Source organism: Nicotiana attenuata, unplaced genomic scaffold (genome assembly GCF_001879085.1).
Source record: "Nicotiana attenuata strain UT unplaced genomic scaffold, NIATTr2, whole genome shotgun sequence".
In the NCBI taxonomy this organism is placed as follows: domain Eukaryota; kingdom Viridiplantae; phylum Streptophyta; class Magnoliopsida; order Solanales; family Solanaceae; genus Nicotiana; species Nicotiana attenuata.
The window spans coordinates 71,872-143,960 of record NW_017671908.1 but is presented as its reverse complement, the minus strand read 5'-3'; the positions used below and the strand labels follow the sequence as shown (position 1 = coordinate 143,960).

Here is a 72,089-nt window from a genome sequence, read left to right as displayed (position 1 = left end):
CGGTATGACGAACCCCTTTGCTAGCAACTCCTCAAGCTGCTCCTTCAACTCATTCAACTCTTTCAGAGCCATACGGTACGATGAGATAGATATAGGTTGGGTACCTGGAGTCAAGTCAATATAGAAATTGATATCACGATATGGTTGCATGCCTGGAAGGTCAGAAGGAAACACATCAGCGAACTCTCGGACCACGACACTGAATCAATCACCGGAGTCACAGCGGTAGTATCCCAAACATAAGCTAGATAGGTCAAACACCCTTTCTCGACCATATGTCGAGCCTTCAGAAAGGAGATAACCTAACTGGATGTACTTACAGAAGAACCCTTCCAATCCAATCTAGGCAATTGTGGCATTGCTAAGGCAACAATCTTTGCATGGCAATCAAGGATAGCGTTATATAGGGATAACTAGTCCATGCCCATGAGAACCTCAAAGTAGGTCATATCAAGAAATAGAAGATCCGCTCAAGTCTCGTAACCACAGAATGTGACCACACAGGACTGATAGATCCGATCCACAACAATAGAATCGCCTAGAGGAGTGGACACATAAACAGGAATACACAAGGACTCACGAGGAATATCCAGGAAATGAGCAAACGGAGATGACACATATGAATAGGTAGACCTTGTATCAAATAACACCGAAGCATCCTTACCGCAAACAGAAATAATACTTGTGATCACGGCATCTGAGGCCACTACATATGTTCTGGCCGGAAAATCATAGAACCTGGTTGGAGCGTCGGCTGGCTGACCTCCGCCTAACTAAATAGTAGCTGGCTGAACACCCCCTGCCTAGCCTCCACCTCTAGGATGGCCCCTACCCGCCTGCCCTCCTCCTCTGGGGGACCGGACAACTGGTGCTATTATCATGGGCTGCTAGCCCTACTGCACTTCCTTGCCCCAAATCCTGGGGCAGAATCTCCGCACGTGACTGAGATCTCTGTGCTCGAAACAACCTCTCAGTGCGGTGATCTGCTACCCTGAAGTCTGACCCTGATGCCCTGTCTGGCATGGCACTGAAATAGGCACTGGAAGAACCCTAATGGCCAGAGTACCCATTGGAAGAGCCTTGAATGGCTGGTGGGCGGTAATAACTCTCTGGCATGGCGCTGAAATAGGGTCATGCCAGAGCACCCCGAGGAGGTGGTGGTGCTGGATATGTGGGTTTGCTGAGTTGACCCCTCCCAAACTAACCTTGGCCCCAGGTCGGGGCACCTCTAAACTCCCCTGAATAACGGACCCTCTTGTCCCTCTGCAGATTCTCTACCTCTCAGACGGTAACCCTCAATCCTCCGAGCTATCTCCACTACTAGCTGATAAGAAGACCCATCTCAACCTCCCGGGCCATAGTGGCCTGAATACCTGAGTGTGACCCCGCAACAAACCTCTACACTCTCTCTACGTCAGTAGGAAGTATCATGACTGCATGGAGAGACAACTCAAAGAATCTCGCCTCATAATCGATCACAGACAGCTGACCCTGCTGGAGCTGCTCAAACTGAAACCGCAATTCTTCCCTCTGAGAGGGTGGAATATACCTGTCCAAGAATATACGTGTAAACTGGTCCCAAGTCATGGGAGGAGAACCCACTGGCCTGCCAAGAAGATAAGACTGCCACCACCTACGGGCCCTGCCCTCCAACTGGAAAGTAGTGAAATCCACCATATGGGACTCCAATATCCTCATGTTGTGCAGTTTGTCCCTGCATTGATCAATGAAGTCTTAGGGATCCTCATGCCACTCACCCCCGAAGATAGGAGGGTGTAGCCTGGTCCATCTATCCAATAGCTTCTACGGCTCGCCAGCCGTAGTTGGTCTAGGCTCAGATGCAGCTGCTACAACTGGCTAGGCTCCGCCGACGGGTAGTGCACCCGGGGTCTGATATACGGCAGCTACATACCCCGGAGCCTGGGCAGTAGGGGTATGTGCTTCCCCTCCCGCCTGAGATATGGTTGGGTCTGCTATAAATGAACCAGCCTGAGTCATAGTGTCCATAAACCGCAGCATATGGCCCGTGACCTTCTGAAAGCCCGGTGCTGACATGAAATCTACTGGGGCTAGCTCTGCTGCAGGCACCTCGCCCTGCTCCTCAATGATGTGATCCTCCACTGGATCTGCTAGTGGTGCAATTGGGGCAACTCTGGGACGTCATCGTCCCCTACCTCGGGCTAGTGCCCTCCCCCGGCTTCTGCCTTAGCCTCTAGCAAGAGGGGGAGCAGCTCTTCCCGGAGCCGGAATAATATCCGTGCACGTTCTAACCATCTGTGAGAAAATATAAGAAAGAAACTTAGTATACCATCAACTACACGATTGGAGATGAATAAATAGTAGTTTCCTATCAGCCTATAGCCTCTCGAAGATGAGTATAGACGTCTACGCACCGATCCGCAAGACTCTATTAGGCCTGCCTATAACTTGTGAGACCTACGTGAACCTATAGCTCTGATACCATGTTGTCACGACCAAATTTATAATAGGCTGTGATGGCGCCTAAGCTGCCGCTAGGCAAGCTAACTCTGAACTAGCCACGTGATTTCCTCTTTTTAATAAAATCTTCCAAGTGATTAAACTTTCCTTACATTTAAAAGATTTGAGAAATAATAAATTTAAAATAAATAACACAAAAGCAACTGAGTGAAATCATAATCATGAAATAAAAACCAAACTCATAAGTCTACTAGTGTGTGTGCCAAGACCTGGTGTCACAAGAGTATGGGCTACTAGTAGAATATACAAAATATCATTACTCTACTGTCTGAAATAACATAGACAGAACAATAACAACAGAAAGACTTCGATTGCTGCAGAACGGCAGCTCACCGTGTAGTCTCGTACCAGGAGTCAAGCGTGCGCGCCGGACTGATAACCAGATGTACCTGGCTCAGATCATGCAATTTTAAGTGCAGAAGTGTAGAGCGAGTACATAAACAACATGTACCCAGTAAGTATCCAGTCTAACCTCAAAGAAGTAGTGACGAGGGGTTGACTTTGACACTTACTATGGGCTAGCAATGATATATCAAAATTATATCCTAAGCATGGATTACATGAATAATACTGAAAACTCAATAACAGAGAATAGTACATACTCCTTTCACAAATATTAAGTCCCAGGTTTATTTTCATCATTTAACAATTTGTATCTCACGGCATTTAAACAATATCAATTTCAAATAGTTCCATAGATTTATCATGCATAATAATTAAAATGTGCACTACCAAGGATCGAACGACACGAACCATAGATGCATCTATCTGCTACCGAGGCATCCGGCCCGCTCCACAAATAGAAAATACATCAAAGAAACACAAATTTTCAATAACAGTCAAGTGCCTTATTCACAACTTCAAGTATGTGAAACTTAACCTTTTACAATTCTTTTATCAACTTCCAATATGACTTAAGCAATTAAATTAACAAGTAGAGGTGCAAACATTTCAAGTATAGCATGGTATGGGTCCTAGAGTACCCGAACAATAGTATATTTAGTAGCTACGTACGAACTCTTGTCACCTCGTACGTACGTAGCCCCCACAAGTAGGAGAACATATTAATTATAATTTACATATGAGGTTAATTCCCTCTTACAAGGTTAGAAAAGAGACTTACCTCGCATCAAAGACTACTTTCCGGCCCTAGATTATGCTCAACCCCTCAATTCGGTGCCAAAGAATCCAAAACTATTCAAATAGTATATAAACTAATCAATACATGTTCAAAAGTTTATATTACAACTATTAAAGTGATTACTCAACCCTAAATGTAAGGTTCTTATAATTCACCCCCGGGCCCACGTGCCAGTATTCCGGAAATTTTCAAAGAAAGTTATTACCCATAACCTCTAGTCATATAATTCACCCCCGGGCCTAATTGTTTTTGAGGGTTTTACTAAATTCTATAACAAATTTCGTGGTTAAATCTCATTTTTATCAAAAACCTAGGTTTTCACCTAAACCCATGATTTTCACTAATTTAAATGTTATAATCTACCCTTAAACTATATATTTAACTCACAATTGGTAGAAATCACTTATCTCTAAGTGCTAGGTGAAAACCCCACTCAAGAAGCTCCAAATATCGCCAACAATGGAATAAATGAGCCAAAATGACTAAGTCCCGTTTTAAAAGAGACCTTATTGCCTCCAGCAATTCCGCACCTGCGTCATTGCTTCTGCGGAGTAAAAGTCTGCTTCTGCGGAAGTACCCTGGCTGGCTGGCTTCCCTTCTGGGAACGGGGTCCCACTTCTACGGAGTGTGGGGTGCACCTGCTGCTCCTGGGCTGCCCTTCCTTGGCCGTTTCTGCGATTCCTTGCTCGCTTCTGCGAGCTCGCTTCTGCGGCTGGCCAAGGGCAAGTGCGATTATGACAGAAGCTGGGAGCTTCAACTATTGCTCCCAAGTTCTAACTTGGTCCGAGCCTCGTCCGATTAGCACCTGGGGCCCCCGAGGCCCCGCCCGAATATACCAATAAGTTTGAAATCATAAAACGGACTCGCTCGAACTCTCGAAACGACCCAAACAACGCGTAAACTAAGAATCACACCCCAAACCAATTGAATCAAAATTATGAACTTCAAGTTCTTCAATTTACTCCTAACGTGCTGAAACGTACTTAAACTACTCGAAATGACACCAAATTTTGCATGCAAGTCTTAAATGACATTACGGTACTATTCCAAGTCTCAAAGTTTCATTCGCACCTTGATATCACCAAAACCTACTCCAAACCAAATTTAAAGAACTTCAAAAACCTTCTAGGAACCAACTTTCACTATTAGGCGCCAAAACGCTCCCGGGTCATCCAAAACACGATCCGAACATACGCCCACGTCAGAAATCATTATACAAACCTATTGGAACCGTCAAATCCTGATTCCGAGGTCTTCTCCTCAAAATGTTGACCGAAGTCAAACTTGGCCTTTTTAGCATCCTTAAGGAACCAAGTGTTCCGATTTCAACCTGAACCCTTCCAAATCCAGAACAAACCATCTCCGCAAGTCATAAAACAATAAAAGCACGTATGAGAAGTCTTATTTAGGGGAACGGGGTTCTAGAAAGAAAAACAACTGGTCGGATCGTTACATTCTCCACCTCTTAAACAAACGTTCGTCCTTGAACGGGTTTAGAATCATACCTGGAGTGCTGAATAAGTGTGGATATCTGCTCTGCATGTCCTCCTCGGACTCCCAGGTCGCCTCCTCAACTGATTGGCCCCTCCACTGAACCTTTACCATGAAAATCCTCTTGAATCTCAACTAGTGATCTTGTCTAGAAACAATGGCAACTGGCTCCTCCTCATAACATTGGGTCTCATCTAACTGAATCGTGCTGAAGTCTAAAACATGTGACAAGTCGACATGATACCTCCAATGCATAGACACATGGAAACCGAATGAACTCCCGATAGGCTGGTGGTAAAGAAAGCTCATAAGCAACCTCCACACTCGTCTCAATACCTCAAATGGGCCTATAAACCTTGGGCTCAACTTGCCATTCTTCTCGAATCTCATGATCCCCTTCATCGGCAAGACTTTCAAGAGAACCTTCTTGCCCATCATAAATGATACATCACGTGCCTTCTGATCCGTGTAACTCTTCTGTCTGGACTGTGCTGTGCAGGTCGCTCCTGAATCAACTTTACCTTTTCCAAGGCATCCTTCACCAAATCAGTACCGTATAATTAGCCTCGTCGGATAAAACCACCCGATGGGAGAATGACATAGCCGATAACATAATGCCTCAAATGGAGCCATCTCGATGCTGGAGAGATAACTGGTATTGTAAGAAAACTCAGCCAAAGGTAAGAATCGATCCCACTGCCCTCCAAAGTCAATCACACATGCTCTGAGCATGTCCTCCAAGATTTGAATTGTCCGCTCTAACTGCCCGTTGCTCTGTGGGTGAAATGTTGTGCTTAGCTCTACACGGGTCCCTAATTCACTCGGTACTACTCTCCAGAAATGCAAAGTAGACTAAAGGCCTCTATCTGATATGATGGAAATAGCCATAACATGCAACCGAACTATCTCTCGAATATATATCTGGGCCAACCTCTCTGAATTATACGTATTCACAACTGGAATGAAGTGTACCGACTTGGTCAACCTATCGACAATGACCCAAACTTCCGCAAAGTCTATGGCAACCCAAATATAAAGTCCATATTAATGCGCTCCCATTTCCACTCCGCTATTGTCACCTGTTGGAGTAGCCCACCTGGCCTCTGGTGCTCATACTTAACCTGCTGGCAATTTAGGAACCTAGCTACATACTCAACTATGTCTTTCTTCATCCGCCGCCACCAATAATGATGTCTCAGGTCGCGATACATCTTCGTAGCACCTAGATGAATGGAATACTGAGAACTGTGTGCCTCGTCTAGAATCCTCTCCCTCAGGTCATCGACATTAGGAACACATAGACGACCCTGGAGTTGTAGAACACTATCCTCGCCAATAGAAACCTCCTTGGCACCCCCTATAGTACCGTCTCTCTGAGGACCATCAAATGCAGGTCATAAAATTGTCGAGCCTTGATGTGCTCCAATTGTGAAGATTGGGCAACAACACATGCAAGAACTCGGCTGGGCTCTGAAATATCCAACCTCACAAGTCTGTTAGCCAAGGAATAATGTCCAAAGCTAGTGGCCTCTCCTCTGCTGAAATGAATGCCAAGCTACCCATACTATCTGCCTTTCTGCTCAAGGAATCTGCGACTGCATTCGCCTTGCCTAGATGGTAAAGAATGGTAATGTCATAATCCCTCAGTAACTCAAGCCATCTGCGTTGTCTCAAATTGAGATCCCTTTGCTTGAACAAATGTTGCAAGCTGCGAAGATCCGTGTATAGATTTCCTTATGTTATTTTGGAACCTTATGCGAGAAATCATATCATCTCTAACTCTTCATTACTCTCTTAACTAGACCTTTTAGTATCTGGAAACCACAGGCTGGAAAATATGCCACCGACGACACCACTGTCATTTCTTGATACAGAATTACAACGATTCCAGCCCTCTATATGATATTTGGATTATTCGTAACCTTCTGTACTTGGGCATCTCATACCTTCTTCACATGTACCTTACTTACCTTTAAATATTGCATCGTATCTTCTATCTCTTTCATAACCTCCCTTCTACATAGGTGGAATTCACATCCACACCTTAAAGCTCTACTATAATACTTGCACATCATGTGCATACACAATCCGGCGAAGGCTTCATACTGATTTCTTATGAGGTTGGTACTGTTCTAACTAGATATATCGTAGATCCATTATAGAATATGGCCTTTGTACTGTCTCTTTTGTACCTCTGATATTTAGAGTGATTCTATAATGTTCTGAATCACGATTTCTATACTCATCGGGGTCTAATAATCAAACTCCTAATTAACTTAGCTGATGTAACTCTTGAGTTTCCTCTCCTATCTTAGCCTTTAGGTAGGCTTACTTTATCTTATGATTTGCGGATCAAGGTATTAGTTATTACTTTAGCCACTCGTGGAATCTATGGAACATCCATGATATAACCTTATAGCAATTCAAGATTTTGTCTGTGATGTGGTCTCAATTCTTTCTTTTAACTTATACTAGAGTCTCCTATAGTTGTATCATTGTCAACATATATGCTACATGGATAACACTCCTAAGTCTTAAGTGTGTTCATAATGTAACTAAATCTGGGTCATAGATCGAATTATTCCTTTTGTGCCTTCTCAGCTTTCGTCAAAAGTAAACAATTACCTTTCTTGGTCGCTCTGCCACTCGTTGCATGAATACTTGGATTATTTTAGTGCCCACATATATTGGAAGTTTATGCAACTCATATGATCTCGAATATTACTTTCGTTCCTTAGTCACGATAGGTGCCACTTTCTTATGGAGTGCATACAATATTATAGTGCGACTGTTGTTACAGGACCATTTCTTCTTTAGGTCACTATGCTTATGTTGAAGCCTTCTTCCTTATTTTCTTAGCTAGTCTTTCATTGTAGTGCTTAGGGAAGACTCCCTGACTCTTGTAAAGCTATGAGCTTATCCCATCATATACCTAACGGAATTTTTGATGTTCTTACTCACCTATAAATATCCTTAGTTACATACCTCCGTGCCCTAGTTCTCGTAGGGTTACTTCTGAACTCAAATTTTTTTCTTTTTTTTTGTCTCCCCCGTGGCACTCGCTTTTATTTCTGTAACACTTTTACGGCAACTATAACTACCCCAACTCCTATCTGAATATTTCTCAAGGACTACAATGTCGTATCTGTGAGACTGAATTCCTCATGTTGTGGTTCACTAGGTTTATCTTGCACGATCTGTTGATTTATTTGTATCCTCTTGTCTAGCCATAATTGGGCTCTTCCTGAATCAACTACTAACTACTCGTTGGTCCATGCTCATATTTATATTTTGTGTAACCTCTCTTGTGTTATGTCTTTTGTCTTAATTTACCTTTTGCACTAGCTCCTAATGTACCAAATGCTCATTCGCACTTAGTTATCAATAACATACTGGGAGGGAATCCTTAATGCATCTCCCCGCCATCGTGCTTGTATAATGTTCTGGATTCATAACATATATGTAGGATCTGAATAAATTCAATCTCACCCCTTTCGCCTTTTTACCGCATTCTTCCTTTACCAGTCCATAGTTACCTCTTCATCTTTGGCTTCTTTTTGCATCTTCACCGACCCTTACTCGCCTTGCGGTAACCCTTCTATACCAGGGATAACAGAATTTCTTACGCACGAGGGTGACACCTAGTGTAACTGGCACACTTAGTCCTTTAAGCATAACTCTGCTCACATTGCTTGATTTAGGGAACGTCTTCCTGAATGACCTTTAAAGGTTATTCTTCTGTTGTCCATTCTATCATTGCTGGAATGCGATCTTTGAAATTCTCTTTATGTCGAATATTATCACATCATTCGATCCCTAATTGATGTTCAGTTTATCTTGTTACTAGCCCATGTTGATTTCTATTACTCTGGGGGTCTGAATTTTTTGTTCTGGTAATCACATTGGACTCACCAACTCATTTCTCAAAATGAGGATATGGCTTTTGGCCTATACTCTTTCATAGTCTCAAGGCATGTCACTCATTTTCTTTTATCTTTACTTTAATATAGACTATGTCATCCTCTCATATTATGATTTACCATTACCACCCTTTTTTCACATCTTACTCGTAATGATTCATTAACTCTCTTCTTATTCTCCTGCTAATATCTCTGTTTATTATCTTATTCTGAAAAACAAAACATTCTTTCACTTTTATCTCCCCTTACTCCATCTCACTGGCTCTTCGGGTCGCCTGCTATTCTCTTTTTACTAGGGGCGTGAGTCATACTAAAGTAAGTATTTATCCCTTCTAGGATTCCACTACATGTCAGCTGATATTTTTGAACGTTCTAGTATTCATATCTGACTGTATTCTAGAGTGTACCATCTGGTATGCACGATCTAATAGGGCTCAAACAAGGCCACATCGTCAAGAATTCTCTCTCTTTTAATGCCCTTACCTGCTGATGTATTAGCCCTCTGGCTAGCTGTAATTTTTCAAATTGCAAGCATCTCTATAATTAGCAAACATAAGTCTTGGCTCGAACTCTTATGACTCAGCTCTATAGCACCATGTGGATTTTAAAAAAGGGTAACATACTCCTAAATGCCTTGTAGTTTCCTGTTTATATAATGTGGTGCACAATACATCTATAAACAAGGCTCTACTAGACACGGCTTCTAGACTTCCTAGGACAGAACTGCTCTGATACCAAGTTTGTCACGCCCCAAACCAGAAGAGGCGTGGCCGGCACCCGGTGCCATACTCGGCCCGAGCGTACCATTCAGTAACTGTGAACTATGGAGGGGTAACCCTAAACTTAGGCCGGTGAGGCCATATTCTGAATCGTCTGAAAATAATGTCTCTCTTATTTGTGGGGTAAACATACCCAAAGGCTGATATATATAACTGTGCGGGCCGGTGAAGCCGCCATGAACATCTGCTAATAAAAAAAATACAGGACTCATCTACAAACCACTAGAAATGTAACGACCCGACCGGTCGTTTTGAGCTTTTGCACTTTTATCGCCAGTTCCCGGGCATGACTTGCCCCGTATAATGTATTATGACTGATGTAAATCGTTGGTTTTGGTTTTCAGGAGAATCGAAATGAATTTGAAGGAACAGTCTCAGTTGAAAGCTTCGAATTTGAAAGGTTTGACCAAGGGTTGACTTATTTGTATATGAGCTCGGATCGGAGTTTCTATGATTTGGTTAGCTTTGTTAGGTGATTTGTGACTTAGGAGTGTGATCGAAATTGGTTTTGGAGGTCCTGTGTAGAATTAGGCTTGAATTGGCGAAGTTAGTATTTTGGCGATTTGCGGTTGATAGGTGAGATTTTGATCCGAGAGTCGGAATGGAATTTCGAGAGTTGCAGTAGCTTCGTTAGGTGATTTGGGATGTGTGTGCAAAATTTCAGGTCATTCGGACGTATTTTGGTTGGGTTTTTGATCAAAAACGGAATTTGGAAGTTCTTGAAATTCTTAGGCTTGAATCCGATGCAAATTTGGTGTTTTAATGTTGTTTTGAGTATTTCCGAAGGTTGGAACAAGTTTGAATAATGTTATGGGATATGTTGGCGTGTTTGGTTGAGGTCCCGAGGGCCACGGGTGTGTTTCGGGGTGGTTTCGGATCATTTCGGACTGTTTTGCAATAGCTGCAGCTGGTATCTGGTATTGTTCCTTGCGTCCGAGAGGGCCCCCGCGCGTTCGCGAAGAAGGATTTGGCTTCTGGGAGAGACTCGCGTTCGCGAAGAAGAAGAAATTCTGTTGCGCAGGTCTTACTTCGGAGGCTCGTATCTCTCAATCTACAATGAATTTTGATATGATTCAAAGACAAAAGTTGTAGCTCTTTGAATCTAGTTTCCAGAAACATATTATAATATTTATTTGGACATCTGCAGAAAAAGTTATTGCCATTATACTAGAGGCTGTCCGAGAAGAGTTTGAAAAATGAGTTTTGGAAATTTTGTTCTTCGCGAACGCGAGAGGAGGACCGCGAACGCGAAGAACAAATCCCTGGGCAGCAGAACAAAGTCCAAACTCGTCTCACTCTTCCATTTTTGGACCAAGGGAGCTCGGGTGAGGCGATTTTTCGAGAGATTTTCAAGAAAAACATCGGGGTAAGTGTTCTTAACTCAATTTTGGTTATATTACCCGAATCCATTATTATTTTTAACATGTAATTAGTGGTTTTAAGTTGGAAAAGTTTGAAAACCCTCTTGGATATATTTGAGGATTTGAGGGTCGAAATGTTATCGGAAATTAGTACTTTTGGTATGTATAAACTCGTGAGGAGATAAGGAACCCGTTGATGTGAAAATTTCTGAGTTTCGAGAAGTGGGTCCGGGGCTCGGGTTTTGCCATTTTCGAGATTTTTAATAATTTTAGATTGTTTTCGATTGGGTATTGTCCCATTGGCATATTGTGACGTATTCGTTCTGGTTTTGGATTGATTCGACGCGCGTGGAGGCCGATTTGAGGGGCAAAGGCGTCGCGAGCTAGAGATTTCGTCGGTTCGAGGTGAGTAATGATTGTAAATGATAACCTGGGGGTTTGAAACCCCAGATTGCACACCGTAGTGCTATATTGAGGTGACTTCCACGCCGGATATCGAGCGTAGGGTAGAGCACCGTTGGGGGATTATGACTTGGCGCGTCTCGATTGATGATTTTACCGCGTATTTGACTGAAACTTATTTGTTATTATCATGATTTGGGCTGATTGCCATATTTGGGCTTCGTGCCAATTATCTGAACCCTTCGGGGATTTTTATCACTGTTTCCTTACTATTTTGATATACTACTTGAACTCAGTCCTGTTGATTATACTGTTTTACAAACTCAGCCGCTTTAATTGAACTTTGAGACTTAAATGATATTTCCACTATTGTTTGGGCTGAGCACTACTATTTTATTGATGCCCGAGGGGCTTATGATGTTTTCTGCACTGAGTGAGGCCGAGGGCCATATGTGAGGATATGTTGAGTGATGTGAGGAGGCTTCCAGGCCTTGTGAGTGATGTGAGGAGGCTTTCAGGCCTCGTGAGTGATGTGAGGAGGCTTTCAGGCCTTGTGAGTAATGTGAGGAGGCTTTCAGGCCTTGTGAGTGATGTGAGAAGGCTTTCAGGCCTTATGCTATATGCCACAAGGTGGCTTGATATTGCGCTTGGGCCGTAAGGGGCCCCTCCCGGAGTCTGCACACCCCCAGTGAGCGCCGTCGACGATATATGGATCGGGTTGCACGCCGCAGCGAGATGTGGATCGGGCTGCACGCCGCAGCGGTTACTATATGATACTGTTCTGAGAGTGATCTGAGAGAGAGAGCCCGAGGGGCTGAGAGTTTTTCTGAGAGTGAGCCTGAGGGGCTGGTACTGTTTTGAGATATTTCTCGAGGGGCGAACTTTTATGTGCTCATCTTGCATAATTACTTGCCTTTTTACCTGTTATACTGCGATATTTGTGCCCGAGGGGCGGATTTTTTTTCTGTGCTTATCAGCACTAACTGTTTTGAAATCGTTTCGTAACTGTTGAAAAGATCATTTTCAAAAGAGATTTAAACTGAGCCAATATATTTCTAAAGATTTCACAGCTTTACTGTTTTCTCAAAGGATTGTACCCTGCTTCTATACAGCATGTTGGTTGCTTTACGTGATTTCTTACTGCTCAGTTGTTATTTACCTTTATTACTCACTGAGTTGGAGTACTCACTTTACTCCCTGCACCTCGTGTGCAGTTGCAGGTATTTATTCACCCGGTAGCGGGTATTGGCTGTTTGGAGGCAGAGCTGTAGTAGTCTAGCGAGGTGTCTGCCAGCGTTCGCAGCACCATTTCTTTCTATATTATTCATTATTCCTGTTCAGTATATTTCTAGACTTGTAAATGTAATTACATTCTTCTAGATGCTCGTGACTTGTGACACCCCCATTAGGGTTGTGTTGGGTTGTATTTCCGCTAATTAATACTATTAAGTCATATTTAAGCTGTTTAATTATGTTTAACTACTTTTGAAAAGACGAGTTGGGTTAGTTGGCTGGCCTCATCTTCACGAGAGGCGCCATCACGACCAGTGCGGGGTTTGGGTCATAACAAGTTGGTATCAGAGCCTAGGTTACTAGGTCTCACGAGTCATGAGCAAATTTAGTAGAGTCTCGCTGATCGGTACGGAGACATCTGTATTTATCCTCGAGAGGCTGCAGAGCCTTTAGGAAAACTTCACATTCTTGAATTCTTATCGTGCGTCCTTGATTCAGCTTGAAAAGAAACTCTTGAAATTCCTTCCACGCGTTCGTATGCGCGTATGAGCGCTCAGTATATGATGTGCCTTGATGGCTTGTGATTTCCCTGATCGAGGGGCGAGATGTGATCTCTGTGAGTTTGATGTTGGGCCAGTCTGGAGGACTTGAGGCCGGATCTTTGCCTATGGCTTGAGCACCGAGGTACTGATTGCGTGAGCAAGTGTTTTGAACTTATACGTTCGATAGTGCCCTATTGGTAGAATTAATTACTGAATAGCTACGTGATGAGTATGTTATGACTGCGAGGTGTATTCATATGATTTGGAAACAACGAGAAGGGTCTGTTGGAAGATAGGAGAACTATTAGGTACTTGATTTTCAGTTCGATTGAAGGTATAGCTCCGAGTTATGGGTGTGAAGAATCTTTTCGTGTCTCCTAGTTGGGAGTGAAGTAAATTTTATGTTGCGGTATGAGTTCAGACTCAGGAAGACTAAGTGACTGCGGATAGTTTATGACGGTGGAAGGTATACAAAAATGTTATATTGAGGCAAAGAAGGTGGGTTATCTCCTGCGGAGTGATCTGAAGTGGTGTGATCCCTATGTGTATGTTAGAAGATCTCATGTGTAATTGAAAAGTACATGTTGAAATCTGAAATTTCGGGTCGCTTAAGAGAGTGGGCTTAACTGTTGCGGGGATGAATGCGAGGTTTGTAGAAGATTTACAGTACTAGATGATCTGTGTTTTTACAAACTTATAAATGATTTGAGTTTAATCTCGCTATGGTATGGTGGCATCAATAGAGTAAAGTGTTATGAGTTATTGAGCGTATCTTGATCTATGGCTTCGAGCCAAGTGGGGGAGTCTGCTGTGAGCAGTTGATTGCACGGTTAGGTGCTATGTTGGTTCCTGTTTGGGGCATGCGAGTGAATTAGCTATGGCTAGAGTAAAGGAAAATTTTGACAAAGGTTATATTATGCTTCATAAGGTATGAGAATCACGGAATGTCTAGAGTGTTGTTGGTAAAGAATGCTCGGTGCATAGAGCAGGAAGTTGCTTGGTTGTACTGGGATGAGGATTTCATTTTGCGGTATCGGAGTGCCAATGAGGCACGGTTGGTTCTGTTCGTTAGGTCAGGTAAGTTGCAGTTTGAATAAAGAGTGAATGACTTTTGAGAATGGTTCTAATGTGTTCAAGATTCTACAGGGAACAATCGGGTATTTTAAAGTTGCATGTGTGGTTAGAAACTGTGTTTTCATTGGAAGAGGTTCAGAATTGTGGTATTTCTATGTTAATTATGGGATTCTATGTATCTGTATCAGGGAGGTAAAGGTAACAGATTTAGGTTCGCGGGAAGTTCTTCAAGGTAAAGTATTCCGGAATATGGTGTTTCTGGGAATATTTGAGAGAGTAATTCAGTGGCTTATGGGTCCTAGACAGTGTGGTCTTGTGCTTGGGTCTCGTGTAGTGAGCCTGGGATTGAGAGATTGTGGTACTACAGCAAGAGGGAGCATCAAGTTGAAAATGAATCAGAAGGGAAATTCAGATAGATGGAGTGGTTTGATAGTAGACCGAATCGGTATGGTAAGGATATGATCAATTCTTTGTATGTGTTCGAGGTAATGGGTTCTTACGGGTATTTTGCAACAATGCTCATGAGCTTTGATGGCTTGCTTAGCTTGGTCTAGTTAGAAGGATTCAGTCCTGGCAGTTTAATTTGTGCAAACGGAATTGGGAGAGTTCTTGTTGATTTCTACCGTGGCTGGAGCGGTGCATTTCCTAAGAATATGTGAGGTATGGGATATGTAATGATTTTTCTTCTAGATGGGATAAATGGAAGTTCTTGGCTAATTGAGTGCGTAGATGTCTGTGGCTTGGAAGGGAGATAAAAGTTTTCCTGTTATCCTTGGATGTGTGGTATATGCGGTATGTTGTGGAGGATCGAGATTTGCGTGTATGAGGTTTCAGTTCAGTTCTGAAAGGAAGTTCATAACACTCTTAGGCAGCGGGTAGCCTCAGATGATTAAGGAAATGGTATTGTTATTTGGAAGTGACTTGACGAGAGCATAGGTTTCAAAAAAGAGGTAATGTGATTAAGTTGATAGCACTTCGGTAGAGGTCAAAGGATATAGCTTCAATGAAAGTGCAGTGTAGAGGTCGGCCCATGGAGGAGGCTACCAGGGAGACTGAGCGGGAGATGCGAAGCAGATATCCTCACCTATTTGAGGCTTCAGTTATGTTTCTTGACTCGTTCGAGGATGAACGTTTGTTTAAGAGGGGGAGGATGTAACGACCCGGCTGGTCGTTTCATGAGTTACCGCTCCGTTTCCCCCATTTTTGCTTCTTATTGCCTTATTCAGCTGTATTATGTGTTATCGGGTTGGTTGGCTCGGGTTCGGAGAGGTTTTGGTAAGGTTTGAGACACTTAGTCTCTTTTTAGTGAGCTTAAGTTGGAAAAGTCAACCGGATGTTGACTTATGTGAAAAAGGGTTGTATGTGAGTTCCGATGGTTCGGATAGTTTCTGGAGGTGATTTGAAACTTGGGAGTGTGATCGGAACGTGTTTTGTAGGTCCGTAGTAGATTTAGGCTTGAATTCGCGAAATTGGAATTTTGGCGTTTTCCGGTTGATAGGTGAGATTTTGATATAGGGGTTGGAATGGAATTTCCGGGAGTCGCAGTAGGTCCGTTGTGTCATTTGGGATGTGTGTGCAAAATTTCAGGTCATTCGAACGTGGTTTGATAGACTTTTTGTTCAAAGCGGAATTCGGAAGATTTTTGGAACCTTAGGCTTGAATCCGATGTTATTTGGTTGATTCTATGTTGTTTGAGGTGTTTTGAAGATTGGTATAAGTTTGGATAGTGGTTTATGACTTGTTTGTGCTTTTGGTTGAGGTCCCGGGGGCCTCGGGGTGATTTAGGATGGTTGACGGAAGATTTTGAGTTGGGTTTGGCAGCTGAAGATTTCCTATTGCTGTCATAACCGCACCTGCGGCTAGGGGACCGCAGGTGCGGGCTCGCAGAAGCGACCAGTGGGTCGCAGATGCGGAAATGGCCATGGGAGCAGGAACCGCAGAAGCGGCTGTTTGAGCGCACCTGCGGTATCGCAGGTGCGGGTGTTCGATCGCAGGTACGGAGTTGAGGTTTTAAGTGAAAACCGTAGATGCGGTGCTCCTGACCGCAGAAGCGGAATTGGGTCGCAGGTGCAAAAACCGTGGGCCAGAAAGTATATAAACCCTCCTTCGCGATTTTCAGCCTTTCTTCACCATTTTTAAATCGATTTTGGAGATTTTTGGGGGATTTTGGAGAAGGAATCAGAGGGAACTTCATTGAGGTAAGATTTTTGATCATAAAACTCGTTCCTATGGTGTTATTTCATTGATTAGGCTGGAAAGTTATGAAAATTTGTGGGTAAATGTTGAAGAAACTAGGGCTTGAGATTGGAGACCTTTGATTAAGGATTTGAGGGGTCATTTGGGGTCGGATTTTGGTACTTTTGATATGGATGAACTCGTAGGAGGATAAGGAGTTTATTGATGTAATTTTTATCGGATTCCGAGACGTGGGTCCGGGGGTCGGGTTTGGTTAATTTTGGGTTTTGTATCGTAATTTGATTATTTTCGTATGGACTTTGTTCCCTTAGCATATTTTGACGTCATGATTCTGATTTTAGTTAGATTCGACGCGAGTTGAGGCCGATTCGAGAGGCAAAGGCATCGCGGGCTAGAGTTTGGACCGGATAGAGGTATGTAATGATTGTAAATGCTGTCCTAAGGGTATGAAACCCCGAATTTCACATTGTTGTGCTATTATGAGGTGACGCACACGCTAGATGACGAGCGTGGGGTCGTGCACCATTGGGGATTGTGACTTAGTCCATCCCGTATGACTGTTTAATTGCGTATTTGATTGAAACTGTTTGCTATCATCATGTTTTGGGCTGAATGCCATGTTTGGGCCTCGTGCCAACTATTTTGGACCCTTAGGGAATTTTTACTACTATTCCTCACTATCTTGACTTTATATTTGTACTCAGTCATGCTATATTATACTGTTTTCATAACTCAGCCATGTTTACTCTGTTTTGACATCTTAATTGATATTTTGGGCTGAGCATCATATTTTACTGTGCCCGAGTGGCTTTTAGAGATATCTGACTGAGTACGGTCGAGGGCCTGTGTTGTGAGGTTATTATGGGATCGAGCTGTGCGCCGCAGCGGTATTGTGCTGGTTCATGATTTTGAGGCCGAGAGCCTGAGTTGTACGCCACGAGGTTGCTTGATATGAGGCCGATAGCCTATTTGATTATGCCACAAGATGGCTTGTTATTGCGCTTGGGCCGTAAGGGGCCCCTCCCGGAGTCTGTACACCCCCAGTGAGCGCGGGTACCCAGTGTGATATGTGATATAGCCCGAGGGGCTGATGTTGTTCCATGTTATAGCCCGAGGGGCTGATACGAGTGATTGTGATATAGCTCGAGGGGCTGATTCTGTTGATTTTGCCCGAGGGGCTGATTTATGTATCTATCTTTTCTCCCTATTTTCATTCACTCGTTTGAACTATTAAAAGATGTTTTAAAGAGGTTTTCACTAAACTAAGGTGTTGTTTTTCAAGTTTTCACTGCTTTATTGCATTGTATTGGTTTTGTACTGCCTCGTTGTAGCATTTTGCTGTGTTTTACGTGTTTTCTTATCACTCAGCTGCCTTTAATTTTATTACTTACTGAGTTGGCGTACTCACATTACTCCCTACACCCTGTGTGCAGATCCAGGAGTCTCGGGTCACACTAGCGAGGGCTGATTGCTTCCAGCAGGCTGTTCGGAGTTCACTAGGTAGCTGCTTGGTGTTCGCAGCCCAGTGCTTCTCCCTCCTATCTTTACTTTTCCCTTGTACTAGATTCTGTAATAGACCGTGTAGTGCTTTTCCAAACTCTTAGACGGATGTTTAGATGCTCATGACTAGTGACACGCCGATGTTGGGCTGTGTTTGGTTCCGCACTGTTCTATTCTACTCTTCATTTTGGGATTTATAGCTTATTAGTGACTTAAAATGAATTATTATAACTGCTTAGCTGGTTTGGGGGTTTGTGTCGGTTGGCCTTGTTTCACGATAGGCGCCATCACGACCGGTTCCGGTTTAGGGTCGTGACAATAATTCAATGAAAGATATGTTAATAGAAATTGGAAGGTTGTTGAACCAGATATTTACTTACACGAAAAAGGATACTATATGTGATCAAATTTTAATCTATTGAGGATTTGAATGAGATTTATCATGCTGGCCCTTACTCTATTGGTAGTAGACCCATTATATTGAAGGCGCGGTCTCCTGATTTCAACTTCAATGAAGAATTTCCTGCTGAAATTCCATTGTGGGTTAGATTTCCAAAGCTACCTGAACTGTTATGGAATAAACTCATTGAGTAGAATTGCTAGTGCGATTGGAAATCCTATTTTTGCTGATGAATGCACTACTAAACAAAGTAGGATTTCTTATGCAAGGATGTTGATTGAGGTAAATGTTACAAAGAGGTTGCCCATTACAATTGAAGTTAAAGATCCAAATGAAAAGAAGTTCCAACAGGGGATCACATATGATTGGAAACTTGAGTTTTGTGAACAATGTCAGGTTATTGGACACAAATGCATAACTCAGAATTGAGTGGAAAGACAACAAGGCAATCAAAACAGTAGGAGCGATGTAGCAAAGAAGGTTACACAAGTATGGAAGAAGCGAGGACATAGCTAAGAGATCATCACAAGCACTGAAACAAATAACATCCTTTTGAAGGATGTTGGACCTAACACATCTCTAGGCAATGTTTCATTTGAGAAGGCACACCAAGGGCAAATCACTATAATAGGCCAAGCCACCTGGCTGACTTCCCAAAACACAGATGGTAATGGGATAAGGAGACAGGTCTCAGAAGCTGACAAATATTACAGAACAAAACTATATCTAGAGGAAAAGTATCCATGAGTCCAGAACTAAACTTGATAAACTTCCCTAATTTGGGATCTATTAAGACTAAGAATGGATTTGAGGCTCTTCAACAGGGACGCGTGAAGACATTGAACCTCCTAGAGAAACAGGAAGGGATCCTAATAATAATCAATGACTTGGTTATTCTGGAATATTAGGGGAGTGAACAAGAGGTATAAACAAAAGGAACTGAGGAATTATATCCAAGCAAAGAAAATCAAATTGGTTAGAATAATTGAAACAAGAGTTAAAGAGCATAAATTTCAAGCAATCAGTAGAAATATCATACCAAGATGGGAAGCTTTGAATAACTACCAATATGCCGCTAATGGGAGAATTTGGGTTGTTTGGGATCCTAACACTTATATAGTAAAGCACCTCAGGTTAGACAGTCAGTTCATTCATTGTCATGTTAGAGGCATTAAGAGCTTGGTGGACTGTTTTCTAACTGTGGTCGATGGATTTAACACCATTGACCAAAGGAAGCCTTTGTAGAGTGCATTACAGGAAGTAGCTCAGGGTATCTCTAAACCTTGGCTTATTAATAGAGATTTCAGTGTTTTGCTAACTTCAAATGATACAATAATGGGTAACCTTGTGACCTATGCTGAAACCATGGAAATGAGCATATTATACAAGGACCAACAGTCAACTGGAGACAGATAGAATATGTTGTAGACTGGATAGAAGCTTGGGTAATTTTGAATAGATGATGCAATGGGGTAGTGTTATCACTGAGTATGATGTGCCAAATATTTCTGATCACTCCCCAATGTTACTCAATTTACAACAGATACAAAGGAATATGAAAATCCCATCAGATTCTTCAATGTATGGACTGAACATACATCTTTCTTTGACATAGTTACCACAATTTGGGAACAACCTCAGAAGGGTTATAAAATGCAAAATGTGTGGAACAAGATGAAAGCATTGAATGTGTCGTTAAGACAGCTAAATAAGGCGGAATTTATGGGTATTACTAGAAAAATTGAGAATGTAAGAATGGATCTACAACAAATCTAGCAGAAGATAATCAGTCAGTGCACAAATGATCTATTAAAGTTGGGAAAAGAAACCATTCTGAATCTAGAGAAATGACTCTCATTGAAGAGAGTGCAATGCAACAGAAGGCAAGAGCAACCTGGATCAAACTTGGTGATGTTAATACCAAGTACTTCTCTGTAGTGGTGAAGGAGATACAAAATAAAAAGCAAATAGTGGAACTTAATTCCTTGACTGGACAAACTCTGTCGATCCTGAGGACATTAAAAAGGAGATTCTATATTTCTATAAGGGGCTGATGGTAACATCTGCCCAAGCACTTCCAGCAATAGACAAACTTACAATGAGGAATGGACCTAAATTGAATCAGCTACATAGAACAATGTTATATAAACCAGTGACTGAGGAAGAGATTACTAAAGTTGTAGCATCGATTGGTGATGATAAACCACCAGGTATTGATGTATATAAGTGATGTAGTTATAGAATTCTTCATATCTAGGAAGATGTATGCTCCTACTAACTGCATAATGATTACTTTGATTCTTAAGGTTGCAAATCCTAGCACAGTGAAAGAATATAGACCAATTGCTTATTTCTCAGTACTCTATAAGATCATCTCTAAGGTATTGGCTGCTAGGCTGCAGAAGGTTATATCTCATGTGATTTCTGAAGCACAAACATGATTTATCCCAAGAAAAAGCATTGATGATAATATTATACTGGCATGTGAATTATTCAAAGGGTATACCAGGAAGAACATTTCGGATACAGTCATGATTAAACTTGCAGAAGGCATATGATTCTGTTGAGTGGCTCTTCTTGGAGCAGGTTATGGAGGAGCTAGGTTTTCCAGTTAGATACATTTCTTGGATCATGCAATATGTCAAAATTGTCAGCTATACTATCATGGTAAATGGGGAAACACTGTGCCTTTCTCTGCTGCCAAATGTTTAAGGCAAGGTGACCCCATTTTCCTTTTTCTCTTTGTCATTTCTATGGAGTACCTGAGTAGGAATTTGAATGGCCTTAAATAGGATAAAAAGTTCAAGTATCATCCAAGATGTGCAAGACCGGGGATAACACATTTAAGCTTTACTGATGACCTTCTGTTGTTTGCAAGAGGAGATGAAAGTTTAGTAACATCATTACAAAGCTATTTCAAACAGTTTTTAGTGCATTAGGATTGTCACGACTCAAATCCATTAAAGGTCATGATGGCGCCGGAAACCTCTGTCAGGTAAGCCAATACTAAATAGTTAATTAAATTTTCATTTTTATATTTTAAAATCATAAATTTCCTTCAATTTAACTAGTAAAAAAGATGAACTTTGCAGAAATATTTAATAATATTTTCAAATCTTAATACTGAATATCCCATAATCCACCCAGAACCCGGTGTCACAAGTGCATAAGCATTTACTAGAAATTTAAAATACAATACAATAACTATCCGGAATACAAATTTGGACAGAAAATAAAATACAAGTAATCTGAAGGAGACTCTGCTGGCTGCGGATCGTCTCATAAGATGCAACTCACCTAAGTCCCCGTATCAACCACGTCGCTGCACCCACAAGGCCACTGAACACACATGTTCCCGTACAACAAAATGTACAGCAAGTGTAGCATGAGTATGGCAACAACGCATACGCAACAAGTATCCAGTCTAACCTCGAAGAAGTAGTGACGAGGGGTCGACTTCGACACTTACTAGTGGTCCAATAATATCAGGTACACTAAAGAATTGAATAAATACGAGACAAAGTAAATATATGAAACAAACAAGTATAAATATATGGTACAATTTCCCTGTTCATAATTTTACTCAAGCTCTCAACTAGCAAGTTCCCTCCGTAACAGGGGCATATATATATATATATATATATATATATAGTGGATTTCATCAAAGAAGTTGTCATGATTCAAATCAGGGAAAAATCCCTCAGATACACTGGCTTCTTTACGCACGATTCCATGATGATAATATATATAAGAAATGCTAAGGTGTACGGTCCGATCCAACATAAAAGTAAATTGTGCACTGCTGAGGGTCGAACAACGTAAACCATAGTTGCATCTATTAACTTGCCAAGGAGAACAACCCACTCCCATGAGAGTGTGGTACATAAATCCTGCCGAGGTGAACGGCCCAATCTCATAAGAGTAGTAGAAGGAAATACCCGCTCGCGATTCATACATGCGACACTGTCAAATATAAATTTAACATTTAAAATCATGTCTCTTTCTTGATTCTTTTCAAAATAAGGGAAATTCAGCTAGTACCTTTTTAAGGATATTACCCCGCTCGCGAAACATACATGCGATGGGATTATATATAGATTTCTTAAGCTATTACAATATTCCTCAATTCCTTTCGAAATTACGAAGTTCAAACGGAACCTTTTAAATCTTAAATTCTTTAATTTCAACTCCTTTCAAAACATTTAATAAGCAAACTCAATCTCGATCCCTCTCAAGGCAAACAATAAACATAAGTCAATAACAATATCAACAAGGCATGATGTAAGCCTAAAACTACCCGGACATAGGCATAGCTAGTAACTACGTAAGGACTCTCGTCACATAGTGCGTACGTAGCCCCTACAATAGAAGCACACAATAATTTAGTTCAGCTATGAGGTTAATTCCGTCTTACAAGGTTAGAAAGGATATTTACCTCGCTCCGAAATTCCATAACCGGCTCCCAAGCCCTTCCGACGACTCAAACCGATGCCCAACACTCCAAAACTAGTCAATAATTGTGCAAACCCATTAATATATACTCAAATACTCTTTACAATCCTATTTACAACAATTCCCAACTCCGCTTGAAAAGTCGATAAAATCGCCCTCGGGCCCACGTGCCCGAATTCCGAAAATATTCGAAGATAAACTTTAATCATAACCTTTTGAACTCAAATACATAGTTTATTCTCAATTTCATGCCCAATTTCGTGGTCAAAATCCAAAATACCAAATTCTAGGTTTTCTACCAAAAACCCCACAATTTTGTTACACCCCATATTTTCGTATGTGAGAGTACGTCGTAAGTAATTGATCTAGGCTCACAAATGAGATCATCTTTGAAAGCACATAACGTAATTTAATCATGTTACCTTGGAGATTACATATATTTAAGATCATGTATAATAAGTACCAAGATGGTTGAAAGGCTTAGAAGCTAAATAAATTGAAGAAAATAAATTTTGTTGAATATCGACAAGTTGGGAATGTTATAACATGTACTTTTGGGGTGATATTAGGGTGCTTAACATGATAAGGAGATTATGTTATGATTTATGTTAGTTTTATGATAGTTGATATTACATTTTGAATTCAAGCGAGTTGTGGAATAAAAGTTGGCAAAGGTCATCACAAGTTACATTCATAAATATGCTGAAAATTAGGTCAAATGTATCTGAGCGTTTCTCCCAGTGTACATGGAATTACAAGATGATCTACCTACAAATTGAAGATCTATGAGTCTAGTATCCAACGGAGTAAACCATTCATTGATATGACATAGGAATAGAGAGATATTCACATTTTTGCGAGACTGCGTAGACTGGTAGGTGACAAGTAGGTGCATCACCTACTTTCCAAAAGAGAGGCCTCAACTAAAAGCTCCAAGGTCGAACAAAGTGCCCGTTTAAGGGCTTATTTCCTTCAGATATTACACTCATGATAGATCAAAAAAATCAGATGTACACCCCAGCAAAATCCTCCCAAAAATTCAACACAAAACCTTCAATAATTTTCTCTTCTTTTCAAGTTCTAGTTGGAGAAAAACCTAAGGGTTGAAGAATCAAGATAGGAGCTGAGACGTTCACCAAATATGATAAGTATACTACCCGTTTTCATCCATTTTTCTGCTGTTAAAGTAGACAAATTCATTTAATAATTATATGAACTCACGGGAAGGTGATTGGAAGCTGTGAGTTCGAGTTGTTCAACTTGTAGTAGACTATTTTGTGGGCTGTTTCATGTTTCTGTTGGGTTGTCTATTTAGCTGCGGTTTTTGTGGAGTTTTGGAGGATTAAGGGTGTGGAAAAAGACCACATAATGGCAGGGTGGTTGGCTGGTCATCATCGTTACATTTTTGGGTTGTTTGATACTACTATGGTTGTCGTTTTGTGTATGGAGTGATAGGGGTATGTTGGGCTGTGTTGTGATATTTTGTGATGGATATAAGGTTGGATAATGATATATGTATGCTTTTATTGTTGTGTTCTTGCGTTGTTGGTGTTATCACGAATTAGGGGGAAGGAAATTATAGGGGAGATGCTGCCCGTTTTGTTACAAAATCAGCTTGTCGTTCGTTGTGTGATAGTTGCACCTTCCATAACTTGATGATATTATTGTTATCATTGTTGTAGATTAAGGTTCAACAAGATGAGTTTAACGTGGTTATTGGACATATTGTGATAAGATATATTAAGGCTAAACCTTTCCTTCATTTGGCATGATCCTGTAACTACATGTGTTTGATAACGATACATAAAGAGAAGTTCATATTCCTGAATTTATGTACATTTTTCTAGTCTCATAAGTTATACCATTCTCCCTTATCGGGACTTCATATTCAGTTTAGTTTTGTCTTCTTTCAGCTAAGATAGTAGAGAGTCTATATATATACAGTATTATAATATTTTCACCACCATCGAGCTATAATCGATGGGCAGTCCCTTATTGGGAAACCTCTGATCATATGGTAAGTTATATACCGATTCTACTGTGGTCGAGTGCCTATGAGAGAGCCTAGAATGGCCGAGATACAGTGCCTAGTATGGTCGAGCCCCTATAAGCGAGCCTACTACGGCAGAGCAGTTACACATACCGAGCCTTATAAGGCCGGACAACTATTTTACTTACTATATTGAGAGAGTTGAGTTAGTATCAACAGGTAAGCATATCTTCAGATCATCTTTGACTCCCAATTAGTTTCAGTTATTATATTATCAGTTCAGTTTCAGCTTTCAGTTATTCCGTTGCCTTACATACTCGGTACATTATTTCGCACTAACGTCCCTTTTGTCGGGGAAACTATATTTCATGCATGCAGGTCCTGAATGACAGTTGGACAGACCCTCCGAGCAGGCAGAGTCAAACATCAGCTTGGTTGGTAAGCTCCACTTCCTCGGAGTTACCAGGTCTAGACCTTGGAGTCCATTTTATATATACGGGTTTGATGGGTAGGTCGAGACCCTTTCCCGACTATGGTACAGTTCAGTTATCTCTAAAGGCTTGTAGACAAGTCTTGTATAGTTTATATATTAGTAGATGATTCATGGCGGCCTCATCAACCTGCCTCAGTTATATATATTGAGTTTTTGGGTACGTTTACCCCTCAGATAAGAGAGATGATATTTCATATGATTCAGAATATGGCCTCATCGTCCTAAGTTGAGGGTTATCCCTCCAATTTTTACAATTACAGAGTGGTACGCTCTGGCCGAGTATGGCACCAAGTGCCGGCCACGCCTTGTCAGGTTCGGGGCATGACAAACTTGGTATCAGAGCAGTTCTATCCTAGGGAGTATACAAGCCGTGTCTTGTAGAGCCTTGTTTATAGATGTGTTGTGCACCACATTATATAAATAGGAAGCTACAAGGCATTTAAGAGTCTGTTACCCTTCTTTCAAAACCAAATCGTGCTATAGAGTTGAGTCATAAGAGTTCGAGCCAAGACTTATGTTTGTTGATGGTATAGAGATATTTTCAATTAGAAAAAAATTACAGCTATCTAGATATCTAATATAGATACAAGTAAGGGCACTAATAGAGAGAGAGAGAGAGAGAGAGAGAGAGAGAGAGAGAGAGAGAGAGAGAGAGTTATTGACGACGTGGCCCTATTTGAGGCCCCATCAGATCGTGCATACCAGATGTGCAAATTTCCAGCTTAAGACCCTAAGATGGGAATATCAAATACACCCCGTGAATATTGGGCCATGGGAGTATCATAAGGTGAAAGTTTAAGTTTCAACATGTAATTGAAGCAAGGTGAAGGAGGGTACGAGGTACCCAGTTAGTGAAGATTATCAGTTTTTAAAATTCAGGCAAAGAAATATAAGTATCTGAGTTACCATCAACAGTAACAGAAGTATGTACAATTGGCCACACCCATCTCAGTTATGCCCAGTGGAAGCTAACAGATATAGTTTAAGAGAATTATGGGATATCAGGATCCAGCTGGGGTTAGAGTAACCCGAAATGGTGGAATAAACCAGGGGAGCTAAAAGTGAAATAATATTTTGTTGAAGTTTTCAGCATAATGTGATAGACAGAAATATTAGCAGTAGAACAAGAAGAGTAAATGAGGAATTACGAGTAAGGTATGATAAATGGGTGATAATGGTAAATCAAAATATGACAATATTACAGAGTCTATAGGAAAGTGAAGGAAAAGACAAGAGGTGATAGGTCTTGAGACAATAAGAGAGTATAAGTTGGTGACTCCCACGTGATTACCAACAAGCTAAGTTAGACCCTGGGAATAATAAATATTAGTATGGGCTAGTAAACAAGATAAATACGAACATGATTTAGGGACTGAAGGATTTGATAATAGTCATCATCGTGAGAATTTCAAAGATCACATTCCAGCAATAATAAAATGGACAACATAAGAATAACCTTTAAAGGTCATTCAGGAAGACACTCCGCCAAAGCAAAAACTTTGAGCAAAGTTAAGCTTAAGGGACTAAGTGTGCCAGCTACACTAGGTGTCACCTTCGTGCGTAAGGAATTCAGTTATCCTTGGTAGAGAAGGGTCACCGCAAGGCGAGTAAGAGTCAGTGAAGACGTGAAAAGACGCAAAAGATGAAGAGGTAAACCATATATAGGTAAATTTTCATAGCACTAAATGCTAGTACTCCCCTAAATAGGGGAAGACGATGTGATATGGTAGTAAGTTGGAGTTATGCAGTTCATGTAACTACGCAATAGTAAAGAAAGAATGCGGTAAAAAGGCGAAAGGAATGAGATTGCATTTACTCATCTCCAATAGATATGTTACGACTCCTGAACATTATTCAAGCATGATGTCGGGAGAGCCAGTAAGGGTTCCCATACCAGATGTTATTGATAAATAGGTGCGAATGAACACTTGATACATTAGGAGCCAGTGCAAAAGGTAAGTTAAGACACAAGACATAACCCAAGAGAGGTTACACAGAATATAAATATAAGCATGGACTGACGAGTAGTTAGTATTGATTCAGAAAGAGCTTTGTTATGGATAGATAAGAGGTCTCAGATAAATCAGTAGATCATGCAAGATAAACGTAGTGAAACCCAGCATAGGAAATTCAGTCCCTCAGATACGACATCGTAATCCTTAAGAGATATTCAGATATGAGTTAGGGTAGTAAAAGGTACAGTATAAGTGTTACGAAAATAAAAGAGAGTGCCACTAGGGAGACAACTAAAATTTCAATTCAGAAGCAACCCTACGAGCACAAAGGCGCAGAGGTAAGTAAGTAAGGATAATGATAGGCGAGTAAGAACATCAGAAGTTCTATGGGGTATACAATGTAATAAGCTCGCATCTTTACAAAATTCATAGGGCCTTCCCTAAACGCTGCAACGAAAGACTAGCTGAGGAAATAAGCAAGAAGGCTTCAACATAAGCATAGTGACCTAAATAAATAATGGTCTTGTAAAAACAGTCTCACTACAACATTGTAACGACCCAACCGGTCATTTAGGACATTTACACTCCTTTCAACTATTTGAAGTCTTAAATATCTTCTTATGATGTAATCGTCAGATTTGGTTTTTCAGGTATTTCGAAGTTAGTTGAAAGAATGAAATTTAAAGTTTTAAAGCTTAAGTTTAAAGATTGATCGGATGTTGACTTATGTGTAAACGACCTCGGAATAGAATTTTGATGAACCCAATAGCTCCGTATGGTGATTTTGGACTTAGGAGCATGTTCGAAAAATTATTTGGAAGTCTGTAGTTTAATTAGGCTTGAAATGGCTAAAAAATAGAAAATTTGAGTTTGGAAGGTTGACCCGGGAGTTGAAGTTTTGATATCGGGATCAAAATCCGTTTCCAAAAATTGAAATAGCTCCATTATATTATTTATGACTTGTGTGCAAAATTTGAGGTCAATCGGACTTGATTTGATAGGTTTCGGCATCGAATATAGAAGTTGGAAGTTCTTAGTTTCATTAAGCGCTAATACGATGTCGGCATGTGCTAATTATATTATTTTGGGTGTAAATTAGGACTATTAATATGATGTATATCTATTGGATATGATAATAAGTATACGAGGCATATTATAAGTTATTTGGGGCCTTAGGAAATGCCTAAGTTTGAGCCAAGTTGGAAAACTACATGATCGACTAAAATTCCAAAAGAATGCGCACAAGACCCTTCTTTGGACGAGCATATCTACATATATATATGGTTTTATGTGGTACACCGCCTGTCAAATTAAACATCTTTGAGTCTAGTTTCCAACGCTTCAAACCGTTCGTCATTTGGACATTCCTACACAAAGTTATGACCAAATTAGCAAAGGCTGGAAAAATGCGATCCTATGGGGAATTTTATGCGATCGCATACCAATTATGCGGTCCGCTTACTTGATATGCGACCGCAAAACAGGCTACAGAATGGACCAAAACTGCCCAATTTTGGGCACCGAGTTATGCGATGGGTTTGCGGCCGGCATACCCATTTTGCGGCCTATTATGCGATTGCAGACCTTGTTTCGGAGGCTTAATCTTCATATTTTCATATCCCGAACCCATTTTGATAAATTGGCTTTGGGGTTCATTTTGGGGTGATTTTCTGAGCATTCTAGAGTGAGGTGAGAGAATTTTAGAGAGAGGAGGAGGAACCCAATATTCAAATCATCCAANGGAGGAACCCAACATTCAAATCATCCAATCTTGCATCAATCTTCAAGAATCAAAGAACCCAATCACAAGTTCTTCATCAAAGAGGTAAGCTTCCATACCCTATATTATCAATTTCAGGATATTGATTAAAAATAGGTCACGAGAAGTATGATTCTTGGGTGTAAGAGTATTATGAAAATATGTATATACAACTAAGGTTTGTTTGAAGATTGTTGAGTTCACATGGACAAAGATTGGGTTGAAGATTTGAGGGTCGAGTTGATGTCGGAATTTGGTGAAATTTTTATGGTTGGACTCGTGGTTGGATGGGTGTTCATATTCCGTGATTTTGTCGGGTTCCGAGACGTGGGTCCCATGGGCGAATTTTGAGTGCAATTTCGGAATCTAAATGAAATATGTAGAATTTCACATGGAATTAATTCCTATAATTTTTATTGACTGAAGCGAATTATTGTGGCTAGATTCGAGGCATTCGGAGGTCGATTTGAGAGGCAAAGGCATTGTGGAGTAGGATTTTGCTCGGATTGAGGTAAGTAATTATTGTAAATATTGTCCTGAGGGTATCAAACCCCGGGTTTGACATCGTTGTGCTACTTTGAGGTGACACACACGTTAGATGACGAGCGTGGGGTCGTGCACCGTTGGGGAAATTGACTTGGTCCATCCCGTAGGACTATTAAGTCGCATATTTGATTGAAATGTGTTTGATATCAATGTGTTTTGGAGAGTATTACTATGTTTTAGGCTGGATGCCATATTTGGGCCTCGTGCCAACTGTTTTTGGACCCTTAGGGGCTTTTTACGACTATTCCTTACTGTTTTGACTTACTATCTGTACTCAGTCATGCTGTATTTTACTGATTTCATAACTCAGCCGTATTTATTCTGTTTTGATACTTTAAATGATATTTTGGGCTGAGCATCCTATTTTACTGTTTGCCCGAGTGGCATGAGAGATTTCTGACTGAGTTAGGTCGAGGGCCTGTGTTGTGAGGATACTATGGGATCGAGCTTCACGCCGCAACAGGTTGTTACTGATTCATGATATTGTGAGGCCGATGGCCTGATTGATTTATTCCACTAGGTGGCTTGTTGTTATTATGAGGCCGAGGGCCTGACTGATTTATGCCACGAGATGGCTTGTTTAGCGCTTGGGCTGTAGGAGCCCCTCTAGGAGTCTGCACACCCCCAGTGAGTGCAGGTATATGATAGCACGTGAGTTGTCCGTGCAGATTGTAGCGCTTGGACTGTAGGAGCCCCTCTGGATTCTGTACACCCCCAGTGAGCGCGGGTACCCTGAGTGAGTGATATGATGTTAGCTCGAGGGGCTGAAAATGATATGATATATTGCTCGAAGGGCTGTTCTTGATCCATGTTTCGCCCGAGGGGCTGTTCTTGATCCATGTTATGCCCGAGGGGCGGTTCTTGATTCATGTTATGCCCGAGAGGCTGATTACGAGTGATTGTTAGGTAGCCCGAGGGGCTAGTTCTGTTGATATTATGCCCGAGGGGCAGTTTATGGTACATGTTTTTGCCCGAGGGGCTGTTTACGTTTCTATCATTTTTACTCACTATTTTATCACTCGTTTGAAACTATTGAAAGAAGTTTTCTTTTCAAAAGAAAAGGTTTTGCTGAAACTGAACTTGATTTACAAGATAATTGATTTCTGTACTGTTTTGGAAATATACGGTACTCACTGTGGCGTTATGACGTGGACTATGTGTTTTCTTAATGCTCAGTCTTTATTTACTTTTATTACTTACTGAGTTGGCATACTCACATTACTCCCTGCACCTTGTGTGCGGATTAAGGTATTTCTGATTTACTTAGTGGCAGGTTCATCGGAGTTCGCAAGGTAGCCGCCTAGGGATCGCATCCCTGCTTTCCTCCCTCTACATTCTTCCTTAGTTGTATTCATTGATTTTCCCGGCCATGTTGGTCTCATATTTTCAGATAGTGGTAGTAGATGCTCATGACTAGTGACACCTCAATGTCGGGCTTGTGTTATGTTTTCCGCACTGATTATTAGACTTATATTATAAGGTTTCATGTTAATAAAAATGACTTTTATAGAATAATGGTTTGACTTGGGAATTGTATCGGCTGGCCTAGTTTCACGATAGGCGCCATCACGACCGGGTCAGTTTTAGGGTCGTGACAAGTTGGTATCAGAGCCTAGGTTACATAGGTCTTACGAGTCATGAGCAGGTTTAGTAGAGTCTTGCGGATCGGTACGGAGACGTCTGTACTTATCTTCGAGAGGATGCATAACCTTTAGGAAATTCCAAATTCTTGAATTCTTATCGTGCGACATTGATTAAACTTGAAGCGTAATTTCTTAAATTCCTTCCACGTATTCGTGTGCGCCCATGAGCGCTCGGTAACAGCTTTTGACAGTTTGGGGTACCATGAATGATACACGAAAGGTGATTAGTGTACTAGTGATGGGCCAGTCTAGGAGACTTGAGGCCAGGTGTAGACCGTGGCTTAGGCTCGGTAGTTTCAGTTGTGAAAACTTGTGCATTGGACTTATGTGTCCGGTAGTGTTCTTACGAGTTGAAATTGTGGCTCGATGAGCGGTTAAATGGCTATATGATGAGTATGAGGTGAATACGGGATGTGTTCAAATGGTTGGAGTGTGATGAAAAGAGTTGATTGAAATGTCTTGATTGACTTATCGTCTTGAGTTATGGGTGTATTGAAGGATCTTTCACGTGGTGTACGTGTGGAACAAATTAGATTCTCATGAATTGTAAATGTGTTCAGACTCAGGGACATTAAATGATTGCGTAGTAATTGTGTTTGTGAAAAGAGTATAGAAAAATGCCAGATTGAGGCTAAGCAGGCGAGTTATCATTTGCGGAATAAACTACAGAGGTGTGATCGTTACAATGTTGGGCGGAGAATATTATTTTCTGCCCGTAGGGTAGATGTATTGAGATTTGAATTGAAATTAGTCAAGAAAGTTGACCTGATCGTCACGAGAGTGAAGGCGAGTTTAGTAGACGGATTGAGGAACCATATAAGTTGTGTTGCATGAGCTTGGGAAGAATATAGTCAAATTGCACTACAGTGTTATGGCAGTAACTGGATAGGTGTATTGTAAATTGTTGAATTTTCTTATCTATGTCTTTGAGCCAAGTGGGGGAGTCCTCTATCGGCAATTTGATTTCATGGTTATATGTTAAATTTAGGTTTTGGTTCGAAAAATGCTTCTAGGTTAGTTATGACTGGCAGAGGTTGAGATCGGGGAAGACTAGAATAATGAAATTCCTGAATACGGGTTATATTGCGCTTTATGAGTATATTAAGATCATAGGATGATTAAGTTATTAATTGTGAAGAATGTAGTGCGCATGGAACGTGAATGCGACTAGTGGTGTTAAGGCAGGGTTACTCCCTTGAGTGTTGTTGTGCTAATGGGACATGTGTCATTTGGCTTGTTTAGGCAGTGCAATTTAGATTTGAGCAGAGTAGATGACTCTTCAAAGAATTCTTATGGATTCAGAAATGTATATGTAGCAATTGAAATTTTTTCGAATTTGTATACCGCTAGAATCAATTATTTACATTGGATGGTAGCGAGACTTGCGGTAATTCTCTATGACTACGGATTCTGTACTCCAGTATAAAGGAGGTAAAAGATTGGTTTTAAGGTACTTTCAGAGTTGGTATTTTGGAGGGATGCTTAAGAAGAATACAGTGGCTTATGAACCTTAGGGTCATGTGGTTTTATGGTGGGATCTCTGGTAGTGAGCTTCGGGTAACATTCTTGGTGCATGTTAAGTAGGAGTGTCAATTCGAGCGTAATCCAAAAGGGAATCAAAGAAATGGAATAGCTTGCTACTAAGTTGGATCAACAAGATAATGGGTATGATCGGTTATCGCTATACTTATGATGTGGTGAGACTCTACAGAGGTTTTGGTGGAAACATTCATGGGATTTGCGACCCACGTGACTTGTTCAAGTTAGAGGAATACAGTTCTAATATCTTGGTTATTGGCAAACATATTTCAAAGTGTTCTTGATGGTTTCTACTATGGTTTGAGCTGGATATTTTCTACCGCTGTGAGGAACATGTTGTGTATTGTGATTTCCTCCTGGAAGGGAGTAGATGGAAGATTTCTAACTAATCGAGTATGCATTCCCCTGTGACTCAGAGTTGATATGAAATTCTCATAATTTTTGTTTGGTGGTCTAATAGAGGCGGTATGACATGTGGGATTAAGAATTGTATGTACAAGGTGATAGTTCAGCCTTGAATGGAATATCACGAATTTTGGACATCATGGCCCATTTCAGATATTTAGATGAGTGTTATTAACTGTTCGGTAATTCCTGAGAATGATGCGCATCTCAGAAGGTGTATTGTGTTTTTACTTATGGATGTTCATTGGTATTGCGGTACTCACCTAGTTTATAGGCTGCTGATATTCGAATCATTATTATGTGGAACAGAAGAATTATGGAAGTATTCCTAGTGGGATGATCATGCATGAGGAATGTTTTAGTCATTCGAGTGTTGGAGTTGTGATCAGTTATGGTGGTTCATGTGTTCTATGAATTTGGGACTGGAAGTTCTCAAGAGCATATTGTTTCGGGGCAGCAGACTATGAAAGTGTGGCCAAGTTAATTAGATAATAGTATGTGTTATGGTTAAGTCATTAAGGACTTTCTAGAGGGCTATTTATCCATGGTCATATTGCGTTTGGGCTATAATAAGCCTGGAATCAACTATTGAGCTTTAAGCTATAATGTTTCTCATATCTATAACATTGTGTGAGCTATTTGAGACATGATTGAGGCTACATACAACAACAACAACCTAGTGTGGTCCCACAAGTGGGGTCTGGGGAGGGTAGGATGTATGCAGCCTTACCCCTACCCTGGAAGGGCAGAGAGACTGTTTTCGATAGACCCTCGGCTAAAGAAGGCGTGGTAGCAAGTAATAACAAATCAATAATTAGAAAACTAAATCGGAGATAGCAATAGATAATATGAAAGGGGTACTGATAACAAGTAGCAGCGAGATAACATATTTAGAAAACTAATTCCAAGGCAGCAGACGAGAATATGAACGAAGTACTGCTAACAAACTACGGAATTAACAATGGCAAGTAAGAACGAAACGAGACATGCGAATATAGAAAGCTAAGGAGAAAAAGGGTATTGAACTAGCGCTAATACTATCGAGCTAGAGAAGACAAAGGGAGATGCATGACTACCTACTAACCTTCTACCCTAATCTTCAACCTCCACACCCTTCTATCTAGAGTCATGTCCTCGATTAGCTCAAGTAGCGCTATGTCCCGCCTGATCACCTCTCCCCAAGACTTCTTTGGCCTACATCTACCTCTCCTCACACCTCCTAAGGCCAACCTTTCACATCTCCTGACAGGGGCATCTACGCTTCTCCTCTTAACATGCCCGAACCATCTCAACCTTGCCTCACGCATCTTTTCCTCCACAGGGGCCACTCCCACCTTGTCTCGAATAACTTCATTCCTAATTCTCTCCCACACTTTCATCGTATGGCTTAACAACTTGATACCCCTATAGTTGTTGCGGTTTTGGACATTCCCCTTATTCTTGTATAGCGGGATCATCGTACTCCGCCTCCATTCTTCGGGCATCTTCTTCGTCCTAAAAATGATGTTAAACAACCCAGCAAGCCATTCTAAGCCCTCCTTACCCACGCTCTTCCAGAATTCCACCTGGATCTCGTCCGGCCCCGTCGCTCTACCCCTACTCATCCTGTGCATAGCCCCTACAACCTACCCCACTCGTATACGTCTACAGTACCCAAAATTTCGCTGCCGCTCCGAGTGCTCCAACTCCCCCAGCACAATGCCCCTATCTCCCTCTTCATTCAAGAGCCTATGAAAGTAAGACTGCCATCTCTGCCTAATCTGTGCCCCCTCCAATAAAACTCTTCCCTCCTCATATTTTATGCGTCTCACTTGGTCCAGATCCCGTGCCTTCCGCTCCTTCACCTTCGCTAGTCTGTACAACTTCCTGTCCCCACCTTTATCCCCAATTTCTTCGTATAGACGACTAAACGCGGCGGTCTTAGCCGCAGTAACCGCTAATTTCGCCTCCTTCCTAGCCTTCTTATACCCCTCCCTGTTAGCACTCTTCTGCCCCTCGTCGATACTCTCTACTAGCTTCAAATATGCCGCTTTCTTGCCTTCCACTTTCCTCTGAACCTCTTCGTTTCACCACCAGTCCCCTTTATGGCCACCAGAAAAACCCTTTGAGACCCCTAACATCTCTCTCGCCGCCTCTCTAATGCAATTTGCTGTCATAGACCACATATAACTCGCATCCCCGCTACTCCTCTAGGCCCCCACAGCCAGCAACTTCTCCCCCAACTCCTGGGCCTTGTCCTTAGTCAATGCACCCCACCTAACCCTAGGTATACCAGACATAGCCCTCTTCTTCCTCGTCCACCTGATCTCTAAGTCCATAATCAAAAGCATATGTTGGGTCGTAAGATTCTCACTCGGGATGACCTTGCAATCCATGCATAAGCCTCTATCACATTTTCGGAGAAGTAGATAATCAATCTGGGTCTTGGCCACCGCACTTCGAAAATCCCTGAAGTAACTTGATAAATGCCTCGGTGATGAAAGATTTTTGTTACGAGCTACAATGGCATACTTTCTACATGCCTACACTTTAGCATGACATTTATACCAGTCCAAGAGCATGAGAATCTTATCTCATTCATCATATACGTGTATACCTGTTTAAATGCTCCCACATAATATGTTTGGACTAGAGGTCTAGGACTATACCGTGCGAGTATTATTATTAGCACATGAGTTATCCGTGCAACATGTGGAATTTGTGATTCCTTGATCGTTTATCTTATTATTTGTTTCCTTCTTCTACAGAGCAATTTGAGGAAATTGTTCACATGAACACAAATATGTTCTTCTCATGGAGTTTGAGGAGTTGGTTTTAAATAATGTTATGTGCCGGAAAGGCAGGATTACATCGGAATATCTGGAGTAGTTGTGTTCGATAATATAAGGTCATCAGACCTAGAGTGTACTATCGAATTTGATCACGAAATATTTTGGAATATGATATCAAAAGTTGTCTTAGAAATTGATTATGGTTCTGGTTGAAACGAAAGAGCTCCATGATTTGTTGATCTAATTGGGGTTAGGTAATTCCACGTGTTCTTTTCATTACCGACAATATACGAAGGTTTTGTAATGAGGTGTTGTTTAATATGGAGTTTAATATAGGTATCGGGTAATTTGGGAAGCTATTGTGAATTGAAATAATTGCTATGAGCATTGAGTTATGTGGTATTTGAGTTTGAGTATTGGAGTTATGGTTACGACTTGGTACAACTTGTTCAGACTTATACATCTTGTAGAGCGAGATTTGATCTTAAAGAAAATTCTGGATGATGGAAATTGGATTCTAAGGCTTATAGGCCAGGTTGAATTAAGAAATTTAGTTATATGGTGTTATCAGACCTATATAAGATAGGGTGACATGGGATCACCTCAGGTATGTGCCTGGTAAGGCTACACGGCGGTTTGATGGCTTTTGGAACAACTCTTAGCACGTTCGAGGACGAACATATGTTTAAGTGGGGGAGAATGTAACGATTCAACCGGTCATTTTGGACCATTACATTCCTTTCAACTATTTGAAGTCTTAAATATCTTCTTATGATGTATTATGACATGTGTGAATGGATTTGGTTTTCAGGTATTTCGAAGTTAGTTGGAAGAATGAAATTTAAAGTTTTAAAGCTTAAGTTTAAAGGTTGATCGGATGTTGACTTATGTGTAAACAATCCCGGAATAGAATTTTTATGATTCCAATAGCTCCTTATGGTGATTTTGGAATTAGGAGCATGTTCGAAAAATTATTTGGAAGTTTGTAGTTTAATTAGGCTTGAAATGGCTAAAAATAGAAAATTTGAGTTTGGAAGGTTGACCGGGAAGTTGACATTTTGATATCGGGATCAAAATCCGATTCCAAAAATTGAAATAGCTCCATTATATTATTTATGACTTGTGTGCAAAATTTGAGGTCAATCGGACTTGATTTGATAGGTTTCGGCATCGAATATAGAAGTTGGACGTTCTTAGTTTCATTAAGCGCTAATACGAAGTCGGCATATGCTAATTATATTATTTTGGGTGTAAATTAGGACTATTAATATGATGTATATCTATTGGATATGATAATAAGTGTACGAGGCATATTATAAGTTATTTGGGGCCTTAGGAAAGGCCTATGTTTGAGCCAAGTTGGAAAACTACATGGTCGACTAAAATTCCAAAAGAATGCGCACAAGACCCTTCTTTGGACGAGCATATCTACATATATATATGGTTTTATGTGGTACACCGCCTGTCAAATTAAACATCTTTGAGTCTAGTTTCCAACGCTTCAAACCGTTCGTCATTTGGACATTCCTACACAAAGTTATGACCAAATTAGCAAAGGCTGGAAAAATGCGATCCTATGGGGAATTTTATGCGATCGCATACCAATTATGCGGTCCGCTTACTTGATATGCGACCGCAAAACAGGCTACAGAATGGACCAAAACTGCCCAATTTTGGGCACCGAGTTATGCGATGGGTTTGCGGCCGGCATACCCATTTTGCGGCCTATTATGCGATTGCAGACCTTGTTTCGGAGGCTTAATCTTCATATTTTCATATCCCGAACCCATTTTGATAAATTGGCTTTGGGGTTCATTTTGGGGTGATTTTCTGAGCATTCTAGAGTGAGGTGAGAGAATTTTAGAGAGAGGAGGAGGAACCCAATATTCAAATCATCCAATCTTGCATCAATTTTCAAGAATCAAAGAACCCAACCACAAGTTCTTCATCAAAGAGGTAAGCTTCCATACCCTATAATTTCAATTTCGGGATTTTTATTAAAAATAGGTCACGAGAAGTATGATTCTTTGGTGTAAGAGTATTATGAAAATATGTATATACAACTAAGGTTTGTTTGAAGATTTTTGAGTTCAAATGGACAAAGATTGGGTTGAAAATGGTAGAAATCTTCTAAGACTTTAATTGAAGATTTGAGGGTTGAGTTGATGTCAGAATTTGGTGAAATTTGTAAGGTTGGACTCGTGGTTGGATGGGTGTTCATATTCTGTAATTTTTGTCGGGTTCCGAGACGTGGGCGCCACGGGCGAATTTTAAGTGCAATTTTGGATTTTTAATGGAAAATCGTGAATAGCGATAAATTACAATGCCCATACATCAGAGTAAAGGTTGCAAGAACCTAGGAGAGGAGGAGGAAAGGAGTAGCAGGAGCAGGGGAAATTCTGGGATGCCACACGCTCATCATACTCAAATCCATGTGGAGGAGAGTATGGTGAATTTGTTTATTGCTAACCTAGTTTTCTTTTTTGCAGGAAACGCTACTGTGGTCATGCCCCATCTTTTGAATAACTCTCATTTGGTGGTTTTAGTACTATGTACTCATTCCAATGGGAGGGAAGCAAGGATGGGCATAAGCATGGCATGGGATTTACACAATAAAAAACTGGGCTACTATGTGCTTATTGAGGAGCTTTGGCATGTTTCTCATGATCAAGGCACCTTATTGATAAAGAATGTAACATGCTCAGCAACAGATTGCAAAATACAAGATAACATGGATACAACAGGATACCAGACACAGTCACGCTCTAACTTTAGATGGGTACGACTATTTGACCAAAGGGACTACACAAGAATCACAGGATGGCAAACATACCGATGCTATACACATACAGCATTATTGATACGCAGGCAAGATAATCCTGAAGGAAGTTTACACATAAGGGCAGGGTCCAAACTGCAATTTTGGTCACAGCAGACCAAGTCCAACATAATTCCCAGGTATCTATGGTCGAGAGTGTGTACTTCGCTTCTATGGGCTATGACAATGGGACAACAAGGAGTTACATAACAGATACTTCAGCTACGGCAAACAATGAATACAAGATAGGGACGATCTGGATTCCAAACACAAAGAACATCTGTGAAATTTGGAAGCACAACAGCTCAGTTACTAGGAGTTCAATACTTCTGGAAGCTCTAGCTAGTTGCAGATTTTCAACAATGACAGGGATCAATCAACAGCTACAATCATCACAAGGCCTAGAATTTTCAGAATACATAGCCAACATGACATGCATGCGAGCAGAAGTTGAAAATATGGCCATTTTTGTAATTTTTAGTTTTTTAGCCATTCCATAGTACAATATGTGATATCAATTTTGAGTCTACTACTCAAGATTGATAATAGGGATTATGTAAGTACAATAGGTAGCCATTTACAATTCTTAGCCACATTGACATTATGTTTTGATGATAGGCTATAATTACGTATTTTAGTCGATTATTACACTCTAATTTACTGCACTTTAGTTGAGTTTGCGCTTTAATTACTAGTGTTTTGCACTAACGGTGTGTATTATGCCTTGTAGGAGTGATTCCGAGCTATATAGATGTTATGGTATGAAATCAAGTGATTTGGAGCTTTGAAGTGTGAGTAAAAGCCCAAGGAATTAAGCCGGTATCGTGTTAGGGGTCAACTTTGATAGTTAAGAACAAACGAAGACTCGAGTAGGCATATTGCGCACTGTCTAGTAAAATACACATAACCTTTTGCTCAGAATTCCATTTGGGCTCCACAATATATGGTTGGAAAGCTAACTCAAAGGGCTACAACTTTCGTGTTTCACGTTTTTCCAATTTCTAAACGAAACAGGGTGAAAAGTGAGCGTCAATAGCGCGACCGCGCTCTGGCCGCGCTCGTCAGGCAGAATACTGGGCCACTAGCGCGGTCACGAGCGCGGCCGCGCTAGTCAAACTCGGGAAAATTGTCCTTTTTCACATTGGAGAAGGTATAATTGTTAGGGCCCAACCCTACTTGGTATATATACATGGAAAAATGGTATTTTGAGGGAGTTGGACATACTTTTGACACAGAGCCGCCGTGGAGGCCGGAATTAATCGGTTTCACCTTTTCTTCCACCAAACTTAGTAATTTTTACGTTTCTTTGTATGATTTGTTGTTTGGCTACCATGTCTATGTGGAGCTAAACTTCACATTCTAGGGTTGTGGTTCTTTCATGACTATTGTTATTCGGATATTGATTTTGATTTCTTAGTTTATCATATTGGTTTATGTATATAATCCTGCACTTAATTATTTGATTGCTTGATCACTAATTGAATACTATCTACGAATCTTGAATTGAACTCAAAAGTGGGAATTCTAGATTGCATATAGGATTTAGTAGAGCAAGTTCTTGAACCCGGGCATCGGGGAACAGATTCGCGGTTAGGATAGACATATACCTAATTGCCTTGCTTGGTTAATTTACAGGAATTATAAATGCGTTCTTGTTAGTTCTAATTCCATAGACATATAGGAGTTAGGTTAGCTTGAATAGGCGAGTAAGAACTCGACAGATTCTTATGAGCAATATTAACCCTGTCAACCAATGAACTCGATAAATTAGTTAGTCAATTCAATTGAAGAATACAATAGGATTGTTAGATAGCCCATAACCCTAGATCGTTTTCATTACATTGATATCATAAAAATCTGATCTTCCTCTGTTTAAATTTCATTATTTATATTTCTTTATTTAATTATTATAGAATGAAATACTTCTAGGTTTAATTCTTGTTTAGATAATTAGGATCGTCTAATTTAGTTAATAGTTAATCACAAGTCCTCGTGGGATCGACATCCGACTTTTAGTCACATTATTACTTGACGACCGCGTATACTTGCGAGTGCGTTTGGCCGCAACAAGTTTTTGGCGCCGTTGCCGGGGACTTAGAAATTAACTATTTTTCTAGATTAGACTTTTACTTGTATCTTTACAGGTTTTTTTTTCCTTCTCTTTTTGTAAATATTTTATTTTTATAACTATTTGATTTTTCTCTTAGTGTGTTTCTAGTTTTCTCAGCATGACATCTGGGGATGAAATATTCGGAGGTAAGGTTATTGATGACGGAAGACTTTTATAGCCCGTCTTTTTGGGCTTGTCATCACCTGAACTCCGGGAGGTCTAAATTTGAATATGGGAGTAAGGGTTGGTATTGGGAAGAATATTCACGATTAAGGGAATATGAGGAACGACGTTGTCTTCTAACAACGTTGGTAAATGATTGGTCTAAGGAGAGAGATGAACTTGCACATAAAATTGATAATTTTGGCTTGGTTGTACATAACTTAGATGCAGATTTGAGTGCAAAGGTTGATGCGTGTAACGGCCAACAATTTAATAATGAGTTGTGTGAAGCTGAAAAAAATCTTCTAGACCAAATTGAGGAGCTAAAACGAGAATANCCTTTTCTCATATTTTACACCAAAGTATAATTTAAGGTGATTTTTTGCATATTTTTTTACAAATTTTATTTTGGTATTTTTTGAAAGCTAATTGCATATAATTGCAATTATAACCTATTTTTACGATTAACAGCATTTTTACAATTATAAAATCATTTCCAGTATTTCTAGATTAATATTTATATATTATTAATTAGTTTAGTGCTTTAAATTTATTTTTAAAATCATTTTAACTATTTTATATAAAATAAAAGGGGGAAATTGGCTATATAACACATAGCCCATTATTGTTTCAATTTTAGCCCCAATTTAACCCCACCCCATCAGATTTAATTAAACCCAATTGACCCAAAACCCAACCAAATTCGCCCCAGCCCAATCCCTAAACTAACCCGGCCCAACTCCGAACTAATCTGAGCCGTTGATCAAATAAGATCAACGGCCCGGATCCCTTTTCCTTAATTAAACTCTCATCTACCCCCTGACCCCTCACTTTTTGTGACCGGTCTCTCTCTCTCTCTATCCGTCTCTTCCTCTCCTCCTTCTCTCTAGAACCTTCTGGTTCTTCTTCTCCGATGGCCTTCACCATCTCTCCGGCCACCTCCAGCCTCGCCTCTTTCAACCACCAGCCGCCTTGAAGCCTTATCTCACCGGTTCCCTCCGTCCCTGAGACCCCAAGAGTCTCCACCATGCAAGACGGTCACTGAAGCTTTGCCTGGGTTTGTTTCCGGCCTTTCTCCGTTGGGTTTTGGTTCGATGGTGCTATAAACACCATTATTCCTAAGTTTCACAGCCAGGTTTCTCTTACTTCTCTCACTGGTTTCCTATGAAACCCTAACTTCGACACAAACCTCTTAAATCTCTGTATTTTTAACGATTTTCAATTCATACCTTTATGTTTTGCACTACTCTCTACTCGATCTTTACGATTGTTCAAGTTTTAAACGTTTTTGTTCCCTTTTGAAACTAGGGTTTCTTAACCCTTTTTCGAAAATACTTTATCTTCTGATTTTGAGTACTAAGTCATGATTCTTAGTACTATTTCTAAACATTTTTGCTTAAGTCTGATGAAGCCCTAGCTTTAGGGTTTATATTTGTATTATTGTCGTGTTTGCTTGTTTGTGTGTTCTTCTGGATTCTTCTCTGAGTTCCGTGCTCTTTGCTTTAATTTTGTTGCTAGTGTTTCAATCCCCCTGCCATTCTGTGTTCTTTGCTTAAGGTTTCTCTGACTGTTTACATGGTAATTTTATACTGATTCTTACAAGCTCCCTTTAAGACTGTGATACTTGCCTTAAAAATTGTGATTTTGTGTATTTTCCTTATAGTTTGGTATTGATTCCGGATTGCTTTCTCAATCCGTGGGATACCTTCCTCAATTAATACTGATCTCCTAGGTTTTCAATCTCGTTCATTATTTTGAAAACTATTTTCCAGAATTAAAGTAGTATTTTGCCCTATATGTGTGCACAAATATGTTGATTGATTTGTCTGACATATTTTCCTATTTAAGTATCATGTACCTAGTCTTTATTGTATACCTTATACTATTCTGTTTCCTTATGTGATCATACCATGCTTTGTGATTTCTTTCCTTTTAAATAACTGTTTATTACCGTTTGACTTTGATTCCTTAATTAAAGGGGAGTCCATATACTGATTTGATTATGATTGATACTCAGTTCCTTAATTATGGATTGCTACCTTGTTTGTTTGCTCGTCTTCAGTACTATAAGTACCCCCCATTCTCTTTTGCATGAGAGACCAACACATCGCATATCACACACACCAACACATCGCATATCACACACACCAACACATTGCATATCACAAACACACACAGCAATAAACATTGCTCTCTCTCTCTCTCTCTCTCTTGTACTAGTTCTCTCTTTTGCTCTGTTGTTGCTCCCTGCTCCTGACTATTATTAGCCGGCTGAAAAGCCAAGGCTAATATTGTGCTCATATTTGGCTCTTGCATTCTGCTGTGCTCTCTTGTTGCCGGTATGTCCTGATTAATTTCAAAGTTCCAAACCAATGTGGTTATTACTGCTTCAGTGTGTTATATTCCTAATTGTTTTCTACCTATGCTTCTGTTGTGCAACATGTAATTGACTCCTTGGTTGCCTGTTGACACTTGCATGATCATGACCACTGTTTGCTCTTGATCTTACCTGTCATGACTATATTCTACTACTACTTACTTTTGTGTCTAAATTCGACTATTTCAAGGTCTCTTAAAACTCTTTTGATTTTGTGTACTCATGCTTAGTGAGTTTGCATAAGTCTCTGTATCCCTTGGTGATATTTATGTGACCTATTCGTCTCCTTTGCCCATTATCCTTGTGTGCAACTCTCCATCTTTTTTCTAAACTCTTTAAACTACAAACTTTCCTCTCCTTCCTGCACTTCACACTACTCTTAGAGATTAGGTTCTACCCCCTTCGTGTAAGCATTGCCTTGAGTACCCCTGAGTACTCACTGAACTTTGACACACAAGGATGGTAATTCCAAACTGCGCTTGTCCAACATTTGGTAAGTCTTTGGGTGCTGGTATTGGCCAGGGACCCAATGGGGGCCCTAGGGAGCTTTTCCGCACCCTGACCATGTCAAGGCTGTGAAACTCGAAAGGAGTGAGGTTGGAAGATTGGGCCTGATTGAAGGCTCCCTATAGAATAACTTCTTATTTTATTCTTTATTACGGTAATTCGGCTATCATTGGTTTGTAATAATTTGTAAACGAATGATTTGGGTTTGGATAGTGAATATAGGGGGGGGGGGGAGGGGGGGACTATGCATGCTTAGTTTAAGTAATGGGTAGAAAACATGCTTATAGGATTTTATTTACTTATTTGCGCAATAGATAACCTGTATAGGACATGCATCTCATACATTAGAGATCCTGCTCTAGGTTCTTTACTTTCAGCCTGTTATTATACTCATTTCGTAACCATGATCAGTTAATAACAAGCAAATAACTGTTATAAGGCTATTGCTGCATTCTCATAATCATTAGCATTTAGAAATCATGTTTTAGGAACTTCTATGTGCATTAGACATCCTGTTGTTTAGGGTTTTATACTTGTCTAAGTTGTAATTGTTAAACGCCTCATTAGCATGCTTAATCTAATAACACAAGTACGGTTAACTGTATGGTACCCCTTTTAAAACTGGAAATCAAATATGCATGTTCACCCTTTAAGATGATTAAGCAATACGTACGGACGCCTAGGCAAACTTTAGGCCTAATAAGAATTGATTAACCATGTTTTTACCGGTTTAGGACTAATCAGCCTCTTTTAATTTTGAACTATGCCGCTCCCATTCTTGCTTTGACTCCCTGAAGTTCACTCTATTTTTTTTTAAAACTCCCGCTCTATCTGGAAACAAATCTTGAAATTGTGCATCTATTTACTCTCACTGATTTTCTGATTCTTGTTCTATTATGTTTTCAAACTACTGGGATACCATTATCTGCCCAGAATCGTGTTGTTTTGAATACTTGTCCTGCATCTCGTTAAGATACTGTCACTACTTTATTTTCAAAAACCATGCTTTAACGATTCTTTTACTAACTCAACTGCTGTTACCTATTCCCTTTTTTTAAAACTCCCATCTTTGAGACCTTAAATGTGTTGGAGACGTGCTAATTACGTGTTCACTTGTGGAGGGATTTGTGAGCCTTTGTTTGTCTTTGTATGTTCCCTTATGTGCGGTCCTATTTGTTATGTATGTCGCTTAGCATTTTATCATTTAAACCTAAGGGTTCAGCCTAGTCCTTACCTTGTAGGAATAGTGGTCCTAAATACCCTCTAGGACTTATAGGACGGGATGGGTAATAGCACGCAATAAGCATTCGTAACCAACCCACGCATTTTAAATAACCTTTACGGGGTGGGAAGGGTAGAATATGGAGATGATGACCGTTGCGTTAATATCCCATGTAGCCCCTTTTCTGAGGAGTGATTACTGGATATTGTATTAACGTGATCCATATTAATCATAAACCTAGGACCCCCATCCCTTTACTTTTCTTTTTATCTGCCTTCTTTAGAATTTGTTTAAATCTTTCACAAATTTCTGCCCTCTTTACTTTTCCTTACAGTTTCAACTTATTTGCAATGTTATATGCAAACCCCTTCTATTTGAGCCCTTAATTGCTTATTTGATTATGTAAAGTCACAATTATAACATGGCCGGGAACCACACTAGTGGATCTTGAGGGGTGCCTAACACCTTCCCCTCGAGATAATTTCTAGCCCTTACCCAAACTCTGGTTCTTCAAACTCAAACCCTTTTAGTGTCCTAATGCACTTTAATCATTAGGTGGCAACTCTTCAACTCCAAAACCCAATTCTCAAAAGGGAACGAGTTGTCCTCACAAATGACGCAAACCCGATTTCACGAGAAAAAGGGGGCATCGACACCCGTCATTTTGGGCTTGTCATGACTTGAACTCCGGGAGGTCTGAATTTGAATATGGGAGTATGGGTTGGTATTGGGAAGAATATTCACAATTAAGGGAATACAAGGAACGTTGTTATCTTCTAACAAAATTGGTGAATGACTGGTCTAAGGAGAGAGTTGAACTTGCACAAGAAATTGACAGGTTTAGCTTGGATGTGCATAACTTAGATGCAGATTTGAGTGCAAAAGTTAATGCGTGTAACGCCCAACAATTTAATGATGAGTTGTGTGAAGCTGAAAAAGATCTTCTAGACCAAATTGAGCAGCTAAAACGAGAATACCAAGCATTAGACCATATTCCTCTTGATGATGCCAATATTGAGAAGAGTACTCTAGAGTCATGTGAGAGAGTAGATAACATTACTTTGGGAGACTTGAGTGTGTGTATATATGGGGATGTAAATAATAGTACAACTCATGAGTTAGGGCGCAATAAACCTCATTTCAATCATTTTTCTACATTGTGTTTAGATAGTGAGATACTAATCAAGCCATCTAAGCCAATGGGGGAGTCAAAGAGTGAGGATGGGGGTGCCTATATTCTTGAATTTGTTGTGCCAGAAAGCAAAAATTATATTCCCCATCTAAAGGCCAAGAAGTGCATAGTGAAAAAATTATTACTTGGCCTGGTTATCATTATAGCCCCACCAAAGGAGCATAGCCGCAGACTGGATGTCATGTTAGGGGTAAAATTTATAAGTTCAAGGTGGAGGAAAAAGTGGTTTACGTCGTGTCGCGACGTTAAATTAGGCGCTTGTTGGGAGGCAACCCAACTTTACTGCTTTCTTTTATTTATGTCTATTTTATTATTTTTATTATTTTTGTAGTGTTGTTTTATTTTGTATGATTTTGAGCATAGGGAGCAAAGCCACAGGAAGTGTGCAAAAGTGAGCCATGTGGTTAGAACTTAGTGTGGGGTGCCCGCACAAAGGACTGTACCTGGAGAAGTCTGAGTACCTCGTGAGCCACTATTGCTTCGGCCTTTGGCCTTTCAGGGAGTTTCTTGACCACCCCTGTTATTGTTTTGCTTTGTTTGTGCATTGGCGACACTGCACACTTTTATGTGTGGGGTGAAAAAAAATTTCTCTATATAATTAGTAGTAGGATGTTAGAAAAATATTAACTTCTTATTTTTGTTTTTGTAGTTGTGTAGTATTTTAGTAGCTATGAGAAAAAAAAATTGAAAAATTTGGACTTTTCCCGACGATGGATCTCCTAGACAGTTTTTTTGAGGGATTAAAGTCTAAACAAAAAAACACAAAAATATGTCTTTTAGCTTTCTTTAGGTAGTAATAATCCCCTGTGGTTTTTCTTTGTGCCTCGGTTCTTTTCCATGGGATGTAGTTTGAACCGGGTAGTTTTTTCTTTTAGAGTAGTTTAGGGAATAAAATGGAGGAAGAAAGATGAGATAAACCTAGGCGCCCTTGACTTGTTTGATAGTAGCATATTTAGGCTTTAGCATGTGTAGTATCTTCTCTATGGTTTGAAATTGTTCATGATGCCTTGACTAACTTGGATAACATGTTCTGTGGCGCCCATGTCTCGTTTAATTGACTTATGTTCACTTTGTGCTTAATGCTTAATATCTTGTGGCTCCGTGAATACTTGCATTATTTGAGAGTCGGAATGGGACCATCCTTAGTGAGTCATGTGCCATGTGTGGCGAGGTTTTTGTGTAGTCTATGTATTGTACTTGTGTCTAGAACTTGCTCGGTTTGTGAGTCGAAGCGAAATTTTAGGTGATGATCGGTTTGAAAAATGGTTTTAGGCTTTCTTTGATCTTTTTGAGCTTAATTGCTTACCACAAATAAAATTTATCCCTAGTCAACCCTTTTGAGCCTATAGACTTTTATTTGGCACCCGCATTACAAGCCTATACCCTTTTTATTCTTAATTGACATTGTTTTGATCCCATTTCCTCTTAAAGCACTTTAATTGTGAGCTGAACGCTAAAAGAAGTAAGAAGGAACTAAGTGTGGGGTGGCTTTTGAGTGGAACCAATAAAAGGAAGAAAGGTGCACTTGTTTTTTTAAAAATAATACACCACTAGCGGAAATTAAAAAAAAAGAATAATCTAGAAAAAAAAGGAAAAAAAAAATAGAGATGAATACATTGTTGTCTTGTTTTTGATAGTTGGTATGAATTAGTGTAGTGCTTAAAGAAGAAGGGAGCATTTTTGGGGTGATATTGTTTGTGAAAGTGAAGTGGATTGAAGAATTTATGCTTAAAAGTTGATTATGTGGTGTGTTAAAGTGCTTAGGAGGGTTAGTCACTGTTCCTAAATATATCCTACCCGTCCCTTAACCCACATTACAACCATAAAAAAGATCTAATTGATTTTAGATCGAGCGAGCCTACATTAGTAGAGATTTACATTTAGGGCAAGCCTATGGTACCATTTACATGCATGTGACTTCTTTTGTGAGGGTGAGCGATTTTCTTTGATATATGAGCATGAGATTCGAATGTGTGGATTGATTTTACTTTCTTTGCTTTGGTTGTGAGGGCACATGGTTTAACGAAGGATAGGTAACATTATTAGACTTCTCTAGCATGTTAGGTGTTCAAGCCATGAGTGCATTGTGACATTGAGTCGGTTTTTGAGGCTAGGATTGTTGTGAGCATATTGTCTTTGTTTGAAAATTTTTGAAGAATGACATAAGTAAAGGGAAGTGTATGATGATTGCATATGCTAGAGTTTAACTGTTGCTATCAGCCATAATCATTGGTGTAGTGTGCTTCGAATATGTTAAGTGCTCATAGATAGAGTAAATTTTTGGTTGACTCGAGGACGATCAACGTTTAAGTGTGGGGTGTTGATTATAGGCTATAATTACGTATTTTAGTCGATTATTACACTATAATTTACTGCACTTTAGTTGAGTTTGCGCTTTAATCGCTAGTGTTTTGCACTAACGGTGTGTTTTATGCCTTGTAGGAGTGATTCCAAGCTATATAGATGTTATGGAATGAATTGAAGTGATTTTGAGCATTGAAGTCTGAGTAAAATCCCAAGGAATTAAGCCGGGATCGTGTTAGGGGTCAACTTTGATAGTTAAGAACAAACGAAGACTCGAGTAGGCATATTGTGCACTGTCTAGTAAAATACACGTAACTCTTTTCTCAGAACTCCATTTGGGCTCTACAATATATGATTTGAATGCTATCTCAAAGGGCTAAAACTTTCATGTTTTACGTTTTTCCAAATTCTAAACAGAACAGGGTGAAAAGTGAGCGTCAATAGCGCAACCGCGCTCAGGCCGCGCTCGTCAGGCAGAATACTGGGCCACTAGCGCGGCCACTAGCACGGTCACGAGCGCGGCCGCGCTAGTCAAACCCGGGAAAATTGTCCTTTTTCACATTGGAGAAGGTATAATTGTTAGGGCCCAACCCTACTTGGTATATATACATGGAAAAACGGTATTTTGAGGGAGTTGGACATACTTTTGACACAGAGCCGCCGTGGAGGTCAGAATTCATCGGGTTTCATCTTTTCTTCCACCAAACTTAGTAATTTTTATGTTTCTTTGTATGATTTGTTGTTTGGCTACCATGTCTATGTGGAGCTAAACTTCATGTTCTAGGGTTGTGGTTCTTTCATGACTATTGTTATTCGGATATTGATTTTGATTTCTTAGTTTATCATATTGGTTTATGTATATAATCCTGCACTTAATTATTTGATTGCTTGATCACTAATTGAATACTATCTACGAATCTTGAATTGAACTCAAAAGTGGGAATTCTAGATTGCATATAGGATTTAGTAGAGCAAGTTCTTGAACCCGGGCATCGGGGAACAGATTCGCGGTTAGGATAGACATATACCTAATTGCCTTGCTTGGTTAATTTACAGGAATTATAAATGCGATCTTGTTAGTTCTAATTCCATAGACATATAGGAGTTAGGTTAGCTTGAATAGGCGAGTAAGAACTCGACAGATTCTTATGAGCAATATTAACCCTGTTAACCAATAAACTCGATAAATTAGTTAGTCGATTCAATTGAAGAATACAATAGGAATGTTAGATAGCCCATAACCCTAGATCGTTTTCATTACATTGATATCATAAAAATCTGCTCTTTCTCTCTGTTAAAAGTTCATTATTTATGTTCTTTATTTAATTTGTTTAGAACCAAATACTTCTAGGTTTAATTCTTGTTTAGATAATTAGGATAGTCTAATTTAGTTAATAGTTAATCACAAGTCCTCGTGGGTTCGACATCCGACTTTTAGTCACTTTATTACTTGACGACCGCGTATACTTGCGTGTGCGTTTGGCCGCAACAAGTTTTTGGCGTCGTTGCCGGGGACTTAGAAATTAACTATTTTTCTAGATTAGACTTTTACTTGTATCTTTACAGGTTTTTTTTTCCTTCTCTTTTTGTAAATATTTTATTTTTATAACTATTTGATTTTTCTCTTAGTGTGTTTCTAGTTTTCTCAGCATGACATCTGGGGATGNTTGTTATCCAGGTGGCCGCCTGATGCAAAAACTTGAAATGTATTCCCTTGTTATTAAAGTGGGCGCCTGATGCAAAAACTTGAAATGTATGCCCTTGTTATTCATGTGGGCGCCTAATGCTAAAACTTGAAATGTATTGCCTTGTTTTCCAGATGGGCGTCTGATGCAAAAACTTGAAATGTATTCCCTTTCTATTCAGGTGGGTGCCTGATGCTAAAACGTGAAATGTATTCCCTTGTTTTCCAGGTGGGCGCATGATGCAAAAACTTGAAATGTATTCCCTTGTTATCTAGGTGGGCGCTTTAGACTTATTATCTGTACTCAGTCATGCTGTATTTTACTGATTTCATAACTCAGCCATATTTACTCTTTTTTGATACTTTAAATGATATTTTGGGCTAAGCATCCTATTTTACTGTTAGCCCGAGTGGCTTGAGAGATTTCTGACTGAGTGAGGCCGAGGGCCTGTGTTGTGAGGATATTATGGGATCGGGCTGCACGCTGCAACAGGTTGTTACTGATTCATGATATTATGAGGCCAAGGGCCTGATTGATTTATTCCACTAGGTGGCTTGTTGTTATTATGAGGCCGAGGGCCTGACTGATTTATGCCACGAGATGGCTTGTTTAGCGCTTGGGCTGTAGGAGCCCCTCTAGGAATCTGCACACCCCTAGTGAGCGCAGGTATGTGATAGCACGTGAGTTGTCCGTGCAGATTGTAGCGCTTGGGATGTAGGAGCCCCTCCGGATTCTATACACCCCTAGTCAGCGCGGGTACCCTGAGTGAGTGATATGAGTTTAGCCCGGGGGGCTGTTTATGATATAATATGTTGCCTGAGGGGCTGTTCTTGATCCATGTTTTGCCCGAGGGGCTTTTCTTGATCCATGTTTTGCCCGAGGGGCGATTCTTGATTCATGTTATACCCGAGAGGCTGATTACGAGTGATTTTGAGGTAGCTAGAGGGGCTGGTTCTGTTGATATTATGCCCGAGGGGCGATTTATGGTACATGTTTTTGCCCGAGGGGCTGTTTACATTTCTATCATTTTTACTCACTGTTCTATCACTCGTTTGAAACTATTGAAAGAAGTTTTCTTTTTAAAAGAAAAGGTTTTGCTGAAACTGAACTTGATTTACAAGATAATTGATTTAATTACTGTTTTGGAAATATACTGTACTCACTGTGGCATTATGACATAGACTATGTGTTTTATTAATGCTCAGTATTTATTTACTTTTATTACTCACTGAGTTGGCGTACTCACATTAATCCATACACCTTGTGTGCAGATTCAGGTATTTCTGAACCCGGTAGCGGGTGTTGATTACTCAGTGGCAGGTTCATCGGAGTTAGCAAGGTAGTTGCCTGGCGATCGCAGCCCTGCTTTCCTCCCTCTACATTCTTCCTTAGTTTTATTCATTTATTTTCCCGGCCATGTTGGTCTCATATTGTCAGACAGTGGTAGTAGATGCTCATGACTAGTGACACCCCGATGTCGTGCGTGTGTTATGTTTTCCATACTGATTATTTAGACTTATATTTGTAACGACCCGACCCGTCGTCCCATGGATTACCGCCCCGTTTTTCCCATTTTATGCTTCTTCATGTTTCATTACCGGTATGTGGTGAGTTAGAGTTGATTCGGATTGGTTTTGATAAGAAATGAGACATTTAGTCTCTTTAAGGAAGGCTTAAGTTGGAAAAGTCAACCGGATGTTGACTTATGAGTTATAGGGCTCAGATGTGATTTTCGGTGATTTTGTTAGCTTCGGGGGATGATTTGTGACTTAGGAGTGCGATCAGAATTGATTTTGGAGGTCCGGTGTAGAATTAGGCTTGAATTGGCGAAGTTAGTATTTTGGCGGATTTCGGTTGATAGGTGAGATTTTGATCCGAGGGTCGGAATGGAATTCCGAGAGTTGCTGTAGCTTCGATATGTGATTTGTGATGTGTGTGCAAAATTTCAAGTCATTCGGACGTCGTTTGGTTGGGTTTTTGATCGAATGCGTGTTTCGGAAGTTTTTAAAGAACTTAGGCTTGAATCCGATGAGAATTGATGATTTTAGTGTTGTTAGATGTGTTTTGATGATTGGAACAAGTTTGGATAATGTTTTAAGACATGTACGTGCTTTTGGTTGGGGTCCCGGGGGCCTCGGGTGAGTTTCGGGTGGTTTCGGACCATTTTTAGGCCATTTTTAACTGCTGGTTTTTGGCTACAGCAGTGTTCTATGCGATCGCGGGGAATAGATCGCGATCGCGATGAGTAAAATGTGAGAAATGTGCCAATGAATCGCGATCGCGGAAAGCCGTTCGCGATCGCAGAGAAGAAATATCCTGTTGCGTTGATCCCACTTCGGAAGCTTATATCTCACAATCTATAAGGAACTTGGAGATGATCCAAAAATGAAAATTGTAGCTCTTTGTGTCTAGTTTTCAGAAATATAGATTAATTGGAATTTGAAGTTGTGTACAAAAAGTTATGGTGGTTACACTATAGGCTGTCCGGGAAGGTCTCTAATACACAGGGATGACTTTGAAAGCTTATACCTCGCATATATAAGGATTCAGGAAATGAGCAACATGTGAAATTATAGCCCTATGTGTCTAATATTCATAACATCAAACCATTTGTAATTTGGAGTTGTGTGTAAAAAGTTATGACCATTATACTGGAGACTGTCCGGAAGAGCTGGGAACTGTTCATCGCGATCGCAAAGAGTTGACCGCGATCGCGAAGAGTAAATTTTGGGCTGGAAAAATTGTTCTCCGCAATCGCGAAGCTTTTTCCGCGATCGCGAAGAGTAAATACCTGGGCAGAATGTTTTAAAACACGCCAGTCGCGATTTTGGGGCTCATTTACTCCATTGTTGGTCTTTTTGAGAGCTTTTTGAAGGAAATTGAAGAGGGATTCAAGGAGAATCGATTGAGGGTAAGATTTTTGAACTTAAAACTCGTTTTTATTGTGAAATCCACCTAAAATTCATGGATATTAAGCTAAAAGTGGAAGAACTAGGGCTTGAGTTTTGAGATTTTTATTTTTGAATTTGAAGGGCCATTTGAGGTCGGATTTGGGAGTTCTTGGTATGTATGAACTCCTGGCGAGGTAAGGAATCCGGTGATGGTAATTTCCTGATTTTTCGAGAAGTGGGCCTAGGGCTCGGGTTTTGCCAACTTCGTGATTTTCGATGTTTTTCGAGTCTTTTCGATTGGGTTATGTTTCCTTAGCATATTGTGATGTATTCGCTCTGATTTTGGTTAGATTCGACGAGCGTGGAGGCCGATTTGAGGGGCAAAGGCGTCGCGAGCTAGAGATTTCACCGGTTCGAGGTGAGCAATACTTGTAAATGATATCCTGAGGGTTTGAAACCCCGGATTTGCACATCATAGTGCTGTATTATGGTGACTTGCACGCCAGGTATGAGAGTGGGGTAGAGCACCGTTGGGGATTGTGACTTGGTCCGTCCCGGTTGTTGATTTTACTGCGTAATTGACTGAAACCTACTTGATGCTATCGTGATTTGGGCTGATTGCCATGTTTTGGGCTTCGTGCCGATTATTTGAATCCTTTAGGGATTATTATCACTGTTTTCATGACACTTAGCATGTTAAATAACTTCAGTCCTGAGTTAAACACAGTTTTGAAATGTGCAGTCATATTGCTAAAGTTTAATGACTTAAATTGCATTTTCTGATGTTTTGAGTTAAAAGCTATTACTTGACATTGCCCGAGTGGCTCATTTGCATTGATCTGGACTGAATATGGATCGGGTTGCACGCCGCAGCGATACTATGATGATATTGCGCTTGGGCTGTAGGAGCCCCTCCGGAGTCTGTACACACCCCTAGTGAGCGCGGGTACCCAAATGGATCGGACTGCGCGCCGCAGCGGTCATATGAATTGCATTGCATTCATGTATTGGTTCCTGTTTGTACTACATGTCATGACATTTAGCACTCTCATATCATTGGCATCCATGCTACTTCTTGTACTGATTACCAGACGCCCTGGTGTTAACTGTCTGTGGAGTGCTGTGCCCGAGGGGCTGACTTATGTGCGGACTTGCACCATCTGATTACGCATTTATTTGCTTGACTGTTGGAAAAAGATGTTTTCAAAAGAGGTTTTAAACTGAGCCAGATATTTTCTAAAGGATTTTCACGGTTTTACTGTTTTCTTAAAGAGTTGTACTGTCCTATATAGCATGATGGAGTGCTCTTACGTGATTTCTTGACTCTCAGTCATTATTTACTCTTATTACTCACTGAGTTGGAAGTACTCACTTTACTCCCTGCACCTCGCGTGCAGTTGCACGTATTGTTCACCCGGTAGCGGGTTATTAGCTGATTGAAGGTATGGCTATTGTAGCTGAGTAAGGTGACCGCCAGCGTTCGCGGCACCGGACTTTGACTTTGATTCCAGATTTTTGTTTTGTATATTACTGGCCCTGTAATAGTGTTCAGACTCCTTTAGATGCTCGTGACTTGTGACACCCCGGTCGGACTGTGTTGGGTTGTGGATATCGTTAATTAGTGTCATTTAGGCATATTTTGCTATTCATTTATGTTTAATTATTTGAAAAAGGTTAATTGGGTTAGTTGGCTGGCCTTGTCTTCACGAGAGGCGCCATCACGACCAGGGTTGGAAATTGGGTCGTGACAAGTTGGTATCAGAGCCTAGGTTACTAGGTCTCACGAGTCATAAGCAGGTTTTGTAGAGTCTCGCGGATCGGTACGGAGACGTCTGTATTTATCCTCGAGAGGCTGCAGAACCTTTAGGAAAACTTCCCATTCTTGGAATTCTTATCGTGCGTACTTGATTCAGCTTGAGATATAACTCTTGAAATTCCTTCCACACGTCTGTATGCGCACATGAGCGCTCAGTGTTATATGTGATGGCTTGTGATTCCCCGATCGAGGGGTGAGAGGTAATCTGTGTGAGTATGGTGGGCTAGTCTGGAGGACTTGAGGCCGGATCTTTGCCTATGGCTTGAGCACTGAGGTGCTGATTTTGTGAGAAAGTGTTTTGAACTTACATGTTTGGTATTATCCCTATTAGCCGGAATGGCGGTTGGATATCCATGTGATGAGTATGTTAGTACTGCGAGATGTGTCTATATGACTTGGTAATGACGAAGAAGTCTGCAGGATAATAGATGGACTGTTAAGTGATTCGATTCCTATTGTGGCTTGATGTGTAGCCCGAATTATGGGCACGTGAAGGATATTTTCGTGTCTCCTAGTTGGATAGTAAAGTGCATTGCATGCGGCGGTATGAGTTCGGACTCAGGAAGACTAATGACTGAGTAACGTATATGATGGTGAAAGGTATGCTGAAGTACCAAATTGAGGCGAAATAGGGGTCATCTCCTGCGGAGTGTTCTTGAGTGGTATGGTCCTTATGTGTATGTTAGAAGATCTCATGTGTAATTGAAGGGTATGTATTGAAATCTGAGAATTCGGGTCGCTTAAGAGAGTGGACTCAACTAATGTAGAGGTGAATGCGAGAGGTGTAGAGGATTACGGTACTAGATGATCTGTGTTTTCACAAACTTGTACATGATTTGAGTTTAATCTCACTATGACATTGTGGCATCATTAGAGTAAAAGTGTTATGAGCCGTTAAGTGTGTCTTGATATATGGCTTCGAGCCAAGTTGGGGAGGTTGCTGTTGATTAGCTGATTGCACGGTTATGTGCTATGTTGGTTACGTCTCGAGGTATGCTGGCAAATCGATTCTAGTTGCAGAAATTGAGCCGAGGATGGGCGAGTGAAGCAAAATTTCGACAAAGGTTGTATTATGATCCATAGGGTATGAGAATTTCGGAATGTCTAGAGTTGTTGTTGGTAAAGAATGCTCGGTGCATAGAGCAGGAAGTTGTTTGGTTGTATTGGGATGAGGATCTCATTTTACGGTATCAGAGTGTCAATAAAGCACGAGTGGTTCTGTTCGTTAAATCAGGTAATTTGCAGATCAATAAGAGAGAATGACTCTCGAGAATGGTTTTAATGTGTTATGTAGCACTCAGGTGTTTTAAGGTGGTGTATGTGACTAAAGACAGTGTTTTCAATAGAAAATGTCAAGACTTGTGGTATTTTTATGTTGATCATGGGATCCTATGTGTCGATACCTGGAAAGTAAAGGAAGCGAATTTAGATTCGCAGAAAGTTCTCAGAGTGAAGTATTCTGGAATGTGGTATTTCTGGGAAACAATTGAGAGAGTATTCAGTGGCCTATAGGTCTTAGACAGTGTGGTCTTATGTTCGAGTCTCGTGTGGTAAGCTTGAACTGAGGCATTGTGATGCTACAGCGAGGGAGAAATATCAAGTGGATGATGAATCAAAAGGGAAATTAGATAGATGGAATAGCTTGATAGTAGACCGAATCGGTATGGTAAGGATGTGATTAATTCTTTGTATGTGTTCGAGGTAATGGACTTTTACAGGTATTGCACAGCAAGGCTCTTGAGTTCTGACAGCTTGCTTAGCTTGGCTTGGGAAGAAGGATTCTGTCCTGGCAGTTTAGCTTGTGCAAATGGAATAGGGAGGAAGTCCTGGTTGAGTTCTACTGTGGTTTGGTGATGTAGATATTGTCTATGGGCATGCGAAACATGGAACGTGTAATAATTTCTCTTCTTGATGGGATTGATGGAGAGTTCTTGACTAGTGGAGTACGTAGATGTTTGTGGTTAGGAAGGGAGATGGAGTTCTCGTGTTATACTAGTGTGGTATGGTATATGTGATATGTATTCGTACAACGCAATTTGGATCAGGTATAGTGATTTGTGTGCTACATGGAGTTGGAGACTAGGAGTTCTCGTGTTCCGGCTATGCAGTTGTTGTAAATCGTGTGTATTGGTACCGTTAGCGGTTATTGGGAATTAGAGGTTCGAGTGGATCTTTCCTTACTTGGTATGCCAGATTTTGGATATGATATTGGATTGTAGACTGGCTGTCTTAGTGTTGGGTTATTCTGGACTATTGTACTACGGGCTATGCCGGAAAAGCCACGGGTTGAGTGGCGAGGTGCATTGGATTATGTTCTTGCAGAGTGGTATATATTTCAAAAAATTTCAGCGGACGGCTGAGAAGGATTGCTTTCCTTAATAGGGCCTTCGCGACGGATGTCAGTGCAGAGGTTTCTACCATTGATTCAGTTCCGGTATTGAGTGACCTTTTCGGATGCGTTCCTTGTGGCCGGGCATGTTTCCGGGCGAGGTTGTGGATTTCGATATTGAATTGGTGCCGGGCACCGTATCGTACGGCTCCTGCAGGAGTTATAGTAGTGGAAGGAGCAACTTTAGGCTTTCTTGGTATTGAGTTCGTTGGCAGGCCAATGTGGCTACGTATTTAGCTTGAGTTAGCTTGGTTAGTCTTGAGTTGTATTGTTGAGGGACAGGTGGATTTGATCGATATTGAACTTGTTAGTGATCTGGGGGGTCTATGAGTTGTTTTCTTTTCTGTGTTGTGGGGCGTTATGATTTGTTGGTTATGGGCACACGTGGTGCAGATCTATTAGGGATTCATGGTGGAAGTCGAGCGGGAAGAGTAATCGGATGTTGCTCGGTAAATGGAGTGTGGGTTATGACCTATCAGGTGGCGTGTCGTATGTTGTTTATTCCACCGTGGGTGCAATGAATTGCCTTGGTTTCAGACATCAAATTGTGGGTGGCTGTCGAATTTTGATCACAGTGTCTTGAGGTGCTCCATGTGTAACAGTGTTTGGATAGGATCGCGCATTGTAGCGAGGCTGCGTTGAGTTATGACCTTTCGGGGTAGATTCAGGTGTTCTATTTCTATGATGTGAGACGGGGTCTCAGCCTTGTGTTGTGATGATACTGTTGAGCTTGGGGTACAGCTCTTTCGTTTGAGTCATTTGTCATGATTTGAGTTATGCGATCGCGGGGAATAGATCGCGATCGCGATGAGTAAAATGTGAGAAATGTGCCAATGAATCGCGATCGCGGAAAGCCGTTCGCGATGGTGGAGAAGAAATATCCTGTTGCGTTGATCCCACTTCGGAAGCTTATATCTCACAATCTATAAGGAACTTGGAGATGATCCGAAAATGAAAATTGTAGCACTTTGTGTCTAGTTTTCAGAAATATAAATTAATTGGAATTTGAAGTTGTGTACAAAAAGTTATGGTGGTTACACTATAGGCTGTCCGGGAAGGTCTCTAATACACAGGGATGACTTTGAAAGCTTATACCTCGCAATGTATAAGGATTCAGGAAATGAGCAACATGTGAAATTATAGCCCTATGTATCTAATATTCATAACATCAAACCATTTGTAATTTGGAGTTGTGTGTAAAAAGTTATGACCATTATACTGGAGGCTGTCCGGAAGAGCTAGGAACTGTTCATCGCGATCGCAAAGAGTTGACCGCGATCGCGAAGAGTAAATACCTGGGCAGAATGTTTTAAAACACGTCAGTCGCGATTTTGGGGCTCATTTACTCCATTGTTGGTCTTTTTGAGAGCTTTTTGAAGGAAATTGAAGAGGGATTCAAGGAGAATCGATTGAGGGTAAGATTTTTGAACTTAAAATTCGTTTTTATTGTGAAATCCACCTAAAAATTCATGGATATTAAGCTAAAAGTGGAAGAACTAGGGCTTGAGTTTTGAGATTTTTATTTTTGAATTTGAAGCCATTTTATGTATACTCGTGGCGAGGTAAGGAATCCGGTGATGGTAATTTCCTGATGAGAAGTGGGCCCAGGGCTCGGGTTTTGCCAACTTCGTGATTTTCGATGTTTTTCGAGTCTTTTCGATTGGGTTATGTTTCCTTAGCATATTGTGATGTATTCGCTCTGATTTTGGTTAGATTGCGCGCCCGATCGCGAGCTAGAGATTCACCGGTTCGAGGTGAGTAATACTTGACTTAGCATGTTAAATGACTTCAGTCCTGAGTTAAACACAGTTTTGAAATGTGCAGTCATATTGCTAAAGTTTCGCGCAGCGGTCATATGCATTGCATTGCATTCATGCATTGGTTCCTGTTTGTACTACGTGTCATGACATTTAGCACAAAGGATTTTCACGGTTTTACTGTTTTCTTAAAGAGTTGTACTATCCTATATAGCATGATGGAGTGCTCTTACGTGATTTCTTGCCTCTCAGTTATTATTTACTCTTATTACTCACTGAGTTGGAAGTACTCACTTTACTCCCTGCACCTCGCGTGCAGTTGCAGGTATTGTTCACCCGGTAGCGGGTTATTAGCTGATTGAAGGTATGGCTATTGTAGCTGAGTAAGGTGACCGCCAGGTTCTCGGCACCGGACTTTGACTTTGATTCCAGATTTTTGTTTTGTATATTACTGGCCCTGTAATAGTGTTCAGACTCCTTTAGATGCTCGTGACTTGTGACACCCTGGTCGGACTGTGTTGGGTTGTGGATTTCGTTAATTAGTGTCATTTAGGCGTATTTTGCTATTCATTTATGTTTAATTATTTGAAAAAGGTTAATTGGGTTAGTTGGCTGGCCTTGTCTTCACGAGAGGTGCCATCACGACCAGGGTTGGAAATTGGGTCGTGACAATATTATAAGGTTTTTTGTTAATAAAAATCACTTTTATAGAATAATGGTTTGACTTGGGAATTGTGTCGGCCGGCCTAGTTTCACGATTGTCGTCATCACGACCGGGTCGGTTTTAGGGTCGTGACAAACATCGTATGCACTCTATAAGAAAGTGGTACCTATTGTGACTAAGGAACGAGAAGTAAAATCCAAAGTAATATTCGAGATCATATGAGTTGCACAAAATTCCTATATATGTGGGCACTAAGATAAGCCAAGTATTCATGCAACAAGAGGCAGAACGACCAAGAAAGATAATTGCTTACTTTTAACGAAAGCTGAGAAGGCACAAACTATTCAATCTATGATCCAAAGTTGGTTACGTTACCAACACACTTAAGATTTCGGAGTATTATCCATGCAACATATATTTTGATATTCAAACAGCTATAGAAGACTATGGTATAAGTTAAAAGAAAGAATTGTGTTCACGTCACAAACAAATGCTTGAATTGTTAGAATAATATATCATGGATGTCCATAGCGTCCACGAAAGGCTAAAGTAATAACTAATACCTTGGGCCGCATATCGGAAGATAGCTTAAGCCTACATAAAGGCTGAGAGAGAGGAGGAAACTAAAGAGTTACATCAGCTAAGTAAATCAGGAGTCTGATTATTAGATCTATATAATTATAGAAGTCTTGATTCAGAACATTGCAGAATCACTCTTAATATCGGAGGTACAAGAGAAATAGTACAACAGACATATTCTATAACGGCTCTACGATAAAGCAGTTAGAAGAGTACTAGCTTCATAAGAAGTTAGTATGAAGCTCCCGCCGGATTGTGTATGCATAAGAGGTGAAAGTATTATAATAGATATTTAAGGTGTGGATGTGAATTCCACCTATGTGGAAGGGAGGTTATGAAAGTGACAGAAGGTACGATGCAATATTTAAAGATAAGAAAGGTAAAGGTAAAGAACGTGCGAGATACATAAGTGCAGAAGAATATGAATAATTCAGATTTTAGATAGAGGGCTAGAAGCACTGTGAATCAGTATCAAGAAATGATAAAGGTGTCATTAGTGGCATATCTTCCAGCCTATGGTTTCCAGGTACCGAGAGGTCTAGTTAAGAGATTGAAGAAGAGTTAGAGACGACGTGATCTCTCACTTGAAGTTCTAGAATAACATAAGGAAATCTATGGTGCTAGCAAGTTAAAGCGGGGTTGCGAGTAGTATAAATATATATGCGTAGGTCGCAAGCTAAAGTATGGTAGAGCAAAAAGGTTTTAGAAAGACAAGAGTAAGGATAATAAAAGGTGAGTGAGAAGGTGATGAGAATAGGTAAGTCCTCGTGATTAAACCCATCACAACAAGAGAGGTGATGGTTTTCGTAAGTTATAAAAAGCTCAGTATAGCCTGAATAAACTCAAAGGAGTTTAAGACTAGGGGAATTTAAAAAAGATGGAATATTGCTCTGGTAGTAGAATGAGCGTGAAATTGTGATAACATGAATAACGTTTAGGCCTTTGATTGAGTAATGATTTAAAGAGAATGGATTTCATCAATTGCACAGGATTAGAATACCCCCATAAGATGAAACATGTTGGGATGCTATGAAATACGGTTATTGAAGTATAGTATCGTCCCTAAGTGGATCAAGCAAATCACTTAAGATGTTCCCCGGTGAGACATGAGCCCTAGTGACAATGTATTACGTAAGAGGTTTCAAGTTATGAGTGGTAGATTAAGATCAACATTAAGCTGAAATGATGGATGGATAAAAGTTAAAAAGTATGAGAGAAGATTAGGTTTTCATTCTTAAGACAATAATGAGAAAGTATTAAAAGACTTAGATTTATCCATATAGGATAAGCTACGAGAGAGTAACCTAGAGTTGGGTAGCAAACCTCGGTAATAACAAACTAAAGTAAGTGTTATGGTATAGTATGACCTACCTAGATGCAGTAAATACATAAGGATAGATAACCAAGGCTATGAAACAAAATATAGCAATTGTCGTAAGTTCGACAAAGTACCATGCGAAGGACATCAGTACACCTACAGATGCCTAGAGGGACAACTTGTCATAGTTCTGTATATACTCAGAAAGTGGGCCTAGAAATTAGCTAAAAGCTGGAGGAAATATGAGATAAGAGTTTCATAGGCGCCCGTACAAGGACATATTCGTACAGGCTGCATGACATAAGGTATCAATAATTACGAGATCGGAAGAGTTCCGACCACAGGTCGTGGTGTGAGAAAGAGGCCTAAAGGGGGGAATGCCCTGACCTTTGTATTTGTTTATCAAGAAGTGGTGTAGAGGTCAAGACAGTATTAAGATATTCATAAAAGCTATAAGTTATGAAACTGATAAGCGCATGAGTCAACATTTGAGGACGAATGTTCCAAAGGGGGGAAAGATGTTACACCCCATGTTTTCGTATGTGAGAGTACGTCGTAAGTCAATTGATGCAGGCATACAAATGAGATCATCTTTGAAAGCACATAAAGTAATTTAATCATGTTACCATGGAGGTTACAAATATTTAAGATCATGGAAAATAAGTACCAAGATCGTTGAAAGGCTTAGAAGCTAAATAAATTGAAGAAAATAAATTTTGTTGAATGTCGACAAGTTGGGAATGTTATAACATGTACTTTTGGGGTGATATTAGGGTGCTTAACATGATAAGGAGGTTATGTTATGAGTTATTTTAGTCTTATGATAGTTGTGTATTACATGTGAATTCAAGCGAGTTGTGGAATAAAAGTTGGCAAAGGTCATCACAAGTTACATTGATAAATATGCTAAAAATTAGGTCAAATGTATCTGAACATTTCTCCCAGTGTACACAGAATTACGGGATAATCTACCTACCAAATTAATATCTATGAGTCTAGTATCTAACGGAGTAAACCATTTATTTATACAACATTCGAATAGAGAGATATTCATCATTTACTTGCCAAAAGGAGAGGCCTCAACTAAAAGCTCCAAGGTCGGCCAAAGTGCCCTTAAGGGATTATTTCTTTCAGATATTACACTCATAGTAGATCAAAAAAATTAGATGTACACCCCAGCAAAATCCTCCCAAAAATTCAGCACAAACCCTAAATAATTTTCTCTTCTTTTCAAGTTCTAGTTTGAGAAAAACCTAAGGGTTGAAGAGTCAAGATAGGAGCTGAGACATTCACCAAATATGGTAACTATGCTGCCCTTTTTCATCCATTTTTTCTGCTGTTAAAGTAGAGAAATTCATTCAGTAATTGTAAGAACTCACGGGGCAGTGATTGGAAGCCGTGAGTTCGAGTTGTTCAACTTGTAGTGGACTGTTTTGTGGGCTGTTTCATATTGATGTTGGGTTGTCTCTTTAGCTACATTTTTTGTGGAGATTTGGAGGAGAAAGGGTGTGGAAAAACACCACAAAATGACATGGTGGTTGGCTGGTCGTCGTCGTTACATTTTTGGGTTGTTTGATACTACTATGGTTGTCGTTTTGTGTGTGGAGTGATAGGGGTATGTTGGGCTGTTTTGTGGTATTTTTTGATGGATATAAGGTTGGCAAAGGATGTATATATGTTGTTATTGTTGTGTTTTAGCGTTGTTGGTGTTGTGTCGAATTAGGAGAAAGTAAAGATTATAGGGGAGATGCTGCCCGTTTTGTTACAAAATAAGCTTGTCGTTCGTTGTGTGATAGTTGTGCCTTCCATAACTTGATGATAGTATTGTTATCATTCTTGTAGATTAAGGCGCAACAAGACGTGTTTAACGTGGTTATTGGACATATTGTGATAAGGTATTTTAAGGCTAAAACTTTCCTTCATTTTGGCATGATCCAGTAACTACATGTGTTTGATAACGATACATAAAGAGAAGTTCATATTCCTGAATTTATGTACATTTTTCTAGTCTCATAAGTTACAGAATTCTCCCTTATCGGGACTTCATATTCAGTTTAGTTTGACTTCTTTCAGCTAAGAGAGAAGAGAGTCTATATATATACAGTATTATAGTATTTTCACCACCATCGAGCTATAATCGATGGGCAGGCCCCTATTGGGCAACCCTTGATCAGATGGTAAGTTATATACCGAGCCTACTGTGGCTGTGCGCCTATGAGCAAGCCCAGAATGGCGGAGTGACAGAGCCTAGTATGGCCGAGCACCTATGAGCGAGCCTACTACGGCGGAGCAGTTACACATACCGAGCCTTATAAGGCCAGAGAGCTATTTTACTTACTATATTGAGAGAGTTGAGTTAGTATCAATAGGTAAGCATATCTTGAAATCATCTTTGACTCTCAGTTACTTTTGGTTAATATATTATCAGTTCAGTTTCAGCTTTCAGTTATTCCGTTGCCTTACATACTCGGTACATTATTTCGTAGTAACGTCCCTTTTGCTGGGGACGCTGCATTTCATGCCTGCAGATCCTGATTGACAGTTGGACAGACCCTCCGAGCAGACAAACTCAAACATCAGCTTGGTTGGTAAGCTCCACTTCCTCGGAGTTACCAGGTTTAGACCTTGGAGTCCATTTTATATACACAGGTTTGATGGGTAGGTCGAGACCCTGTCCCGACCATGGAAAAATTCAGTTATCTCTAGAGGCTTGTAGACAAGTCTTGTTTAGTTTATATATCAGTAGATGATTCATGGCGGCCTCATCAGCCTGCACAGTATACTCAGATGAGAGAGATGATATTTCATATGATTCAGAATATGGCCTTATCGGCCTATGTTGACGGTTATCCCTCCAAAGTTTACAGTTACAGAGTGGTACGCTTGGGCCGAGTATGGCACGGGTGCCGGCCACGCCTCATCAGCTTCGGGGCGTGACAAACTTATACTAATTTTCCATGTTTAAATCCTTATACAAACCATGTATTTAACTTATAATAAGTGGGAACACTTACCTTGACATTGATGGCGAAGAATGAGCTCCAAGATCGTTCCAAGACCGGCTCTCATGGAGGAAATAATGTGAAAATGAGGCAAGCCCTTGTTTTAAAAGGACACACTGCTCAGCCCCGACCTTCGCACCTGCGGTCAAGTAGCCGCCCCTGCAGCTTTGCAGGTGCGAGAAACCTTTCGCTTCTACGCTTCCTTCCGCTCCTGTGAGGTACTTCCCGCTTCTGCGCTTGCGCAGATGCGGCCAAAATATTCGCACCTACGGTCCTTCACCTGGCCGACCTGCTCCGCTTCTGCGACTCCAATGTCTCATATGCGCCCTCCGCACCTGCGGCCAAACCTCGCAGGTGCGGTTACACCAGACATCAGCTGCCTTAACTCTTCTTCAAATTTCCAAATTCGATCTGTTAACCACCCGAAATCCACCTGAGGCCCCCGGGACCCCGTCCAATTATACCAACCAGTTCCAAAATATCACGCGGACCTGCTCGATGCCTTAAATCACATCAAACAACACCGAAATCATAAATCGCAGCCCAATTCATGCTTAATGAACTTTAGAACTTCAAACTTCTACATTCGATGCTGAAACCTGCTAAATCACGTTCGATTGACCTCAAATTTTGCACATAAGTCATATTCGACATTAGGACGTACTCCAACTTCCGGAATAGGAATTTGACCCCGTTATAAAAAATTCCACTTCCGGTCAAACTTCTCAAAAACTTTCAAATTTCTATGTTTCGACAAACGATTCCAAAATGACCTAAGGACCTCTGAATCCACTTACGGACGTGCTCCCAATACCAGAGTCACCATACGGAGCTATTCCCAGACTCAGAATCCCAAACGGACATCGATAGCATTGAAATGCACTTCAACCCATATTTATAATATTCTTCCAAAAATGCTAACTTCCACAATCGGCGCCGAAACGCTCCCGGGTCATCCAAAACCCGATCCGGACATACGCCCAAGTCTTAAATCATCCTACGAATCTGCTGAAACCTTCAAATCCCGATTTCGAGGCCGTCTACTCAAAACACCAATCTCAGCCAACTCTTCCAACTTAAAGCTTCCAAAATGAGAATTCTCTTTCCAAAACAACTCTGAACTTCCAAAATTCCAGTTCTGACGACGCGTACAAGTCATAATACCTAAAGTGAAGCTGCTCATAGCCTCAAACCACCGAACGACGCGCTAGAGCTCAAAACAACCAATCAGGTCGTTACATTCTCTTCCATTTAAACATACGTTCATCATCGAACGTGCTAAGAACTGCGCTGGAGTTGTCCGTAATCACTGTTTAACACCTCGTGCACCTACCCGTGCTACCACAGCTCAGTTGAGCATACTAGCTCGAGCAAATCTGAAGATATTCTCTTTCATTTAGACAAATAAGCCTTAGAGCCCAGTTCCAACATCCGAAATTCTCTGCCAGGTCTGCTTTCAATATACGAACACCGTATCAATCACCACACGATGTACCAGAATATGACTATGTACCTGGCTTAATTCACACCATACATCGCATCATTCATATCACCATAATAAAATTCTCTGCTCATAATAGCCGACATTCCCCGAATGTGATGCTCACAATGCACCTCATGACATATATAAGTCTTGTTCCAACTCTTGCAATACCGCCACGACGGACGAGACTTGTAGAAGTTCATAACCAACTGCCGAGTCAACAATCACTGAATCTCTCCTCTTGACTAGAATCATCATCCCATTATGAACCAGAATATGGTATTTGCTCTTTAATGTACTCATATAATTCGATCGCACTGATCCCAAATTCAATAATCTTGTCTCACCCAGTACGAGCTGCTCCGGCAATAAGCCACCCCAGATATAACCAAAAGTCTCATATAAGGCCACAATGTGCTAATAAGCTACAAACTCGAACATGATACATAAGGAAAATGAACTTTGGAAGGGACTACTCAACCCACATAACTAACTAGACAACCGAAAAGGTGTTATGAACCTTCCTCAGAATATGGGAAACAAAACACACATGAATAGACATGGGAAATTGTTAACTAACATCACACTGTTGCTGCACGCAACCCGGTCCAACCATGATACCTGTGGCGGCGTGCCACCCGATCCACACATAATAATCTATAAAGGAATTACTTACCGAGCTAAAATGCTCATACCTATGGAATACTCGAATCCCAACCACAAGCACAAGAAGTGCAAAATGAAATTTCTAGGGATACAGATAGCGCCGTACGCTACAAAACTCAAGTACGACTAAGGCGCAATAAATGATCTGCATCTCGAGAGCCATCCTATTCACATAACACCATCGCTACGCAGAACCTCAACACATATGAAATTTATCAAGCCGTCTGACAACTCACACTGCATAATATGGTATTACATGAAATAGCCGACGATGAAATAACATCCAACGTCCGAATACTCCTCCATAAGGAACGCTATGCTAAGATAAACACACCTGGCTCGATATATAGAGCCGCCCATTCACATTTATATCCTTCCACGGACCTCAAGCTGATTCTGATCCAACCACAAAAAAGCCATCATAACCGGAACAAACTTACTACAGTCCACAACCAAATGAACCGAGCGCCCTCCAGGCACAAATTCCCAAATAGCGATATTACCACATCATACTTGGTTTCAGTTCTTCGGTCAATCAAGTGACTATATGTCACACTGATATAATCTTCCCGTGGGATATGCTCTCATGACCTTATATGTCGGTTAACAAGTCTGCACCTCCATACCACCTGGCATACAAATATTGTAAGACGAATCAAGGATCCGCAAATCAATACCCGAAGCCTCTGACACATGACACCGATCTCAAGTGACGCTGGAGACAATACCCACTCACTCTAATAATCTGAATTCCTTTTTCCTGCTCGTCCGAACTGGTGCCATTCTTGTCATCACCAAACTACAACCTTGATCCTCAACTTCCAATTCCCATTATACTCGATGCATTTAATCATGCCAATACGCAAGGGTAAAAGAATTTCATCTTAACTCCGGAACCACTAATAGGGTAAACATTTCCTCAAATAGAAACCTTTTACTTACCACTGCAACACACAGCCAAATTCCCATAACCATAGAAAATACACACCTCGAGTAGTGGCTTAAACCACCACACTCCTTCTGGGATCTGTCTATACATAACGGGCTACAATATTCGAATGCTTCCAAATAAGATCAATTACGGCGGACGGAAAGCCTCGCACCACCACAATTCACATGTATAACTTAACATGCTGAAGGAACTGATCACAACCACCATTATGCCAATTAAATCGTTGCTAACTGGTACACCCACCCTAATAATTCCTCTATGAGTCCGAACTTATTTTCTTCCATCCTTCAATGCTACACCGCAGACTGAAGATAACATAGAACACTCCAAGCCCCTTTTCATAATCCACTGCAAAAGCTCGATACACAACCATACTATGGACTTGAAATCCTTAGGCACTGCACTTTACCCTTTGAATCCACTAAGATCACGGCTGAGAGTCGCCCACTCTGACTTGGTCCCAAATATAATCGACTCCAAGGCTCTTCTAGCACATGAACACCCTCTCGATGAAGTATCTAACTGAATCACTTCCCATGTAAATCACCTCTATACGAAGCATAAATCCTTAATCTTCCCAAGCCTAAACATGAGTCAATAAGGCCAATTATAACACACATTTATCAAATCCCTTTCTTAAGTTACCACTTATGTTCTCTTCCTGTAGCTGTAATAATCCACCAATGCCGATAACCAGAAACTTCACAAGTAGATAACCATGCAACCCAAATCGTAGGCGGTGGGACTCTCCCACTTAGCTTGGATCCACCTGTTACATAACTCTGGAACCCACCAAGATTCTTCCTTTATCCCCGCACTGGGTACAATTATTACAAAATCAGTAAACCATCCTGAGCCCGTGCTCATTCGCTAGTCGTACGAGTCCGTTTAATTCTCATGGACATCAACTAAAAGGTGCGACAGTACATTTCAATCCAAAGTCATGATATGCCCTTCTTCATATCAAGAAACTCTTTTCTGTCGTATCCAACCTCTCCCGTATAATAGCCAATATTCCTAATTATGTCCGTAGAACTAGTCACTGTCTACCATGAATCCCAAATCACTCTAACCTCTTCTCAAGGCGTGCAGTCATCCTACCACAGAACCCATATACTACTCCGCCACTCTCCCACTTTGGTCCAACCTTCTCCTTTAAGCAACTACTCGACTTCTACTTCTTACACCTGGCCTCCTAGGAATTTAACCACCGCATGATACTTCCCCCATGTCCTCCCTCATCCTTCGCTGCCCAGTTGTTGCCTTAAATAAAAATCTATCTCTGTAGCATTTGGACCAATAGATCGCTACCAACTTTAGCCTTTCCAAAGACCATCTTTCTCGAGACATAAACGCTAGGAACACTGATACGTTCTTGAACCATTGCACACCGCGATCTCTGACACCCGCTTTCCCGATACTACTTCACAATACTTTGCCCTAAAGGCGAATTGAAGAAAACCATAACACCGGAAACTTAACGCATTCAACAAGGACAATGACACCGCATCATAGATAAAGATTCTACCACGCTCGAAAATACCAAGTCTCGTTCTTTATCAAACCAAACCTGAACATTTGTAGTCCGGTTGCCTTTTCCTCCACCAGAAATAAAATACCGAATCTCTTAATCATGTATTTAGCAAACCTCCTCTCAAGCCATTCACTACCCCGACATATAGGCAAGCATCTTACCATCACATCAATATTGTGCGATAACAACTCATGAGCATCATAGCAACCTGTGCATAGCCTCAAAGCTCTCAAAAGTACAGCTACTGAGCTAAAATGACAGAATATGCTTCTGCAAGGTGATAACAATAGCCCAATCAACTACGCAAGGAGAAACATCCCGCACCACATATGTAGTACCATTACAATTCCTTATTTCCCGATCTATAGCCAGCGCTTTGCGTCGCATAAGATTGAATAAGAAAGAAACAAAGGCATAAGCCTCAAAGGAATCGAATCACACGATGAGAAATCAAGAAGGGAAGTGCTCCTAACTACCCTGTATCCTCTCGAAGATAAGTACAGACGTCTCCGTAACGATCTGCAAGACTTTACTAGACTTGCTCATGACCCATGAGACCTACGTCAACCTAGTGCTCTGATACAATGTTATCACGACCCAAATCCATTAAAGGTCGTGATGGCACCGGACACCTCTGTCAGGCAAACCAATACTAAATAGTTAATTAAATTCTCATTTTTATATTTTGAAATCATAAATTTCCTTCAATTTAACTAGTAAAGAAAAGATGAACTTTGCAGAAATATTTAATAATATTTTCAAATCTTAATACTGAATATCCCATAATCATCCCAGAACCCTGTGTGACAAGTGCATGAGCATTTACTAGGAATTAAAAATACAATACAATAACTGTCCGGATTACAAATTTGGACAGAAAAAAAAATACAAGTACTCTAAAGGAGACTCTGCTGGCTACGGATCGTCTCATAAGATGCAGCTCACCTAAGTCCCCGTATCATTCACACCGCAGCGCCCACAAGGTCACTAAACACACATGTGGATGTACAACCAAAGTACATCAAGTGTAGTATGAGTACGAAAACAACGTGTACCCAGTAAGTATCCAGTCTAACCTCGAAGAAGTAGTGATGAGGGGTCGACTTCGACACTTACTAGTGGTCTAATAATATCAGGTACAGTAAAGAAATGAATCAATATGAGACAGAGTAAATATATGAAACAAACAAGTATAAAATATGTCGTACAATTCCCCTATTTATAATTTTACTCAAGCTCTCAACTAGCAAGTTCCCTCCGTAACCGGAGCATATATATAGATATAATGGATTTCATCAAAGAAGTTGTCATGATTCAAATCAAGGAAATATCCCTCAGATACAATGGCTTCTTGCCAAATATTACGCACGATTCCATGAGCATAATATATATAGGAAATGTCGAGGCATACGGCCCGATCCAACATAAAAGTAAACTGTACACTGGCAAGGGTCAAACGGCGCGAACCATAGATGCATCTATTAACCTGTCGAGGCAAACGGTCCGCTCCTATGAGAGTGTGGTACATAAATCCTGCCAAAGCAAACGACCCGATCCTATAAGAGTAGTAGAAGGAAATACCCCGCTCATGATTCATACATGCGGCGCGGTCAAATGTAAATTTAACATTTAAAATCATATCTCTTTATTGATTTTTTTCAAAATAAGGGAAATTCAGCTTGTAGCTTATTAAGGAAATTACCCCACTCGCGAAACATACATGCGACGCGGTTACACATATATTTCTTAAGCTATTATAATATTCCTCAATTCCTTTCGAAATTATGAAGTTCAAATAGAACCTTTTAAATCTTAAATTCTTCAATTTCAACACCTTTCGAAACATTTAATAAGCAAACTCAATCTCGCTCCCTCTCAAGGCAAACAATAAACATAAGTCAATAACAATATCAACAAGGCATGATGTAAGCCTAAAACTACCCGGATATAGGCATAGCTAGTAACTGCGTACGGATTCTCTCACCTCATGCGTACGTAGCCCCCACAATAGAAGCACAATATAATTTAGTTCACCTATGGGGTTAATTCCCTCTTACAAGGTTAGAAAGGAAACTTACCTCGCTCCGAAGTTCCATAATCGGCTCCCAAGCCCTTCTGACAACTCAAACCGATGCTCAATGCTCCAAAACTAGTCAATAATTATGCAAACCCATTAATATATACTCCAATACTCTTTACAATCCTATTTACAACAATTCCCAACTCCGCTTGAAAAGTCGATAAAATCGCCCTCGAGCTCACGTGCCCGGATTCTGAAAATTTTTGAAGATAAACTTTACCCATAACCTTACAAACTCAAATATATAGTTTATTCTCAATTTCATGCCCAATTTCGTGGTCGAAATCCAAAATACCAAATTCTAGGTTTTCTACCAAAACCCCCACAATACTAATTTTCCATGTTTAAATCCTTATAAAAACCATGTATTTAACTTATAATAAGTGGGAATCACTTACCTTGACATTGATGACAAAGAATGAGCTCCAAACCCGCTCCAAGACTGCCTCTCATGGAGGAAATGAAGTGAAAATGAGCCAAGTGCTCGTTT

General features: G+C 40.5%; 1 protein-coding gene across 1 annotated transcript; it reads left to right on the top strand.

Annotated features, from left to right (window-relative positions):
• Window positions 1–20,591: 20,591 nt before the first annotated feature.
• LOC109210838 lies at window positions 20,592–21,330 on the top strand. Its single transcript, XM_019374309.1, has 4 exons — window positions 20,592–20,756; window positions 20,845–20,943; window positions 21,086–21,148; window positions 21,193–21,330. Exons 1-4 carry the CDS (start codon window positions 20,592–20,594, stop codon window positions 21,328–21,330), a joined length of 465 nt encoding a protein of 154 aa, XP_019229854.1.
• Window positions 21,331–72,089: the final 50,759 nt, after the last annotated feature.

Bases quoted from the DNA above. Each gene is read 5' to 3' on its own strand.
- LOC109210838 (XM_019374309.1), top strand. From the start codon at position 20,592: ATGGTAACATCTGCCCAAGCACTTCCAGCAATAGACAAACTTACAATG. The intron at 20,757-20,844 runs GTATATAAGTGA...TTGATTCTTAAG, and splicing joins ATAAACCACCAGGTATTGAT to GTTGCAAATCCTAGCACAGT. The intron at 20,944-21,085 runs GTTATATCTCAT...TTAAACTTGCAG, and splicing joins TGGCTGCTAGGCTGCAGAAG to AAGGCATATGATTCTGTTGA.